This window comes from Rutidosis leptorrhynchoides, chromosome 6 (genome assembly GCF_046630445.1).
Source record: "Rutidosis leptorrhynchoides isolate AG116_Rl617_1_P2 chromosome 6, CSIRO_AGI_Rlap_v1, whole genome shotgun sequence".
NCBI classification, from domain to species: domain Eukaryota; kingdom Viridiplantae; phylum Streptophyta; class Magnoliopsida; order Asterales; family Asteraceae; genus Rutidosis; species Rutidosis leptorrhynchoides.
In genome coordinates, this window is record NC_092338.1 from 155,142,987 (window position 1) to 155,215,075 (window position 72,089).

At 32.3% G+C, this 72,089-nt stretch overlaps 2 protein-coding genes across 2 annotated transcripts; one reads left to right on the top strand and one right to left on the bottom strand.

Annotated features, from left to right (window-relative positions):
- The first annotated feature begins 14,544 nt into the window (after window positions 1-14,544).
- LOC139856160 (cysteine-tryptophan domain-containing zinc finger protein 7-like) lies at window positions 14,545-23,617 on the top strand. Its single transcript, XM_071845409.1, has 13 exons — window positions 14,545-14,978; window positions 15,857-15,929; window positions 16,015-16,145; window positions 16,695-17,081; window positions 17,439-18,541; window positions 19,211-19,605; window positions 20,006-21,210; window positions 21,465-21,607; window positions 21,715-21,872; window positions 22,164-22,324; window positions 22,634-23,072; window positions 23,170-23,277; window positions 23,379-23,617. The coding sequence occupies exons 1-11, from the start codon at window positions 14,727-14,729 to the stop codon at window positions 22,817-22,819; spliced, it is 4,194 nt and encodes a 1,397-aa protein (XP_071701510.1). The 5' UTR covers window positions 14,545-14,726; the 3' UTR covers window positions 22,820-23,072; window positions 23,170-23,277; window positions 23,379-23,617.
- A 951-nt stretch (window positions 23,618-24,568) lies between these two features.
- On the bottom strand, window positions 24,569-30,189 carry LOC139853209 (cullin-1-like). Its single transcript, XM_071842589.1, has 18 exons — window positions 30,036-30,189; window positions 29,300-29,466; window positions 29,047-29,146; window positions 28,581-28,814; window positions 28,300-28,503; window positions 27,821-27,898; window positions 27,656-27,745; window positions 27,492-27,572; window positions 27,350-27,409; window positions 27,123-27,242; window positions 26,889-27,038; window positions 26,743-26,798; window positions 26,531-26,651; window positions 26,091-26,252; window positions 25,857-26,000; window positions 25,524-25,742; window positions 25,249-25,416; window positions 24,569-25,003 (listed from the first exon to the last, which is right to left on the bottom strand). Exons 2-18 carry the CDS (start codon window positions 29,437-29,439, stop codon window positions 24,902-24,904), a joined length of 2,229 nt encoding a protein of 742 aa, XP_071698690.1. The 5' UTR covers window positions 29,440-29,466; window positions 30,036-30,189; the 3' UTR covers window positions 24,569-24,901.
- Window positions 30,190-72,089: the final 41,900 nt, after the last annotated feature.

Below are 72,089 nucleotides of genomic sequence, written 5' to 3' on the forward strand. Positions count from 1 at the left end.
CTGAAAGAAGAAATAGAACACTTATTGAAGCAGCTAGAACCATGCTATGTCAATCAAATGTTGCCCTAAGGTTCTGGGCTGAAGCTGTCAATACAGCATGTTACACTCAAAATAGATCCTTGATTGTGAAGAAACATGGCAAAACTCCTTATGAGTTATATCACAAGAAGGTGCCTACTATTCATTATTTTCATGTATTTGGGTGTAAGTGCTATATCTTGAATCAAAGGGATCAGCTTGATAAAATGAGGCCAAAGTCTGATGAAGGTATTTTTATGCGATACTCTTCTGTATCTAAAGCTTACAGAGTATTCAATCAGAGGAGAATGAAGATTGAAGAATCCATTAATGTTTCTTTTGATGAAAGTTCTTTAGAAATGGATCAGTCATTCAGGATTGAACTATCTGCACTTGGTGAATTGTCAAATTTGATTTCAGGGAATAGTGTTCAGACTCTGGATTCAGAGTCTGAGTCAGTTGAACCAAATATTTCTAGTTTGAGAAATGAAGTTGCAGATAATACTGTCACAGAAGAACCTCCTCAGGAAGATGAATTTGTTGTCAATCAAGAAATTGAACAGCCATCAAATACCACTTTGGATCTCATTGTTCCTATTAGAAAAGAAGAACCTCCACAGGAAGATGAACCTGTAGTCAATCAAGAAAGTGATCAGTCATCAAATACCACTTTGGATCTCACTATTCCTACTAGGAAATCATTTAGAAATATAGTTCCTCTAAAGCATCTTAAGGACTATGTTATGGATCCTACAGGTTTGCCTAAGCCTAGTTCTTCTTCTCAGACACCTGTGTCTAACTTTGCTACAGCGAATTTTTGCTTCTTTTCAAGTTTTCTCTCACTGATTGAGCCTAAAGAAGTAGATGAGGCATTGGTTGATAATGACTGAGTTGAGGCTATGACTGAAGAATTGACAGAATTTGAAAGAAATGATGTATGGGAATTGGTTCCAAAGCCTGCTGGTAAAACTGCTATTGGCACAAAATGGGTTTACAGAAACAAGGTTGATAAAGATGGTGTTGTGGTCAGAAATAAAGCAAGATTGGTTGCTCAAGGGTATAGACAACAAGAAGGAATAGATTATGATGAGACTTTTGCTCCTATTGCTAGAATTGAAGCTATTAGACTGTTTCTGGCATATGCTGCTTACAAAGATTTCAAGGTGTTTCAAATGGATGTAAAGAGTGCTTTCCTGAATGGTAAATTGCAAGAAGAGGTTTATGTGAAACAACCTCCTGGTTTTGTAAGTAAGAAATTTCCTAAGCATGTTTACAGATTGAAGAAAGCATTGTATGGTCTGAAGCAAGCTCCCAGAGCCTGGTATGATACCTTGTCAACATTTCTTCTAGAAAAGAATTTTTCCAGAGGAGCCATTGACAAAACTTTGTTTATCAAAAAGGACAAAGGTGATGTGTTACTTGTTCAAATTTATGTTGATGACATTATTTTTGGGTCTATTAATCCACACTTAAGAAAATGGTTTTCTGACATTATGTCTGAAGAGTATAGAATGAGCAATTTATGTACTTTAAACTATTTTCTTGGGTTGCAAATTAAACAGAGTTCTGAAGGCATTTTTATTAACCAAAGTAACTACATTTCTGACATGTTAACTAAATTTGGTTTTAAAAATTGTTCTACTTTGAGAACTCCAATGAGTGTTTCTGAAAAGCTTGATAAAGATGAATCTGGAAAACTCACTTGTCAATCAACCTATAGAGGTATGATTGGATCTTTGCTATACTTGACTGCTAGTAGACCTGATATAATGTTTGCTACATGTCTTTGTGCACGTTACCAATCAGATCCTAGGGAGTCTCATTATAAAGCTGTGAAAAGAATTTTTAGGTACTTAAAAAGTACCCCTAACCTGGGTCTTTGGTACTCCAAAGACTCAGGGTTTGATCTAATTGGTTACACAGATGCAGACTATGCAGGTTGCAAATTAGACAGAAAAAGCACTTCTGGTGGATGTCAATTGCTAGGTGGAAAGTTGGTCAGCTGGACTAGTAAAAAGCAAAATTTTGTGGCCACTTCCACAGCAGAAGCTGAATATGTTGCTGCAGGAAGTTGTTGTGCTCAGTTACTTTGGATGCAACATCAACTTTTGGATTTTGGGTTATCATTGACCAAAACTCCAATAACGTTTGATAATGAAAGTGCAATTGCTATTACTAAGAATCCAGTGTTTCACTCCAGAACCAAGCATATTGAAATCAGGCATCATTTTATAAGGGATTGTGTTGAAAGGGCAAAGTGTTTTTAAAGCATATTGGCACTAAGGATTAATTGGCAGATATTTTCACTAAAGCACTTCCTGAGGAAAGACATTTTTATCTTCTTGGACAACTTGGAATGTTAAATCCATCTATTGAAATGTTGTCCAGTGATGATATTTCTTGAGTCTGAATTATTTTCTTAGAGTCTGGGTGACGTAATATTGTTCAGAGTCTGGGAAAGTTTACTCAAGTGTATTTTTGTGTATAAATTTGTTTCCTTCTTTAGTCAAATAAAGTTTTTTTTTTTAAATTTCGTTTTTAGGTTAATTTTTTTTCTTTATTCTATTTCCTAAAATAAAAGGGTCAAATTTGGTATTAATGAAGGGAGTTAATGGTAACTTTTTGAAAATTTTTGTCAGGAGTATTAATTTGATAATGATTGTGTCAATCTTTTTGATAACTTTCTGTTATGATGCATTGGGTCAATCTTGGCCGTGCAGACCAACCTGCAGATTTTGAGCAATCAGAGTCAAAGTTGTTAACCAAGAATTGATTTGAATTGAATTGTACAAATTGTCATTCTCGAGTATCTTTTCCGCCCTACTCCGAAACCGGGTTTAGTTGGCTCGGTAATTTTACTCGACGTGTGGTTGTTTCGAAACAGGGAACAACTTTGAATACACAAGCCTGTAACCCGCGGATGAATCGCACACTAGAGCCTTATTGGGGCTAAAACCAGTAACGAGAGCCTTTTTTGGTGATGTTCCACAAACAGAGCAGGCTGAAGACATGGGTGAGGAAATCCCACCTCACTCTAACCCATCTTCACCCACTGCTGCTGAGCAAATTATGCACTCAACCCACCTTATGAACCCACCAGTTCATACTGAGAATACCACCATATCTACAACCTTAGATTCTACAGCACTTGTGAATTCACCTCAAAAATTCACTAGGAAAAGTGATGCACGTACTATTCCACCACCTATGCTAGAGGTTGGTGAGAAGAGTGCTTTAACCCAGCCTGAACCTGGTAGGTTAGTTAGCTTGGATACCCACACTACAGTCGCTGAGAAAACCCACTCAGTTGACTTACATGAAGAAATCCCAATCCTGGACTCAAATAAACAAATCCAACAACCTACTACAATGACCAAGCCAACTGCTACCCCAGACTTAAGTCTGCCACTACTCACTCCAAATATTCCATCCTTACACTTACTTGCACTGGCTGCCAATATCACACTCATGTCACAGGGTGAGATACAGGCCTCAAAATCTTCTATGTCTAAGGATCAGCTTTCTTTACAACAGGAAGGCTGTGAGGACATACCAACCCTACCCTTATCTTCTGACACTACTTCTCAGACTGAGGCACCAGTCACCATGGTTGGCCTACATCAGGCTTTGACTAAGTTGACTAAGGAGTTTGATGACAAGCTCTCTGGTGTGCAGTCTAAGATTAATAATCTTAACTTCAATAATAATTTTGTATCAAAAGATGAGCTGTTGGAGGTAAGGAGGTTGGTTGGGAATATGCAGGGGTTGACTAGTGCAGGTGGTTCAGGTTCTGTTACAGAAATTAATCACAGGTTGGCTGAGCTGGAAAAACGAATGGTTGGTGTTGATGAATTGAGACAATGCTTTACTGGGTTTGCTTCTGATATTTGTTCCCTCAAAAATCAACAGACTAAAATTTGGAAGGTCATATCATCTCTGCCTTTAGATGATGTCAAAAAAGGGGAGAAAAGAAAGAGGTCAGACGATGCAGGTATTGCAAGTGTTGAGGGGAGGCAATCAAAGAGAGCTCAAATTGAGGGGGAGCATCAGGTTGAGGGGGAGAATATAACTGATAGAGGTGTTGGTGATACTCAAATGGTTGGTGGTGTTGGTGATATTCAGGGGAGAATATAACTGATAGAGGTGTTGGTGATACTCAAATGGTTGGTGATGTTGGTGATATTCAGGGGAGTTCTAGTGTTGTTGTGGTTGCTGCTACTCAAAGAGCAGATGGTGATTTAAGGGCTCAGATGAACAAGAGATTTAGATTCAGAAGATATGAAGGTGATGTTGTCAAGGTTGAGGTTGATAAATTTGAATTTGAAGGTGTAACTCTACTGCTAACAATGACACACTTACCAGATAGGAGGTTAAGAGTAAAAATAAATCAAATTGTTCGTTTGAGTTTTGCGAGTGGAAAGGCATAGCTGTGTGTATCAAGGAGTATACAGGAGATCAAGTTATTGTGAAAGAAGTGTTGAAGAGAGTTTATATGCTGGTACATTTGGTGTTTGAAGAAGGGTTTATAAGTTTCAAGGATTATGAAGTATTTTGTGGGATGTTTGATCTAGAGATGAAGGAGAGGAGAGCTAAGGGACATGTAGAAAGGTATGCTGTTCCTGAACATTTAGAATTTATTGATGATAAGTATGTTGAGTATTTGGATGCTTTGATGATCAAGACAAATGAAAATCAAAGGATGTTGATTAGGGTTGAACAGTTTGAAGGAGCTAGTATTGAGTTGTTGATCAGCTTGTTAACCAGATGTGTGACAGAGCACTGGAAATCAAAGAATGTTAATTATGTGTGATCAGTTTGAAGGGGCTAGCATTGATATGTTGATCAGTTTACTGTCCAGATGTAAAACACAGTAGACAACTCCTTTCAGGGTGCAGTTTTTAAAACACTTGCATAGCAAGCTGAGCATGTTGAAGAAAATTTCTCATATGAAAGGCAAGTGCAAGCTAATTTAAAGGGAGTATGCAAAGATGTTTGTTTAGGAGTACAGGTTGTTTTGACATCATCAGATAGGGGAGATTGTTGGAAAAAATAGAAATAATAATCTGATGAGTCAAAAGTGTTTTGCAGATTTTAGAGTCTGAAGGTTTAGAGTCTGAAGTTGCAGACTCTGGAATTACTGGAGTAAACGTTTGAAGATTTCTTGAAGCAAAAGCCATAGAATATTCTGGAGATATGATTGTTATTTAAGAAGATTTGTTTTGAAGATTTGATTTTATCTCCAGAATTGACTTCCTAGTTAATAGCAAATTTGGTTTGTTTTTAAGTTTATCTTTTTCATATTTATAGCTAAGTAGTTTTGGAAACCAAATCTCCAGATTTGATTTTTATCTTTATAAATAGGGACGTATGGTTCATTTGAAAGATGTACTTTTTGCACGATCAATATTATCAAACATATATTTCACATCGTGTTCTCTCAATTCTTGTACTTATAATTCTTATTTATTGTTAGATTGAGAGTCTGGTATTCATAGATCAAATACTGTGAACTAATATCTTTCTAACGAAAAACGCTCATATCATCTCAATACATACAGAGTAATAAAAAACGATTTTTTTTTTATCTATTTATGGTAATAACTACATATTGTTATAAAATATCTAGATTGTGTTATAAAATATCTAGATTGGATGTTAATTTTATTATTATTATATTTCTTGCATAGTAATATTTTATACTATAAATAGACATGTATGGTAACCATTTAAGGTGTACCATTTCTCTTGAAATATCAATATCAATATTTCTTCTCTCCTTCTTCTCTCTTTTTCTCTCTTTGTTCTTATAACCATTAAAGGTAGTTATAAGCCTACTGAATTATAACACGTTATCAGCACGAAAAGCTTAGTGTAATTAAAAGATATCTCAAACGATCACGAATCACTAATCAAGGTATGAAATTATTAATAATTTTCAGACTCGAATATATCAAATTTTGGACTACTAACATTTATATTTATGTTATTTAAGTTATATATGGTCGGTTATACCACCTGAATTATATTTCTGTAATCTAACTTTTACTAACTTCACTAACATTTATATTTATGTTATTTAAGTTATATATGGTCGGTTATACCACCTGAATTATATTTTCTGTAATCTAACTCTTATTAACTTCACTAACATTTATATTTATGTTAATAAGACCTCATGATTGTACGCAACACGTCATTTGACAACACGGTACTTTATGTACGCAACACGTCATTTGACAACACGGTACCATGGGTCGAGATTAATTCCGATCAATACGAATACGACGGGGTCTTTATATGTTATCTAACATTTATGATTACTTATGCAATTAATCATTATTTATTTCATGCATACTAATGTTTATTCTTAAATTTATAATTTTAAAAGTTAAAATAAAAAAATAGTTTGTATTTTTATTAAAAGTAAATCTTAAAAGTTAAAATAAGAAAAAGTAGTTTGTACTTTTATTAAAAGTAAATCTTAAAAGTTAAAATACAAAAAGTAGTTTGTATTTTTATTAAAAGTAAATCTTAAAAGTTAAAATAAGAAAAAGTAGTTTGTATTTTTATTAAAAGTATATCTTAAAAGTTAAAGTAAGAAAAAAAGGGGATGGTAAAATGGAATAGTTTTTTTTGTCAAAAATGAAGTATTGAAAATGAAGTGGTCTCCTTCTATAACTAAAAAAAAATATATATACTTTTATCAAATGAATTTTTTTGTGGCCGACAATTTCAAACACGAGTCCGTGTTTAGTTTATCAAGAATATCTCTTGCTTTGGTGAAAGGTCACGATCACGATATCAGGTGTTGTGAAAGAATTAAAAAATTGGTCAAATGGCCTTTTAAAAACTAGAAAAAAAATTTAAACAAAAAGTTTTTTTTATATATTTATAATTTACGGGTAACGTAAAAAAAGGAAGTTTTTTTTTTTAAAAAAAAAAAAAAACAAAGAAAGTGTTTAAATGAGTTTTACAGAAAGGGGGAAAGCAAAGTAAAAAAAACTTTTTTCCAAACAAAGGTAAATGAAAGTAGGACTTAATACAAGAAAAAAGTAAACATCTCCTAGACGTGATAAAATCTATCAATGATAAGTATTAGACTTGATGAGCTAAATGTGACAAAAATGTTTCAACATGTCTTATGTTAATTTTCTAAAATAAGTTATTATTATTCCGAGTTTAACACATATACATATGTTAATTAAAAACAACCTTTTTGTTCTTATGTAGTGTTGGGTTGCAATTTTGGTTGTATGCCATAATTCCATCCAGTAGAGTGACAATAGAAAACTTTTGATGATAATCAATAAAAAACTTTTTTCCAAACTTGTCAAATGTTTTGTTAAAAACGTGACCGTTGAAAAAAGGAGGTTGAATAATAAAACTTAAAAAACAAATTATTTTTTTAAGAGTGTGCATCAAAATGACCCGTTTAATAATGGGGAATAAAAATATTGTCAAATTGTTTCAACGAACAAGGGTTCAATTGGATGTCTCTTAAAAAAATCCGCGGGTACGGGTGATGGATCCAATGGATCCGCATCCACGACCCGCGGGTGCTATCCCTAATTGTGACAAGTACAAATCAACTAAAAGTCTAAAAAATAAATGCTCTTATAGGGACCAAATGTTCACAATAATTGCCTAAGCTAGATATGAAACAAATAGTTCATAAAAAAAAAAAGGTCGTTGTGCGTTTTCGGGATGATAGCCGAAATACACTTACAAAAGTAGGTCAGCCGTCAATTCTTTATGGCCATATCAACGTAGATCAATAAAATCATTTATGGTTTTGATAAAAGATTAATTAAAAATTAATTGTTTTTTGGTCTTGGATTCTCGGTAACAAAAGCAAAGGTTGTTTTTGGTTGCCACAACAAACAAGACAGAGGTTGTTGACTTTTGTTGTTAAACATGGCACAAGTGAACAATAACAATAGATTATTGTTTTTGAAAAGAATAATGATGCGTTAATTTTATTGTATAAAATAAAATTAAAGAAAATAGTTTTCATTGATGACTATGAACAAAAGCAAACAAAGTGTTTGTGGTATTTGGTGATTAAAAAAAAAGTGCATCTAAAGCTTCTACTGAAAATAATATGCATCTAAAGCTTCTACTGAAAATTAATGTGCAAGGTACAACGTATAACTATATGGTCAAATTCATTTGAGCCTTCGGAGTCACAAGTATATGATGTATATATATATTACTCAATTAACAAAATAGTAAATCTAAATTAATTCATATGAATAGTAAAACGAAATTAATTAATTTACTATTCACATAAAAAAGCGCATATGATAAAAAGCGCATCGCATATGATAAGCGCATATGATAAAAAGCGAATATGATGAAAAGCACAACGCATATGATGAAAATCGCATATGATTAAAAGCGCATATGGTGAAAAACACAGCGCATATGATTAAAAGCGTATATGGTGAAAAGGATATATGATAAAAAAAAAAAACACATATGGTGATTTATAAAAAAAAAAAAAAAAAAACACATATGGTGATTAATGGAAAGCACATATGGTGATTAATGAAAAGTATATTGTGAAAAAGAATCACAAATGTTTCTTGAAAGAATTCAAGGTAAGATATATGAACCAATTCATCCATCATGTGAACCATTTTGATATTTCATGGTTCTAATAGACGCATCTAGCGGATGGTCTCATATTTGTATGTTATCAAGCCGTAATATGACATTTGCAAAGTTTCTTGCACAAATTATTAAATTGAGAACACATTATTCTGATTACACCATTAAAAGGATGAGACTTGATAATGCTGGTGAGTTAACATCTCAAGCATTTAATGATCATTATATATCTACAGGGATTGTTGTTGAACATCCAGTTGCTCATGTGCATACACAAAATTGGTTTAGCTGAATCAATAGATAAACGCTTACAGCTAATAACTAGACAATTGATAATGAGTACAAATCTCTCAATATTTATATGTGGACATGTAAATTTACATGCTGCGACATTAATTCGCATTATACCATGTGGAAGTCGTAAATATTTTCACTTAATACTTGATTTTGGCCAAGAGCCAAATATTTTCTACCTTAAAACATTGATTGTGCAGTGTATGTTCCAATTGTATCACCACAACACAATAAAATGGTTCTTCAAAGAAAGATGATAATATATTTTGGATATAAAACATCTTCAATCATAAGATATATTGAACCCATGGGGTGATGTTTTTACAGCACGTTTTGCTGATTGTCATTTTAATAAAACATTGTTCCCTAGATTAGGGGGAGAAATAAAAATAAAAAATAAAATGATGCTTCATGATGTGAACATCAATTAAGGTATATTGAACTCGCACAAAAGAATGTGAAACGAAAGTTCAAAAATAATGCATATGCAAGAACTTGCAAATTAATTACTTTATGCATTTACAGATATAAAAAAGTGACTAAATCATATATACCAGCGATAAATGCTCCAGCTCGAACTGAAATTCCAAAAGCTGGCAATAATGTCACTGTTGAGTCTTTGCCACGCATCAAACGTGGAAGATCAATTGGTTCCGAAGATAAAAATCCTCGAAAAAGAAAATCAGCTGATAATGAGGTAAGAGAAAGTGTTCAAGAAGAACCACAAATCAATATTCCTTCTGCAGAGGATATTGATAAATGTAAATACTAAAATTGCGATAAATTATGCAATATTATGGAACCGAAATGAAACTAAAATCTCTATGAGATATTTTCATATAATGTTACAATGACATCATGAATAAAGATGATGATCTGGAACTAAAATCTGTCATTGAATATACAAAATGGACATGATTGAGCTCAATGGAAAGGAGCAATAAGAGCTGAATTAGAATCACTCGATAAAAGAAAAGTTTTCGGATCAATCGTTATCACTTTTAAAGATGTGAAACGTATGGGATACAAATGAATTTTTATCCGAAAAGAAATGTGCAAATGAAGTTACAAGGAAAAACTAGACTTGTAACTCAATATTTCCCACAAAGACCAGAAATGAATTAGGAGGAAAAATTATCCTCCTGTAATGGATACAATTACTTATTAGATACTTAATCAACATGGTAGTTATTTAAATGCATCTCATGAATGTTGTTACTACTTATCTGTATGGATCACTTAATAGTGATATATATGAATATACCTAAAGGGTTAAGGTATCATAAGCATCTAATGTAAAACCCAAGGGAATATATTCCATTAAATCACAAAGATTTCTAAGTGGGTTTATACAAACGGGACGTATGTGGTATAACCGATTAAATGACTACTTGATAAAAAAAGGGTATAAATATAAACTTATTTTGCACGTATGTTTTATAAAAACAATGTTCGGATATGAGATCGTAGTTGTTTATGTCAATGTTCTTAACATCATATGAACAAATAAAGAGATCTATGAAATCATTCAACTTATAAAGAATTATTTTGAAATGAAAGATCTTGAAAAAACCAAGTATTACCTTGGATTGCAAATTGAGCATATGCCTAATGGTTTACTTGTACATCAAACAACTTATACCGAAAAGATTTTAAAACATTTTTTTTTAAAGACAAACTCATTGTTGTTAGATCACTCAATATTGACACTGATCTATTTCATCCCTGCGAAGATCATGAAAATCTTAACAGATCGGAAGTTCCATATTTTAGTGCAATTGAGGTTCTTATGTATCTTATAGATTGTACAAGACCTGACATTTCTCTTGCAGTTAATTTGTTGGCAAGATTCAGCTCAAATGACAATGGAGCGGGATCAAACACATATTTTGATACCCTTGAAAAACTGCTGATTTAAAATTATTTTATTATAACGTTTCAAAACAAGATTTGGTTGATTATATATATGCAGGTCATTCATCAAATCCTCATAAAGATAAATCTCAAACTCGATATGTATTCCTAAATGGAGATACCACAAAATCATGGCGTTCTTAAAACAAACACTTGTTGCAACATCATCATCAAATCATGACGAAGTGATTGCATTATATGAAACTACTCGAAAATGTGTTTGGTTGAGATCAATGACACAAATCATTATTGATTCTTGTGGACTAGAACGCTATAAAAGACTAACAACTATCTTCACCAACAACTATATATGAAGATAATGCAGCTTGCATAATACAAATGAAAGAAGAGTATCAAAAGTGACTGAACAAAATATAAATACTGACGAGGCGCCAAAGCCATAGACGGTCTTAACAGTCATAAGTTTGATGGAAAAGAATGGTATGTTGGTAAGGCTCAGAAAAGACTACAAAGGAATAGGAATTGAAACAAGGGTTTGAGCAAACCATGAAGGAGACTGTAGACAAATCACAAGGGCTAAACTTGTACATAAAAGATTTAGATGATACAGTTTCAGATGAAAACCTCAGATTCTTCTCATATACTCAAGATCTCGTAAAAGACAACCAGATTAAAATGAGATACGTTCAATCAACAACTCTGCTGATCTTTATACCAAAGCACTGCCAACTGCTATTTTCAGAACACACGTTCATAATATTGGCATGAGACATGTTCAGAAGATGTAACAACTCAAGCGTTGCCTATTTGAGGGGGAGTCAACTCTATGCTGCACTCTTTTTCCCTTAGCTAAAGTTTTATCCCAATGAGTTTTCTTTAGCAAGGTTTTTAACGAGGCAGTAATAGTTATTCTCTAATAAAATTGTCATCCAAGGGGGAGTGTTATAAAATATCTAGATTGTGTTATAAAATATCTAGATCGGATGTTAATTTTATTATTATTATATTTCTTGCATAGTAATATTTTATACTATAAATAGACATGTAAGGTAACCATTTAAGGTGTACCATTTCTCTTGAAATATTTATATCAATATTTCTTCTCTCCTTCTTCTCTCTTTTTCTCTCTTTGTTCTTATAACCATTAAAGGTAGTTATAAGCCTACTGAATTATAACACATATCATATATTTTGTCTGAATCCTATTTTCATAAAACTCACATATAACTCGCATCAATTAAATTACCAATCAAAATAAGATCTATTTTATTAACGGAATGTTTAACTTGTGTTACTGGATTAAATATCAAGTAGTTATTAAACATAAGTGTTTTTCGTAAATTATAGTACGGAGTATATTATACTCCTAAATAAATACTATAATGAATGAATAAATTTATAAGAATGAACACTAATGAAGTTTATTTTATGAATTAAACGTAAAGTTAGTCAAACTTTTTTTATGACTTAAACTATAAATTAGTCAGATATTGTATAAATTTTTCTTCTTTTTTATATATATTTACTACAGTAAAAAAAGGAATGAAATAAGGACTCCATAAAATAAGTAGTCAGATATTGTATAAAATGTTCTTCTTCTTTTATATATATTTACCACGCAGGCTTGTCTGAGTGGTTACTGTGTTGCCTAATAAAGCACATCATCTGAATTCAATTCCTGACTATGCCAAATTGTTCAATGATGAAGTGTAACTAGAAGGTGTGCATAATGCGTAATTCACTCGGTACCAGATCTCGCGCTGGGGGCTTACTACCCGAGGTAGGGGCGGACCTACTGTTGATTCAGTGGTAGCACCGAACACCATTGAAATACGCGATGTAGTGAAATACTTTATGGGTTTTTAACTAATAACACCAGCGGATAGTGTAAAATTTTTTGAATGACACCATTGAAATTTACCATCTACTACAATTTTTTTTGAGTTTTTAACTGGTAACACCAGTGACTATCATTCATATATCCGTCACTGACACGAGATTTTACCTTCTATGGGGAGCCAATGTGCTCGTTCATAGGAGAGTTTATTCGCTTACAAAAAAAAACACCTAAACATGGTAATGGTTATAGTTAGGATGATGTTCGATAGAAATAGTTTGTATGTTCGCCGTATTTAGGTACGAGTCTTATCGAGTTCTCTATTTATCTTTTATTGAAAATGTTATTTTTCCGAAAATATTTTCTGTGTTTATACAGATTTTCGTCAATTTTGCAAGGAAAAAAAAAGATGCTAATGGTAAATATATATATCTATATAGTCATATAAAGCTCTAAAATGATAATGTCATCATTAAGATAATTACCCCTTAATTTTCATAATGATGATGTCATAATTACATATTAGTAGGAATTTTTTATAAAAGAAAATACTATCTTTTCTAAATTGTAATTTTAATTTTCTAAAAAAATTAAAAGGCATTTATTATTACTAATTATTATTATTATTATTATTATTATTATTATTATTATTATTATTGTTATTGTTATTAAAAATATAAATACTTAATTTTGAGCGAACATTATTATTATTATTATTATTTAATTTTAATATAATAATTATAATTATTAAATTATTAATATTCAAATATGGATTTTTTTTACGAAATTAATTACGTTACATATGTATGAGAAAATACATGTCTCTATATATTTGTAAAAACAACGAAAAATTTCTTAGTCAAACGGGTCATTAAAATAAATGACTTCAGCATTTACATTCACTTAATACCTAAAACATGTCATTAAATTTATTTCGTTTAAACAAGCCCGTAATTTCACGGGTTATTTTACTAGTAGTCATATAAAGCTATAAAAACATGATGTCAACATTAAACTAATTACTCTTTAATTTTCATAATAATGATGTCATAATATTTAATTTAACTAAAAAAATACGAAATCTTTTATAAAAAAATCTCTCATAAATTGTAAAATATTCTACAGAACACTCAAAATTTAAAGCATATTGTACAACTTTTATATAATAATTGTACTTTAATTTTCTAATTTTTTTTAAAGGCATTGATTATTAATAATAATTATTATCATTATTAAAAATATAAATAATATTCAACTTTGAGCGAATTTTATTATTATTATTTACTTTCAATATAATAATTATAATTATTATATTATTGATATTCAAATATGGATTTTTTTACGAAATTAATTAAGTTACATATATATGCGAAAATAAATGTCTCTATATACGTGTAAAAACAACGACAAGTTTCTTAGTCAAACGGGTCATTAAAATAAATGAATTTAGTATTTACATTCACTTACCAACTAAAACATGTTATTAAATTGTTTCGTTTAAACAAACCCGTAATTTCACGGATCATTTCATTATTAATTATTAATAATAATAAAAATAAATAATGTAATAATTAATTACTCCGTAATTAATTAATTAATTAATGTAATTAATACTTACTATTAATAAATATAAAAAAAATATAAAAGCGGCAGCTGTACAACAAAACCAGTGCCTCCTCCGTTTTTGTTTCTTTCATCATCGCTCATTGATTTGAGCTTTAATAACAAAAGATCATCAATTTTTAACACAAACAGGTTACCAAATACAACAAATTTTCATCTTAGATCGAAACCTGAGCTCAATTTTTTTTTTCTTTTTCTATTATTTCTGTAATTTTTGTAACTACTTTATTTGGTGATTATAATCATTGTTTCCGATCTTGATGTTTCGGGTTAGTTCCTTGATGGGTTTTTGATTATCTAAAATGGGTCGATGAGATTTTTAAGTTTCATTGCAAGTTTTTGTTGTTAATTGAGATATATCAGTTTTTTTTTTTCTCTCCCCTTTTTTAGTTTTCAATAATTAAAAAAAAAATAAAAATTACAAAGAAAATAATAAGTGTATTAGATTTTTTGGGGTTTTTGTTTTTGGATGATTTCTGTTGGGAGCAAAGATGATGGTAGGAAGGGGTTAAGTTTGAGATATGGTGTTGAAGGTAGAAATATGGATTTAGAAGCTGAATTTGAAGGAGAGGCTTGTTTTCACAATAATAACAATAACAATTATAATAATTATAATCATTTTAGCAATGGTGATTATGATGATGAAGATGATGATGATGATGATGATGATGATGATGATGATAATTCAACTATTGACCCTGATGTTGCTCTCTCTTATCTTGTAAGGAACAATTCATCTCAATTACTATTTGCATATTGTTTCAATTATTCATTTTGTAAATTGTCTTACTCAATTTTTGTTATATATACTTGATAGACATTGTATTGAGGCAATTTCCATATTTTGTATGGTTAGATCTATATGTAACAACTTGAATTATTTTTTTGCACTTTGATAATTGTGGTATTGGACTTTGATAGCTACTTTAGTACCTTTTTGTTTATACCTTCCTCTTGATGACTATTGGATGCTTGGTGATTATTTATTATTGATTAAACCTGTATATAGGTTTGGATTGTAATGGTTTGAATTTTAGGCTAGTTACTTTGTGGATTGTTTTTTGAATTTTGGCATATGTATTTAAACAAGTGACAAGTCGCTAATTAAATGCCGTGCATTTATATATCTAATTATGTGTGAATATATGCTGCAAGGATGCATGTAATAAGATTCGAATTCATGATATCGAATATCATACCGGGGTGCATTTATATGCATACATACATGTAGTTATGTTTGTTTGGTAGCTAAGCAATAAACGAAAAAAGCAATATCTTGACTCGTATACTAAATATTTAATATTTAATATAAACACATAAAAACTGTGACCTTTATTTTTCTTTGTTCATTAATCCTTAAATAAACAAAAAGATTCTCGTTGCCTTGGCATCATCTCTTGAGTTTGTGTATCTATTCAGTGTAATAGGGTGTTTTTTTTCTTCTTATGAAGTAAAGTAACAATTTTTAATTTGATCAAAAGATGTGCTTACCGTATTGGACGTTTTTACAAAATAACTTTTACTGAATTTGATTCTCGTTTTACCCTTTTAAAATCTGTACTTCTTTGTTCTAACGTATCTTGTTGTTGTTCTTTGAAGGACGAGAAACTTCAAGATGTATTGGGACATTTTCAGAAGGATTTTGAAGGTGGAGTTTCAGCTGAAAATTTGGGTAAGTTAAACAAGCAGCTGGTCATCGATAATTCTGAAACTAGAAGTGATGTAATGCTGATTCTAGCATTTGTACTTTTATACAGGGGCAAAGTTTGGGGGATACGGTTCGTTTCTTCCGTCTTATCAGCGTTCCCCTGTTTGCCCTAATCCAAATACGCCACCCAAAGTTCCTACCAATAATGCATCCATCTCCTCAAATGCTCTGCTTATAGAGGTAGCTTTTTTTTTCTTAATAATTCTAGAGTTAAAAATTTTTCGCTAAAAGTTTGTACTTATGTTCAGAATCAATTGGTACTCAGATGAATAACCCTTTTAATAATGTTTAAGTTTCTGAACATCCACATTATCTTCGTTTTAATAACTCCATTGATACCATAGTTAGTGCTGTTTATACATCTTAAATAGTGTTTTTACAAAGCTGAACTATGTATTCTCCCTTATAGCATTGACTTACACCCATAAGGCGAGGCCAATTTGGTTCGATTATTAGTTTTTTAGATGCTGTGAACATATAACTAACAAAACTTGATAGAATGATGCAATTTTCAGCACAATGCTGAATTCCTGAACTGTGATTTCTTAAAACTTTGTCTGGAACGAGTTCAAAAAAGATATACGTTTAAATCTTCGTGTTCTAAACTGGCTAAGCGGTCTGACTCACATTGGGCCTAGTGACCAGGTGGTTTGACTGATAGTGGGCCAAGAAATTTTAATGGTGGGGCTACATGTTATACACACAGTATTAATTTATGTTTGCACACAGGGTGGTCGTTATAACTCGGCCTCGGCACCAAATACGTCTCAGCCAACAAGAAATGGACCAGGTTCGAGTAACGGTGCACCAAGGGTAGGTCCATCTATGAATGGTAAACTAAAACAAGAAGTGCACATGTCATCTGTTAAACGTGGTGATAGGCTTGCTTCCAATGGACACATTAGTAACAAGTTGGCTAACACATGTGACCCAAAGTCACTAAAGGTTCGAATCAAAGTTGGACCAGATAATTTGTCGACTCGAAAGAAGGCTGAAATCTACAGTGGACTTGGCCTTGACGTCTCTCCTTCGTCTTCGGTAGAAGCTTGTCCCGTAGATAGTGATGATTCATATCATGACATCACTCATGATGAATCTCCCACTAGTATTCTTGAGGTTTGTGATGTCACTTATGTGTGAGTGTGTGGGTTGTGTTATTGTTTGTATATTTTTTCTAGAGGTGACAAATTGGGCTTGTCAAGTAATATGTCAAACATCTATCTTCTCTTGTTTTTATTTTTATAAAAAAATTAATTTTATAGAAATAAATAAATATTTTTTATATTATAAATATAGTAATAATAAATAAATAATTTTATAAAACAATTACTTTCGACTCATGTAAACTGTTTTAAGTGTTCAAAGTTTTGATTGGAACCATTGGAGATCAATACAACCCATTTTTAGGTGCTACTTCTATTCATCATTTAAAATTGCTTAAAGATACAATTTTTATCTTAATTTCTTCAACAGATGATGACGTCATTTCCAGTTTTTGGAGGTTTACTGTTATCCCCTCTTCCGAATGATCTTTTGTGCTTGACTGAAAAAGAAAAAAAGGATGATAGTAGTTGTGGGTCCGTGCATAAAAGAAGCCAAGACAGTACTTTTAGGGTTAAAAAATCTAATTCTAAATTTGATAAAGATGTTTTATCTGAGAAGAAGCCAAAGACCGAAAATTGCATTGCTTCGGTTGAATCAATAAAGGCGAAGAAGGAAATTGTTACCGATATGTCTTGTGAAGAACTTGTGCCTAATGCTTTAAAGGTTCCTCTTTTGTCGAAACCGGCTTTTGTACTAAAAGAAGAATCTTTAGATCCGGTTTCGATCGATGATGGTAGAAACGAGGGTTTGGTTGAAAATGTAATATCTGATGAAAAGGTTGTAACTCTCCGTACAAAATCGGAATCGGATGTATCAAAATCTGGACTAAGGCCTCGAATGCAGAAGCCTGCTCAGAAAGCTACTTCGCATGAAAAAGATGGCACGAAATTGATGACATCATCATCTAGAAGCAAAAAGAAATCAAAAGGAAGCAAAAGTACGGAAAATGGGTTTCAAAGTACAGAAGCCTCGAAAGTTAGTGTAAAGAACGAATCTTTCTCAAAAGATAAGAACACTTGCAGGTTGAAAGTAGAGGATCCAAAAAACAATAATGAAAAGGTGAGTGAAACATATAAAGATTTCTTTGGGGAGCTTGATCCCGATCTTGAAGATGGTGATGACATGGCATTGGAGGATAAACCTCTTGGGGACAGGCCAAAGGACGACAAAGTAACTGAAAAAGGTTTTACTTTTGAAAGCGACGTATTGTCAAAAGATAGACTAAAAGAAAAAAAAGGTGTAAAACCATCTTCATTAGTATATCCTCCGGTAACAGGACCTGTTGTGGGCCATGGCCCACCTATAACGGGAAATGGTGTGCCTATTTGTGATCCTGGTTCTGCAACCGTGGCTGCAGTAGTAAATGAAGATTGGGTTTGTTGTGACAAATGTGAAAAATGGAGGCTTCTTCCACCAGGTCTGAATCCTGGTAGCCTTCCTGAAAAATGGCTCTGTAGCATGCTTAATTGGCTGTAAGTTTCTTTTTCACAATTTTAATTTATCGGTTTTCTTTCTTATCGGTACCTTCCTAAAATGCATAATGAGAATCAAGAGAAACACTTCAATTTGCAAATATGAGTGATTTTGGGCAACAAGTGTCGAGGATAGTAGTTAATTTATAGGCACAAGTCAAGCGAATTTGGGTCTGACATAGATACGTTTATAGTTCTGGTCAAAATGGGACAGATAAACAGGCCAAAACCGTTTTTTGCCTACTTTTTCTTTTGAATACAAAGTATTAATCTTATATAATACTGCTCAGGCGATTGTAAACATTAGAATACATTGTACATATTCGATCTGTTTGGTCAACTTTCTTTACCTATCTATTTTTGCCAATTAGATCTGTCAGCAAAGAAATACGAGTATAATTTTATAACCCAAATCGACCCGTTTCAGGTATGTCTTAAACTAGCCACCCTTAATGATGTTTACCTTACAATCCTCCCTTTCTTGCAAACTCATAGCATTCTTTTTGCTATATTACAATAGTAATAGTAATGATAGTAATAATACGCAGTAATAATGGTTACAATGAAGGTGAAAACTAGATGCTTGTAGAAAATTGTCACTAATTTAGTATATTTTGTGATTATAATAAATATACGTGTTTTTTATATTCCAACTTGTCACATGAATAGGCCTGGAATGAACCGGTGTAGCATCAGTCAAGAAGAAACCACAAAGGCTATAACCACCCACTTTCTTGGGCCAGCAGCTCCGGCCGTTCATGGTTTACAACCGGATGCTGACCCGCAAAGACACCAACAACCTTTTGGTCAACAAGTTGGTATGAAGAAAAAACATGGAACAAACGATGCACCGAACGAACCCAAACTGGAAAGACCGTCTCCATCTTTTAATTCTACAAAGAAGAACCTTCAAACCTCGAATGTATCTAGAAGCTTAAACCAGTCTCCTCGTGTAAATGAACTCGATTTTCAAGATTCTGGACAGTCTAGTAGTATCGTTACAGAAAAGCACCGATTTAAGCATAAAGAAAAGAAGAAAATGCGCGAAAACTTTTTTGACGAAGGTATTTTTAATACTTCCTTTGTATGTTGAGGGGGAATTTTTTACCCATCGATGCACAAATGGATCGTTATGGTTTCTGATTTTACTCTAACGGGTCATGAAGGTTAAGCTAGAGTCTACAAACTAAAAAAACAGCCAAAGCAAATGACCTGAAACATGTGAAATGCTGCCAGGAGTTTATTCAAACATATAAAGCCTCCTAAATTTCTTCATTTGAATATATAAAAAATTGTGAATCTGTATTCTGTACTAATATTAATATAGCAGTTCAATTATTTGTAAAAAAAAAAAAAAAAAACACTTTTTTTGCTTGGGGATCAGCTCGGTCCGATCAGCCAACTATCATTTGACCTATACAGAAGCCATTTTGAGATTTATTGTTGGTTTCTACACTTGCACAGGTAATAATGCTCTTCAATTTAAGATTAGAAACAAAAGAGAGAGTAGTCAAGATTATTCTAGAGATTCCAAGAAAGTAAAAACGAATGGTCATTGTGGGACCGACAAAGATCGAGCTTCTGACCATGATGGAGCTATCTTTAAGGCGGTTAACAGCTCTAATTTACCTTTAAAGGACCATCAAGATCCAAAATATGCATCCAAAGTTTTGGGTATAAATCCCAAAAATCTAAATGGAAAATGTGAGGAAAGAGATGGTGCGAGAAAAAGAAAATCGAGCGAATTTGATGACGCCCAAATCGAAGAAACGAGTGAAAATCGACAGAGGAAAGCCACAATGGCTAAAACCGCTTCAAGCTCTTCTAAGGTTTCGGGGTCTCATAAAACTAAAACCGATAACCCGGAAGCAAAAGGGTCACCCGTTGAGTCCGTTTCTTCATCTCCTTTAAGGATTTCAAATCCTGATAAGCTAACATCTTCTAGAAGGAACTATGAAAGTGTTGACAATTCTCAAGATCCTAATAAAGATCGAGGGGACGATTGTAAAGGATCTAACCAATCAACGACTTTCAAAACGAAATTAGACGTACCGGAAATTGTGCCTTCTCTTGAATTTGAAGCATTACCGTCCGCTAAAGGCCGTCACGGGGAAAGGAGAAAAAGTGGGAAAGGATCATCTTCGAGATCTAAAGACAAACACCGAAGTTCTAAATCTGATATCGAAATTGTTAATCATAAGATATCTCAGGATAAACCATCTGTTAATCCTGATAAGTGTGAAAACAGGTCTGCTTCAAAGAAAAATTCTGCGAGAAAACAACCGTCGGATCAAGAATCTAACCTAAATGTGTCGGTTGAACGCTACGGTCAACGAGTGTCAAAGAAAGATGGGACGGCGGTAAAGGGAAGACCGAACTCGTTACCACCTTCCGGTAAAGTTCAAAACGGAACATTGTTACGCCCTCCACAGCCGTCACACAAAGAAACTGTCGGTAATAGTTTGTTAGTTAATGGTGTTGAAAATGGTGATGGACCAAAAACGATCAATTTGAAAAAGAAAGCTGACACTCAATCGGTGAGTGTAAGACATCCGACCCCTAACGTTCATAAGGGAACACCAAGTCCGCTTAGACGGGAATCATCAACTCAGGCTTCAAGTGCTATAAAAGAGGCGAAAGCTCTTAAACACATGGCTGATCGTCTTAAGGTTTTTGAAATTTATTTTCTTACTTTTTTAAAGGGGTGTTTGGATGTACATTTTTAGAGTGTTTGTTAGAGGTAGTAATATGGGCAGGTCTCAGAACAGGCCGGGTCAGTCTTGGTTGACCTGGTACAATTCCTTTCTAAACATTTTTTTATATTTGATATAATTAGCGTGTCAAAATATGAGTACACATTCTTATAATTTTTTTACTAGATAATTATTTGTGATGAATGATGTAACTTTGCTAATTTTTGCAGAATTATGGATCAAATAATGAGAGTAATTCTCTTTATTTCCAAGCAGCCCTTAAGTTTCTTTACGGATCTTCTTTATTAGAATCCAATCAGACCGATTTACTTCAGTCAACTGACATGTACAGTAGCACTGCAAAACTTTGCGAGTAAGTCGCATCTGGAATATTTAATATAACCATCCTCGTGAGCTTACAGTTTTGACTTTAATCTAATCATTAAGTTAATAATTAATTTTTGTTTTGTGTAATTGTAGATATGTTGCTCATGAATATGAGAAATCAAAAGAAATGGCTGCTGCAGCACTCGCATACAAATTAGCTGAGGTGGCATACTTGAAGGTGGTCTATTCTTTACATCCCACTGCCTCCAAGGATAGACAAGAACTGCAAACGGCTCTAACGGGTCCTACTGGTATGTTCGTCTTTACTTTGTTTTCTAAAATCTTTTTATTTTTATCTGTAATTTGTAATAAATAGGCATAGCAACCCATTTCACTTAGTTTTGAGTTTTGTCACTTGATCTTCAAGATTGCTATTTCCACTTTTAAAAATCGATAACTTCAATGGTAGTAAATAGATGAACTTTACATGAAAACAAATGTTTTTTTTTTAAAAGAAAAGTTGTGCATTTTTTTTTACAGTAAGTAATAGTTGCAAATTACTACGTATGACTTAATAGAGTGTTGTTGGTTTGAATTTGTAGGTGAGTCTCCTTCTTCATCTGCCTCTGATATCGATAACTTGAACAACCCAACGACTGTTGACAAAGCTGTCGTCGCCAAGAGTGCTAATGATCCTCAAACCGGTGGGACCCACGTAATCGATGCTCGAAATAAGCCCAACTTCTTACGGATTCTTACCTTTGTAAGTGTACACTCAAAAACCGAATACATCTTGCTGTAAATAGAACTCAGTTTGACCGGTTCACCTAAAAACCAGAAATGGTTAAAGATATAAAAGATAGCTGGCAGTTCAAACAGGTTCGGAAGTCAAAAATTGAATACAATACTTCATTTTTTTCCTATCTATTTGAGAGTATGGACATAAATACACAACTAGCTTTAACCCAACCCATAATTAAAGGTTCCTGTTTTGACGCATTGCACGAGTGTCAACCTCTAGGTCTAATTAAAAACTTATAATTTTTTTACACATGAAATATCTTTATTGTAGGCTCAAGATGTAAACTTTGCAATGGAAGCTCATAGAAGATCTCAGAACGCTTTTGGTGCGTGTGGTTCACAACAGGAACATGCAAATCATAAGGAAGTAATCAAACCAGCTCTTGATTTCCACTTTCAAGACATTGAAGGATTGTTACAACTTGTACGTTTTGCAATGGAAGTAGTTAGTAGGTAATTTCGGTTAATTTGATTCATCTGAGGATTAGACACAATCTTGGGGATCGATCTACAAACGCGAAGATGCTATCTGGTGTATTTTCTCAAACGCCATTTGTGCAACTGTACAGTAACAACTAAGGACTCGAGATCCAATACTGATCAAATAATAAGATTTTTGATCAGATTAATGTTCGTTCTAGTGAGGATGGTTTTGAAACTTGTTAATTTGTTATCTTTGGAAAGCCGGAACATCAAGTTCGTCTTTTGAGGTACGTAAACTGCGTATAAATAATAGTCTTTTTTTCCTTTTTTATATGTTAAAGTTTTGTATCAGTAGTAATTGTCGTTTTGGTTTTATGGTTGCAGTTGATAGTGTTCTGTATATAATGGTGTCGTTGAGTTAGAATACTTTCAGCAGTAGCAGGAAATCGTTCAAGTGAATAATGAATGGTAGCGTTGAAGATGGGTTAACAGGTACATTTCAGTGTTACTTTTTGTAAAAAATAAAAAATAAATAACTTTGAGATAAGGAAGTTAGTACTATAATATAAAAATGATGCCTATTTTTGTTTCAGGTGAATGGTGGGGAAATACCATGATGATGATGATGATGATGATTTGGCAGAGATTTGTATCACATTTTTGGTTGTATAAGAAAGGTCCACAAAAAAGGACCTGGGAACATAATGTATGTATGAGAAAATGACTTGGAATAATGTTTCTATCAAAAGCTTTGTATTTACCTGAATGAATTGAATGAGCAAACGCTCCCTACAAATTTATTTATTATTAGTTAAATGAAATGTCACACCTTTTACACAGTTAAAGGCACACAAAGAGCTTTCATAAGTGATATAATTTTGTTTGTGCCAAATAAGTACAAAAAAATGTATGTACTATTCTACAAAATATAACCTCAAAGTTACTGAATTAACAGGCGGTTATGGCTATTAAGTTAACAATAAAGTTGGGCTTTTAATCATCATTGTTAGCTTAAAATCTGGTAATTATAGACCTAATTTAAATATTCCCATAATAGAATCTTTGTGCTTTTTTTTTTTTTTTTTTTGGTGACAGATTCTTCATCATAAAATCTGTTATCCTTTATCCTTATACAATTATACTTGCACCTTATATATTTAGTTTATACAGTTGTATTGTTTATACAAACAGCTTTACTTTTAACATTATTTTTGTACAAGTGACAATATTTCACTATTAATTTAGACATTAGGCATTACAAAGAAACTGGACTAATTATTATATATGTAGCAGATTCGAAGGTGGAAGAAATACAATTCCAATTCCAATTTCCAATGGCTGTTGAAAGGTGGGTGAAAATTTGGGCAGCTTAATATGAAATATTCAAGTACATGCTAGTTGTTTTTATACGTATTGCAATTCGTAAAAATTGTAGTAATCATCCTACATCACCTAATAAATCATTTATTTCGTCACTATTTTGTTGAACAATGATTGCATTACAAATAGAAATTTAGGCTTAAAAATCAACGAATTTTAACAAATTAACTTGTGACCTCTATATTGAAAGGATGAAATCGAATGGTTAATCAATGCTGCCAAATATTTCATATAACAGAATTCAAGCAGCACTACATATCTTTTTTTTATCAATGGAAGAAAATTTGTAGTCACTTTAACGATAATCTTAGAAGAAAAATTGCAAGGTAGAGGAAAGTGTTTCCAGCGTTTTCACGTAAAATGCAATGACATAATCGACCGAAAATATTAGAACGATATAAAAGCGTGCCATTTATAAGCACCCTTGAAAAACGGTTCATTTACTTAAAAGTCATACTTGACATTGCTTTTCAATATGTCAACTGCACAAAGCCCCCAGCGCCAAAGAAAATATATCCACAAAGATAAATGGTTAACACAATCTCTCACCCTAACCCTCAAAGAGGATAAACAAAAACACCAAAAACGTGTGAACGTTTCAAGGCAAGGGGGAAAAAAAAGATGTTTCACTAGCAACACCACAAAATACGTGTTTGTACTTGCTCTACTCCTTCGCAACAAAATGTAATTACCAAATACTACTTATCAGGCAGCATCCATTAAGGTGGTTTCTAGATCATGCCAAATATCTGAAGAGATTAGGGTTCTCCTTGTCTCTTTCCAAGTACTCTCGCGTGATCAGATCCTCGATCCTCTTCTTGATTGCCTTGAAGTCAGGCTGCATATATCATATTACAATACCATTAATTACTCATTATAAAAACACTGCTATCAGACTATGCAATGAATCGCGTATTAGATGATACAAAACCCAAGTTGTTCCGCACACTAAAATGTTAAGTCAACCCATTTATAAACTAAAATGGTAAAAACAGGTAAGCGGATGTTTTCCTATTCATGTCAAGGGCAAAACTTTTTACTAAAATGCATAGGGTTGATGCATGAGGGATGTGAATGGCATACCTTAAACATACGGCTTAGCTGCTCCACACACTCGGTGACTAGCTGTTGATGACCAAGAACTTTTCGGGACTTCATAATACGGACAATGGAAGCATCAATAGCATATCTCCGGTCCTTGTCAACATCTTCCACTACTTTTTTCCTCTCGTCAACAGGTGGCAAAGGAATCTGATTGATGTAACAAAAGAAGTCACCAAACATAAAACAATAAATAACATTAAAAAAGAATAAAGCCAATGAATATAATAGACATAGTTGTTTAAGTGGATGCATACTCTTATTCTCCTCATCCTATCAGAAAACTTTGAATTAAACTGAAAGTAATCAGTTTCAGAAACGGTTCTTGAGGCTGGTTCCTTGATGAGAATCTTGTATTTGGCACACGCTAGCGATTGGAGTAACCTCACCAAATCTTCATCAGCAAGATTCAGCTGTTGCTTGATATCTGAGTAGCTTAGTCTATCTGAACCATTGAATAGCAACAGCACAGCAGCCTAAATAAAAAGAGAATCAAGAACGCACGTGTCAAAAGATGACCACACACATTTATGTATTCAATGGGGGGACAAAACCAAACTGAATCAAAGGCCCTTCTACTCGAGTATTACCTGATAGGTTCCCAAAACGAGCTCGATGGTTTTCTGATCAAATTTACCATTTACATTGCACGTCCCTAGAGAGTAGATCCAAGTAAGCTTTCGGTGCTTGGTTATTGTCTGATAGAATTCCTTGAAAACTTCAACACATTTGATCTGAAATTTTTTAAAACAAAGTTTTATAAATATAAATATATAAAATTATATCCAACGCTATGTTTAAAATACAGTTCAAGGACATCATACCATTTCTTGAGGTAGGCAAAGATCATAGGATTTATAAGTGGGCCAGAATCCCGTAGTCAAAACAGTGACTGTCAAATCAATCCCGGGGCTGGCACCAGAATTATTAGAAAGGTACTCACTAAACCGATTCTGATTTTCCTTTGCCAACGTCAAATCCGTTACCTATAACCACAACACCAAAGTCAACACATAGCAAAACGTTAACCATATGGCCTAAAGTAGCAAGATGAGCAGAGTCGACAAGTGACAAAGAACCAAGTCATGTGACTAAATGACTTGGCATGTTAGTAAAAATAGACTTTGCGCCCTTTTGTTCCCCTTTCAGCTTAACTACTTTCATTTGACCCCTTTAAGAAAAACCACACCCATAATTGGCTCACTCTAAAGTATATCGGTCGAAATTGTCACCTATACAAATGACACAAACACAGTCGACTTACCATGCCCTCCATCTTTGATGTGAACTGCCCACCGCATTGTTGCTTCAACTTTGAAAGAATCACCCTCTCATGATCATCGTTTGCACTCTTATCAAAAAGTAAACGCCGAGACAGTTTTTTCCTACACACATAAACAAAAAACAGAATTCTTAAATTAAAGTTCCAGAAAAAAATGACTTTAAAGAACAGTAAAAAACTTCTAATTTACACACCTGTAGAACTCTGCAAAAAGATCTTTATCACCTATGTATGCAAGAAGCTTAACCACCTGTGTAAAAGAAAAGGTCACCAATTTTAAACACTTCTATAAATAAAATGATCATTAACAAAACCATATAACAGCAGTATCAAACTATACCTTATCCAAGGTCTCTTCGATAGCTTCATCACTCAACTTCTCGCTACCGCCTTTTTTAAGAATATTGTCACAATAAGTAGCCAGCAACTCTGCACTAGTGCTACCAGCCACAACTTTATTGCAGAAAACCTCAAAGGCTTCTTTCAGAGCCTGGAAAGAATTGAAAATAAGGTAACTTCTAGATTTAGTAGAACAAAAAACAACAAAAAAAAAAAAACAAAATACTAAGCTAACCTTGTGAAATAGTGTGTGATTCGAGAAGCAATCAGTAACATAAGACATGAACTTGTCATGCAAATCAATAACTTTCCTAACAAAAATCTGCTCCTGTGGCCCACCACCAACATTCTCGGTCTGCAAAAACATGATTTGATCATTAAAAACTATTCAATAACTCGAGATGTGCTTTACAAAAAAATGTGGTAACATAATGCAGGTTCTTTAAAAGGTGTGATTGTTACCTTGTTGCTTGCAGCGTCTTCAGCCTGTTGGACTAAAGCCATTCCTTCAGCAGTAACATGCTGAAATCCAAAAGAATGATCAAAGTGTGAGAAATGCAATAGCAAGTGTGAACTACAATACTTCATAAGACAAAAGTATTACCTGTTTGAACATATTAGCAACAGGTTCCAATCCTTTAGGAATTTTGCTAAACAGTCTATACATTCTTGAGAGATCATCCACCTGTTTGTTTGTTAGGAAAGATGATAGTTTAGTTAACTATTAAGGACTCAACGTGCAAATTAAAATGTAAGAAACCAAACTACCTTATCATCCCGAAGCAATGTACGACATCCAGAATGCTCTTTCTCTAGCAACTGACTGCTATATACAACCAACAATTCATTTTGCACGTTCTGAAAAACAAATTAAATAACATTAATAAGTGATTCATAATTTTGCAACACCATAAATTTACTGTAAGAACTAACCTCTATGAGCTTTGGATCACTACTCAAATGCAAATAGTTGAGAACTCTCTCTTTCTCCTTTTTTAGACAATCCTCAGCCTGCATTCAATAAAAATCAGTCAAAAGTATTACAAACAGCAACAACAATGTCAGCAGAAACTTCAAAGACAGCAAAAACATTGAAGGTTAGGTAATGGGCCAAACAGTTACATATCAAAACCTATACAACTGGGGCGATATGCAACAGTGTGTTTATCCATTTTTAGAAGGAAACGGATCAATACTGTGCAAAATAATATTATTTGGGACTATAAATTAAACATCCATAATAAAGTAACATGAAAGCCTTTATGAATTTAGATAGATTTCATATGACTTCCAACCTATTCAACCAATCAGACTAACTTCTTTTTCAAATATATCATTTGACTTGCACCATTTGACCCGTTTGAGTAAAAACATCAGAAGTCAGCATACAATTTCTAATAAAAAAAATTTACCTTTAACATATACTCAGGACAAGAGAAATCTACAATCCAGTTGGATGCTTTTCGAGAATAATAAGCCGCTGAATCAGAGAGCATGAAAGTTTCAAAGTCATTTTCATAGTGATCCATTTGTCCCATCCCAATCTCGACATATATATCAAGAACATTCTTCAGTAATGCTCTGTCAATTTGCTCTCCTTCTCGTTCTTGGTCAATCTAGATCATAAAAACTGTTAACTTCACATCACATAACAGACAATGAGATTAGTAAACAAGTACATAAAACAACTTACTAGGGCAATAACCGCATCTCTAGCTTTACCCTTAGTCTCCTCATAAACCGATTCACGAAAACATATCAGACCAACTTCATTCAGGGCAGGTAAGGACCTCCGAGATATGAAATAACGATCAAGGTAATGGAAAAATCGAGACAGCCACCTAACCATTACTTTATGATTTGCCCATCGCTTCACAAGCTCCCGCAACAAAAACTCATCATGCTTCTCTCTTAATGATGGCAAAACCTTCAAAAAGGACATAATAAACAAAATGTTAACCTTTATATATGAGCTATCATAAGGTAGATATAGCCTATAAGTTCCTCGATTAACTGCCACCTGTATGAGTCTGTACATGCTGAGCATGGTGTCTGCTAATATACTACACTGCTACTTTCTCTTAATCTCACAATTCACAGGTTCTTTTGTCGATATTACCGATTAATTCTAACACCTAAAACAAAATATAGAGGATTACCGTGGAACGAATATACTCTTCAAATGCTTCCTTATACTTATCGTACAACTGTTGGGAATAGTCATGGGGAGGCTTTTGAGTGCACATGTTATAGATGGTTCTGGAGACAAGAGTACAAACAACATAACAAGTCAAGATCATCAACAATCAAGTGAGACTTTTACAATACGTCAATTATGAACGTCAATTATGCATGTTAGTGTGTGTGTGTGTGTGTGTGTGAAAAAATAAAAAAATATATATATCGGTATACGTGTATAGCATCATGTATTCCTCTGAGGAAAATTGTTCTGGGAGCCCTTCCAAGATTTTCTTCAGCTTTGTTATCCCATTTTGCATGAAGCTCCATCCTTCATTCAACTCCATAGGAGTTTTCGTATGAGACATCGTCATTATCACACTTCTTCAGTACAAGAGCAACTGATCCATTAAAAATTATATATAATTGGTATAAGTATCATCACAAGCATAAACTGTATGTTTCAATACTATAATTTATACATAGTACGAAAATCAGGATACACAATATACATACATACGTCAAATATATAATGTATGCAGATACATTATTACACATACACGTCAGATATATGTATACAAATATACAAATATAATGTATGCCTATAAATAATAACCCTAGACAGTATGTTTCAATACTATAAATTATAAATAGTACGAAAATCAGGATACATAATATACAACAGATATATGTATACAAATATAATGTATGCCGATAAATAATAACTCTAAACATTAGAAATATATATGCAAATGTACACACAGATACAAACCCTAAAATCAAAGGCATTAGTCAAACCCTAGTTTAGAACTAACATAATCATTCAACGATAAGCAACATATAAAGGTACAACAAAGCGATTAAAACCGTAAAATCGAAAAAGAAACCCTAAAAAATAAGTTCTCCAACTGATAAATTAATTACAAGCCGCAATAATAATAATAACTGATTATTATATCGAAAAACATACCTGCAATTCGATGATGAGCGAAAAGAATCGGAGATTAAAGAGAAAAAAAGGATAAAAAGCGATGATTGGTCGATTTAGGGAGAAAAAGAGAATCAATATGAGAGGCGGAGTCCCATTCTGGGGTTTGGATGTTGAATTCAACTTTTTTTCCTTCTTTTATAGATTTGTCGAGGTATTTAATGGGCTTTTTGTGACGGTGATATAATATTTGTTTTATTTAAATTGTAACCCCCATCAATCAATAAAATCTTTGATACAACAGATCATTGTGACATTGTGATGCGCTCAATTGTAACCCCCCGATCTTTGTGATCTATTTATTTATTTTTATTTATTTTTATTTACAGTATAATATAATACTAGCGAAAGAACTCGTAAAATTACGGATTTATTTAAATGAAACAGTTAATAATATGTTTTATGTATTAAGTGAATGTAAATGTAATGTTTAAAACATTTAGTTTAATAACTCGTGCAACTACGGATTTCGACTAAGAAATTTGTCGTTGTTTTTACAAACATATTGAAACATGTAATTTCGCAAACATATGTAATGCAATTAATCCCGTAAAAAGAATCCATATTTAAATATTAATAATATAATAATAATTACAATTATAATAATAATAATAATAATAATAATAATAATAATAATAATAATAATAATAATAATAATTGAGTATTTATATTTTGAATAATAATTAATAATTATTGGTAACTAACAATTGTCTCTTGAATTTTTTTAAATCAAAATACAATTATTATATAAAAGTTGTACAATATGCTTCAAAATTTGTACGTGTATTCATTGGGTGTTTTGTAGAAAAGATCGTATAATTAACATGTCAATATTTATATTAAAAATATATATTATATTAATGACATCATCATGAAAGGCTTACATTTTTTCTTTTTATTTTTGAATTTCTTTTAAGTTTGGATAATCCTTATTTATGACATCATGATTATAGAGATTTAATAGATAGTATAGTTAATGGGGTTTTTTTTTTTTTTTTTTTGAAAGGTAGTGGACTAATGAAGAAGAAAGTGAATTTTATGGTGAAGGAGAAAATAATTTTTATTTTACAAAAAATTATAGTTATAAATGTGAAAATCGGGTGAAAATATGAACATTTAAAACAGACACTTTATTATAAATGTTATTATTTTGACTAAAAAATGTTCGAAGAATAACATTAATTATGACGAATGTTATAGCTGACGTTCAGTATAACATTGATCGTGATGAATGTTATTTTTCGAGGATTTTCTAGTCAAAATAATATAGTATTAACATTCATTACAAAGTGTTTTTTTATTAAATGTTAAAATTTTCAGCTGATGTTTGTGAATTTTTTTTTTTAATTTACTTCTTTTATACTCTTCTAAAATCTACTTCGTCTAGGTTAAAACACTATATATATTCGTAAAAAAAATTATACTTATTTAATTTTTACTTATTTAGTATTAGTTAATTATATTTAATTATTTATTACTGTATTACTAGTATTTAATATTTAAATTTGATTTAATCATTAATTATTTATCCAATTTAATTAAATTTACTTTAACAGTTAATCATTTTCAATCGGTAATCAATTAAGAGAAAATTGCGCAGATAGTCCTTGTGGTTCGTAGCACCCAGCGTGGATAGACAAAGTTGGTGATTTGAGCGTTGATAGTCCTTGTGACTTAAAAGTAGAGCAACGATAGCCCACTTCACTAACACTGTTAACCTTTTCCGTTAAAACTGAATCATGTGTCAAGCATGTGAGGGTAAATTCATCATTTGCACATATTTTCTCTTAAATATATTTATATTTAATGAACAAGTATTAATATACATATAAAACAAATATAAATAAATTAATAAATTAAATATTTATATTTAAACCCAATTAAATTCCATTTCTTCGTCTAAATCTAAATCTTTCTTAACTTTCTACCTAATCTGCAGATCTTATCTTTCTACCTAAATCTTTCTTATCTTTCTTGAAAATCTAAATCTTTTTAACCCAATTAAATACCTTAATGTACTTGAAGATCTTATATTTCTACCTAATCATAAAAGATTCAACAATTTACAACTTCAGATTCAACAAATTGGAGAAATCTATTAATGCGGAGATGTTATAAATCATGTCGTTGATCCGTTTGCAAAATCTCATATCTTCATTCGAAGATTTGAGATCAAATTCGAAGAGTCAAAGTTCAAACTAACAAAGTCAACCGATTTGAGTTTGCTCAAATTTGAAGTATAGATGTCTTTTCTGGATGAGATTATGATTCGCGAAGGTTATGATGTTGATTTTCAATAGATTTTATAAAGAAAATTGATCGATAAAACACTCTGGATCTCAACATCAATTTTCATCTTCATCTTCATAGTCACGCAACTGTTCATCACGAATTCTGGAATTTGTTGATGTTTTTGGCAGTGAATCCTTCACAAAAAGTGTTAATCGCTGCTATAGGAGTGTTGTATAATCGATTTTGAGAGTTGGGGTCAATTTATTAGAAGATACTTGGTTCCTGTAAGCAAGAAGTGAATGTTCTGAATACTTGGGTCAATTTTTTAGAAGATACATGGGCTCTTCAGCGTGCTAATATTGAGCCCAAGGAGAAACAAATCACGTATCTTATGTTAATTTGTAATGTAATTCACGTATGAGGTATACATTTATATTATATCTTTATATAATACAGCAATAATTATATTAATTGAGAAATTGTCACGACTGCATTATGTTATCTTGTTATCTTGTTACATGAGGGATTGAAGCCTTCAGTCGACCGTATCGAGAAATATGTAGAGAATTTGAAGAGCTTAAGTGGAGGGTAATTAATATACATGTCGGCATTGCATTTATATTTTAGAATGTTTGATAACTTGAATTTTGATTTGTGTATTTAAGAGGTATGAATTTTGAGACAGTGTAGATGTGGTTTTGATTACAGATCTGAAAAAAAAAGCATGAAATACATGAAGAATGATGAAGGATATGAAATGGGGTAGAAGGTACGTAAAATGATGAATTTACCCTCACATGCTTGGCACATGATCAGTTTTAACGAAAAAGGTTAACAGTGTTAGTGAAGTGGGCTATCGTTGCTCCACTTTTAAGTCACACGAACTATCCACACTCAAATCACCAACTTTGTCTATCCATGCTGGGTGCTACAAACCACAGGGACTATCCGCGCAATTTTCTCATCAATTAATCCCTTTTAACTATAATAACAAAGAGTAAAATAGGTCATTTGAAGTAGACACAACTAATCATAGTCATCCAATGATCTAGACCATTGATTCTTTCCTAATCTTGATTATGACCTCATAATCTTGGCCTTTAATTAGTTGATCACAAAAATACCCTTATAATACAATGAAATGACGGACTGTTTTCAAATTTCAAATAAATGAAAGTATATAATTGTCGAGATTAAATGGTTGACCCTTTATGACCATTAATGCACTTTAATTGTCGAGATCAAAGTATAGATGGCAAACATTTAGGATATTTAAACAGATATATTATACAAATTGATGATTGATGATTATTCTCTTAAAATATCACATCCATATAATTTGATCAACTTATTTAATTTAGGAAATATACTCGTGCTTAACAGGCTAATGATGAAAATGCATAAATTATCAACATTCATTCCAATACTGTCGCAAAGTCTTCAAAGACTATAATAAATGTTTTAAATTATTGTTAACTAACACATTTACTCTCATTCAAAGTATATATATAAATATAAATAAGCATAATATATGGGTTTCAAAAATACAGTTTGATCAAAATAATTTAGGCATGAGGGTGGTCTGGAAAATCAGCTTATTTAGATATTCTAAATTAAAAAAGTTGACCCTTTATGACCATTAATGCAGTCGAGATGAAAGTATAGATGACAAGCATTTATGATATTTAAACCGATATATTGTGCAAATTAATGATTGATGAATATTCTCTTAAAATATCACATCTATATAATTTTATCAACTTATTTAATTTAGGAAATATACTTGTGCTTAACAGGTCAATGACGAAAACGTATAAATTACCAACATTCATTCCAAAACTGTCGCAAAGTCTTCAAAGACTATAATAAATGTTTTAAATTATTGTTAACTAACACATTTACTCCCAATCAAGGTATATATGTAAATTAGTATAATATAGGGTCAAAAATACAGGTTGACCAAAATAATTTAGGCATGAGGGTGGTCTGGAGAATCACGTTATTTAGATATCCCAAATTAAAAAAAGTTGACCCTTTATGACCATTAATGCACTTTAATGTCAAGATGAAAGTATAGATGACAAGCATTTAGGATATTTAAACTGATATATTATACAAATTGATGATTGGTGAATATTCTCTTAAAATATCACATCTATATAATTTGATCAACTTATTTAATTTAGAAAATATACTTGTGCTTAACAGGTCAATAATGAAAACGCATAAATTACCAATATTCATTCCAAAACTTTCGCAAAGTCTTCAAAGACTATAATAAATGTTTTAAATTATTGTTAACTAACACATTTACTCCCAATCAAAATATATATATATACAGTAAATGTGTATAATATAATTTTTGGATCCTCACATAATTGGTCTAACTGATTAAGCACAAATGTTGAATTCGATGTTGGTCTAACCTATAAATAAGTCTTTATGTTCTTTGATTTTATGAAAGTTATAATCAAAGTCTAACCATTATAATTAAAGATAATGAAAATGAAGAATATAAGTAAACAAAAAAGAAAAATCGGTTAGACTACATACCGTCAACAAACTCATTCCAATGATACTGATGAAGAGAAATTTGTTGTGGAGGTACAAGTAAATGAACTACAATTTTATTATTATTATTATTATTATTATTTCAACATTCATTGTAAAGAATGTATAGTTTTTAAGCTTTGTTGATTTAAGATTCGATTAACGATATAACTGGAATTACTTTTAAATCTTCAAAAATACTATAGAGATGATCATTAACTATCAACCCAATTTTATCAATTGTTTCTTATAATAGTTTGTGCTTTTCATTTCATTGTAGTTAAAATAAAAAAGAAGACAGCTAAATGTGCAAAGTCGGACAAGAAAAGAAAAGATCGAAAAAAGGTTATTAATTAATCACCAATCAATTAAAAATATATTGCATTATTTTTTTATTGTTTTATATATATATATATATATATATATATATATATATATATATATATATATATATATATATATATATATATATATATATATATATATATATATATATATATTTTAAATTTGAAATTGAGTGGTTGTAATTATTTATGAAAGTTGGAATACATTTCATCAATTTAGAGTTACTAATGTAAGACCTTCGTTTTTAGTTAATTCATATTAATAAATATTTTAATTTATCGTGTTATTTATATACATCTCATATGCGGCTATGGAAAGAATATTATTGTTGGTTGAATGTTGGTTAATGGACTAATCGACTAAGTTATGAATGATACTTAACCAAAGTTTGTTTTGATGATGACACACACATATGCATAAGTGATGATCGACATCTTAACACACTAATCAATACTTGATCTTGCAAATGACCAAGTCAAACAAAACTTAAAGAATGAAAATAAAGATCACTAAAACACACGGTCAAAGTACGGTCAACCGTACACTTAGCCGTAGAAGCCCAGACTGAATCTGCAACGCAGTTTTGTGAAAACAAGTTGCACGGCTGCCACCAAGGTCAATCGTAGTGCGACCGCAGAATCTTCTGTCTTTAGTTTGACCACTTCCCAACATCTATAATTCATGAAACCTTTTTCAACACGCTTAGAATAGATGTCCTTTCCATACTCAATTGAGTCTTGGTCATAAAAACACTAATCTTGGTTAATTACGCTTAATTACATCTTAATGATAAATTAACCATAATTAGTCATAACACATAAGTGTTAATCAATAACTTGTGATCTTAAAACTTATCTAGACATTCTTAGGATAATCACCAAGTACCAACACACAATAGGCTAATGTCACCAGAACACTAGTTACAATTAAAGATTACTAAGTGACAAATTTGTAGTGACCCGAACTTTTCCATGTTTATATATATTAATTGAGATTGATATTTACATGATTAAATGTTTCCAACATGTTAAGCAATCAAACTTGTTAAGACTTGATTAATTGAAATATGTTTCATATAGACAATTGACCACCCAAGTTGACCGGTGATTCACGAACGTTAAAACTTGTAAAAACTATATGATGACATATATATGGATATATATATAGTTAACATGATACTATGATAAGTAAACATATCATTAAGTATATTAACAAGGAACTACATATGTAAAAACAAGATTACTAACTTAATGATTTTTAAACGAGACATATATGTAACGATTATCGTTGTAAAGACATTTAATGTATATATATCATATTAAGAGATATTCATACATGATAATATCATGATAATATAATAATTTAAAATCTCATTTGATATTATAAACATTGGGTTAACAACATTTAACAAGATCGTTAACCTAAAGGTTTCAAAACAACACTTACATGTAACGACTAACGATGACTTAACGACTCAGTTAAAATGTATATACATGTAGTGTTTTAATATGTATTTATACACTTTTGAAAGACTTTAATACACTTATCAAAATACTTCTACTTAACAAAAATGCTTACAATTACATCCTCGTTCAGTTTCATCAAAAATTCTATTCGTATGCACCCGTATTCGTACTCGTACAATACACAGCTTTTAGATGTATGTACTATTGGTATATACACTCCAATGATCAGCTCTTAGTAGCCCATGTGAGTCACCTAACACATGTGGGAACCATCATTTGGCAACTAGCATGAAATATCTCATAAAATTACAAAAATATGAGTAATCATTCATGACTTATTTACATGAAAACAAAATTACATATCCTTTATATCTAATCCATACACCAACGACCAAAAACACCTACAAACACTTTCATTCTTCAATTTTCTTCATCTAATTGATCTCTCTCAAGTTCTATCTTCAAGTTCTAAGTGTTCTTCATAAATTCTACAAGTTCTAGTTACATAAAATCAAGAATACTTTCAAGTTTGCTAGCTCACTTCCAATCTTGTAAGGTGATCATCCAACCTCAAGAAATCTTTGTTTCTTACAGTAGGTTATCATTCTAATACAAGGTAATAATCATATTCAAACTTTGGTTCAATTTCTATAACTATAACAATCTTATTTCAAGTGATGATCTTACTTGAACTTGTTTTCGTGTCATGATTCTGCTTCAAGAACTTCGAGCCATCCAAGGATCCGTTGAAGCTAGATCCATTTTTCTCTTTTCCAGTAGGTTTATCCAAGGAACTTAAGGTAGTAATGATGTTCATAACATCATTCGATTCATACATATAAAGCTATCTTATTCGAAGGTTTAAACTGGTAATCACTAGAACATAGTTTAGTTAATTCTAAACTTGTTCGCAAACAAAAGTTAATCCTTCTAACTTGACTTTTAAAATCAACTAAACACATGTTCTATATCTATATGATATGCTAACTTAATGATTTAAAACCTGGAAACACGAAAAACACCGTAAAACCGGATTTACGCCGTCGTAGTAACACCGCGGGCTGTTTTGGGTTAGTTAATTAAAAACTATGATAAACTTTGATTTAAAAGTTGTTATTCTGAGAAAATGATTTTTATTATGAACATGAAACTATATCCAAAAATTATGGTTAAACTCAAAGTGGAAGTATGTTTTCTAAAATGGTCATCCAGACGTCGTTCTTTCGACTGAAATGACTACCTTTACAAAAACGACTTGTAACTTATTTTTACGACTATAAACCTATACTTTTTCTTTTTAGATTCATAAAATAGAGTTCAATATGAAACCATAGCAATTTGATTCACTCAAAACGGATTTAAAATGAAGAAGTTATGGGTAAAACAAGATTGGATAATTTTTCTCATTTTAGCTACGTGAAAATTGGTAACAAATATATTCCAACCATAACTTAATCAACTTGTATTGTATATTATGTAATCTTGAGATACCATAGACACGTATACAATGTTTCGACCTATCATGTCGACACATCTATATATATTTCGGAACAACCATAGACACTCTATATGTGAATGTTGGAGTTAGCTATACAGGGTTGAGGTTGATTCCAAAATATGTATAGTTTGAGTTGTGATCAATACTGAGATACGTATACACTGGGTCGTGGATTGATTCAAGATAATATTTATCGATTTATTTCTATATATCTAACTGTGGACAACTAGTTGTAGGTTACTAACGAGGACAGCTGACTTAATAAACTTAAAACATCAAAATATATTAAAAGTGTTGTAAATATATTTTGAACATACTTTGATATATATGTATATATTGTTATAGGTTCGTGAATCAACCAGTGGCCAAGTCTTACTTCTCGACGAAGTAAAAATCTGTGAAAGTGAGTTATAGTCCCACTTTTAAAATCTAATATTTTTGGGATGAGAATACATGCAGGTTTTATAAATGATTTACAAAATAGACACAAGTACGTGAAACTACATTCTAAGGTTGAATTATCGAAATCGAATATGCCCCTTTTTATTAAGTCTGGTAATCTAAGAATTAGGGAACAGACACCCTAATTGACGCGAATCTTAAAGATAGATCTATTGGGCCTAACAAACCCCATCCAAAGTACCGGATGCTTTAGTACTTCGAAATTTATATCATATCCGAAGGGTGTCCCGGAATGATGGGGATATTCTTATATATGCATCTTGTTAATGTCGGTTACCAGGTGTTCACCATATGAATGATTTTTATCTCTATGTATGGGATGTGTATTGAAATATGAAATCTTGTGGTCTATTATTATGATTTGATATATATAGGTTAAACCTATAACTCACCAACATTTTTGTTGACGTTTTAAGCATGTTTATTCTCATGTGATTATTAAGAGCTTCCGCTGTCGCATACTTAAATAAGGACAAGATTTGGAGTCCATGCTTGTATGATATTGTGTAAAAACTGCATTCAAGAAACTTATTTTGTTGTAACATATTTGTATTGTAAACCATTATGTAATGGTCGTGTGTAAACAGGATATTTTAGATTATCATTATTTGATAATCTACGTAAAGCTTTTTAAACCTTTATTGATGAAATAAAGGTTATGGTTTGTTTTAAAATGAATGCAGTCTTTGAAAAACGTCTCATATAGAGGTCAAAACCTCGCAACGAAATCAATTAATATGGAACGTTTTTAATCAATAAGAACGGGACATTTCAAAATTAAGGCTAAATGAAGAACAATGGTTTTGAGTAAAGACTTGTAATACTAAAATACACTTAGATACATTTAGGATGGTCACCAAGTCCCAACTAGAGATTGCTCTTCCCTTGTGCATGTGTTGGACATTAATGCGTGCTTACACATTAATCATGCAATATGTTATATTGCAAGTAAGCTTGCTAAAGCTTAAACCATAGTGTTGTGCAAATATCTATATGATTGATTTTAGAATAATTATCTCTTGCTATGTGTGAGTATTACTTGCTACTTACTAATATGTTTAATACTCATCAATTTGCCAACTTGATTGCTATGCTTGCTATGTGTTTACTAGTTAGAATGCTATGATTCAAGTAACTAGTTTACTCCAATAAATTAAGTGTAAAATGGTTCATAAAGGAATAATGGTCAATTATCTATTTGGTCTTGTCTAAGTAACACATTGTGATTACTTGTTCAAGTATGACTTAACTTTGATGTCTTTACACACTTAATGTTTATTTTAGAAAGACATCATTCAATTAATCTCTACTTAATCTTAAAATGAATATGACTTGTGATTAATTGAAACTAGGAAGTTAATGACATGTTGACTAGTCTTTAGGATTCAACCAAATGCATTAATGTGGCTAACTAAGTCTTGACCAAACTTAGATTACCCAAAATATCAATCAAGACACTTCTCCAAGAATGTTGGGTTTACCACTTTTGGAATGTTATGTCATTTTCACTCAATAAGACCAAATCTCACACACTTAATGCATATAGTACTTGTATAGGATGTTGGATTTCTTTTGCAGGTGCTAGATGGAGTAAAGGTTTCAAAATGTGATGTTCAAATCTGAGTCAAACGGCTATACAACGAATACATATTTTTGGACTGGAGCACGCACGGTCGAACCACGGTCGACCGTGCCTATGACCGTGTGACAACGGCTAATTTTTGAATCTCACTAGAAAAGGCAAGCATTGAAGAGCATTTGAAGCTGACCCTCTTGCATATTTCAAAAGCTTATTTCCAGAGATCACAAGGGCTTTAATTACTACACAAATGTTGTAACGACCCGACTTTTTCGACTTACATTTATGCTTTATACTTTCATGAAACTGCGTATATGTACGTACTGAGCCAGATAACATTCTGGAATCATTATCCATGTTAATTACTTTTGTTAATACCTTACAATGTGTTATTAAGTGCTTAATCACTTAACTTGATTCTCGAATGCATTTATGACTGTTAGTGTCACTTGTCGTTTAGAACGAGATACGTACTTAGTACACGTTAAACTTTTGTCATAATTGGAGCATTATGACTACTTAATCTTAATTGTTATTTCTTAATGACAATTACTTGGCTTGTTGGTTCCTTAATTACACTTAGTATTTTACTAATGCACACTAGTTAATCTTAATGGACTTATCACCTTAATGGACTTAGGCCCACCCTACTCAAGTAAATGAACTAGTTTAGTGGGCTAGTTAATGGATTGATTAGCTCATTTAATAAAAGACAAAGTCCATTTATGAATTAAGATAAGATTAAGCATGCTTATGTACTACTCGTATTACTTACACATTTTAACTCCATACACCATGCCTTCCAACATGCCTACATCACCATTGTACCACCACCATAGACCATACCATCCCACCACCCTTAAACTTCATCCTCATTTCACACTTCATTTCATTTCTCAACACACACACATTTTCTCTCAAGTTTTCTCTCTAACTTTCTCACACTAAAAGCTTAAGAACTTGTAAGTTTCTTAAATTTCTTTCTTCCTTTTTCTTTCTTATTCACGAATTCATCATCATTATCATGGGATCAAGCTTTTTAGCTTTTGATCTTGTTATATCTTGTATATTCAAACTTTGATTGAAAATATTCAAGAACATGAAGGATTCAAGCTTTTTAGCTTTGAGTCTTCATTACTTTGTTAGATCTAAGTTTTATACCTTAAGATCTCTTTATTTATGTTAAAAGATCAAAACTTATGTTTATGATCTTCATGTAACTTGTAGATCTAACTTTTTTGCTTTAAAGATCTTCAAGAACATTAGAAATTCAAGCTTTCTAGCTTGAGGTTTCTACAAAAAGTTAGTTAAAAGATCAAGTTTATTAACTTATGATCTTCTTTAATTTGTTTTACTTCACTTTTGTAACTTGTGATTTCATTAAACAGAGATACAAGCTTTCTAGCTTGAAGTCTCATAAGTATTGATTAAGAAATCCAAGCTTTCAAGCTTAGGGTTTCTATGTTGTAAGAATCTAAGTTTTATTACTTAAGATTTTGTAAAAGTTGAAAGTCTAAGTTCTATAACTTAGGGTTTCACCTAGAACACAAGATCTAGACTTTCTAGTCTAAGGTCTTCAATATTTAGCTAAGATCTAAGTTCTATAACTTAAGGTTTTGCTTGTTTAGTTTGAATCAAAGTTTATAGCTTAATAGAACTTGTACTTGTGTCGAAACTAAGAACTTGATGTAACTTTGGTTCATCATCTTGCTCAAACTCTTAAATGAGTTGTACTTCTTTCTTAGTCTTGACATTGTGTGTTGATGGTTAAAAGTTGGTCAAAGTGATGCTAAAACATCAAAGAGTTGTACACTTGAGGCTTATACGCATTAAGGATGAGAACCGTGATAAGCATCAAACACCAAGAAACCCACCGGAGCACTTGAACCGTTATATATGTGTGGGTGACATAATGGCACAAATATTCCCCTTAGCTCGGTAACGTTTAGTCATTGGTTTATGAACCGGTGAATGCGAATCTTAGATATGGATCCATATGGTTTGATATCCCCACTCGGGCTAGTCGCGCTAGCATTTAACGGGTGTTTAATACTTCGTCCGTTTTAACGCACTCGACAAGTATACTTTTAGGGGGTGATATTTATATTTCTTTGTTAAGTTAGTTACCAAGCGCCCACGGTTAAGCATATACTTTTCATACTGTTTTGAATATGAAATCTCGTGGTCGACATTACATTATTTTTTAAAATAATACTATAGCTCACCAACATTCGTGTTGACTTTTTAAAGCATGTTATTTCTCAGGTGCTTAGACGATATTTGTAAGACCCAAATATTTATTGTATATAATGTATTTATGGTGTACGATGCGTGTATGAAGTGTACGAGACATGTACGTGTTGCTTGCTCGAACGTCAAAGAAAACTGGACGTTGTTTGGAGTCACAAGGTGTGTACGTACCTTTTCAACCCCAAATAAAGTTTGAGTTAATATTTCAAAACCTTACCATTAGAAAGGAAATATTATTACATTTCTAATGATATTTGATTCATCGAAAACGGAGCTACGGTCAAAAAGTTATGGCCAAAACAAGTTGCTGAAAACTGACCTGAAGGTTGGAGAGGCGCTCCACCCTTTGGAGCGGCGCTCGGATCGCGTCTGATGCAATTTTCAGCATTTTTAAAGGGTTAAATGAGGGGTACTTTGGTCCTTTCACTTGTGGACGGATTTGTGGCACTTAAAGCAGTTTTAGATCCACTTTTGGATCATTTTGACATCCACACATCTCTCTCATCTTATCTTAGAGAGAGAGGGAGATTCTAGAGAGAGATTTGGAGCTTTGATGAAGATGAAGCTTGAATCGATCAAAGGTGTGAGTGTTAAAGTTGTTCCTTTCGTTCTCGGCTACGTTTTGATTGTTATGGTAAATTCTAAATCTGAATTTCTTTGTTAAGATTATTGTTTGAGTTAGGGTTTGTGTTAGTTAGTGTTATAAACCCATTTTATTGTGAAATTTGGGGGTTTTGGGTAAGATTCAAGTAAGTAAGCCTAAATGGGTGACTTAGGGTTTCGAGTGATGAAATATCGAGTTTGGGTCTTGCGTGTGTTGGTTAAACGTTAGAACACTTGTGTTGACTTGGTTTTTGGGTGTAAACCCTAATTTAGGTCAAAACGGTTCAAATGGGTATTTTGGGACAAGTAAGCTTGATTCGGTGTTAAATTAAGTTTTAAGTCAAGTTTTGGTAAATCAAGTAGGTAAATACTTGATTTAAGTGTTAGTGGTTGTCTTGGAAATATAATCACTAGTCGTTAGTGATTTTGGGGCGTTTTATGACTTTGGTCAAAATGGGTAATTTGAATTGGGTCAAAATTGAGGATGACACTAATTTAGATTAAATGGATGTTAAACGCTTTTGTTAAGTGTTAAATGATGTTTTTGAATGTAATTACTCGCGAGAAGTAATTTTGGGTTAAAAATGATATTTTAAGATTTAGTCAAATGTGGTCAACCGTGTTATGGGTCAATATTGCACGTGTTGAGGTTTTTGTGTAATTGGCGTTTGAAATAATTACTACCTAAGTAGTAATTTAGCATTAAGACCTAGGTTTGGTCTAATAGGTGTAAAGTATGATTTGGGTTAAATCGTACTTTGTTGTTTTGGTTTGAATTACCACCCGAAGTGGTAATTGGTTTGAGTCCATTAGTAGATTAAATGGGCGGGTTTTGGCGAGCAAGGTGTGATCCCTTGGCTAAGGGATGTTTGTGTCGAGTTCTCTTTTAGAGAATGGCTATTTATGTGTATATTTTACCTATGTGTGATATAGGTAGTTACTTGCTCGGATTTGAGGACGAAGATCATGATGTACATGACTTGTGCGGGCATTCCGAGGTAAGTAGAATAATTATATGTGTAGGTATATAATGTATCTATTTGTTGTAGCATGAGATGTGAAGTGTCGAGGTGCTAAGACACCAAAATTTCACGTGACAAGTAAAGCATCGAGGTGTTAAGATGCCACCTAGGAGTGAAGTGTCGAGGTGTTAAGACACCACTCCATAATAAAGGGTGAAGTGTTGATGTTAAAGCTAAGGGGTATAAAATACTATTAAATTTTACAAGGAAATACTATTAAATACGATACAATTTTACACAAGATATTTATTTATTTATAGAATGGATATACTTAAACCTTGCTACAACACTTATAGGCAGTGTACCTAATCGTACAGTAGTGTAGTTTTTAGTAAGTCCGGTTCGTTCCACAGGGAATCTTTTAAACAAAGCTTAACGCTATATTAGTTTAATTTATAAAAATACAAATATATATATATAAGTAATACTATTATTTTAAAGGGGGGGTTTTTACCGTTTAATGATCGGTTTGTCGATTTTTAAAACTTTAGTCGCAGTTAAAACCTAATGTAAAATATTAAAAATGAATATAACTTAATTTAAAGTGTAAAATAAATAACGATAATGAAATTGCGATAAATAAAAATGCGATAAAATAAACTTGCGATAATTAAAAAGTACGATAATTAAAAATGCAATTAAATACAATAACAATAAATAAAAGTGCGATAATTAGAAGTGCAATTAAATATAAAATAAAGGAAATTAAATATGAAATAAAATAATTATGCTTATTTAAACTTCCGTAATCATGATGTTTGACGTGTTGATTTTAGTTTTATGCCCATGGGTTAATTGTCCTTTGTCCTAGATTATTTAATATGTCCGTCTGGTTTTTGTCCATAACAGTCCATCAGTCATAATTATAAAGTGCGAGTATCCTCGTCAAATTATCCTTATACCCGAAGTCAAATATTCCAACTAATTGGGGACTTAAACTGTAACAAGGTTTTAATACTTTGTTTAATAATTACACCAGGTTATCGAATGCGTGTAACCCAAGGTTTTAATACTTTGTTATCAATTATGCCAAGTGTCCTTATACATAATTTCACCCCTGTTTTAATAATTCCATAGACTATTAATCCATTCCCGTGTTCGGTTAAATGAACGATTATTCGTACATATAAATACCCCGCCCATCGTGTCCGATCGAGTGTATATGGTTATTTATAGGGACGTCCAATTGTAAATCTTTATATTAAAATTTACAAACTATCATTTAGTTAAACAAATATAAAGCCCATTAATAGCCCATAGTCTAATTTCCACAAGTGTCGTTCTTTTGTCCAAACCCCAATTATGGTACAAAGCCCAATTACCCAATTTTAATATTTTTAGCCCAACATCATGATTACTTCGGATTAAATAAGCATAATAATAACTTAGCTACGAGACATTAAATTAAAAAGGTTGAACATAACTTACAATGATTAAAAATAGCGTAGCGTTACACGGACAGAATTTCGACTTACACCCTTACAACATTCGCTGACATACCCTTATTATTAGGATTTAAAATTAAAATTAAAATTAAAATATAAAAATATATATTTACGTATATAGAGAGAGATTGATATATGTTGAATGATGCACCAAACACTCGATTTTATAGGCCTTGTGAACTGGAAAAGATGCTCATGCGATCGCATGGAGTTTCTTCCTCCAGGCCATGCGATCGCATGGCCTCTATTTACAGCTCACATGAGCTTGTTTTCTTATGCCGACGGTTTTTAAATATAATATAATATATATATTAATTTTAATAATTAATTATATATTATATTATATTCATGTGTATAGTTGACTTGTAATTTTTAGTCAGTTGCGTCGAGCGTTGACTCTGGTCCCGGTTTCGGATTTTCGAACGTCCTTGCGTACAATTTAATATCTTGTACTTTGCGTTTTGAATCTTGTACTCTTGTAATTTCGAGACGTTTCTTATCAATAATTGGAACCTCTTTGATTGTATTTTGTACTTTTGAGCTTTTTGGTCGTTTGCGTCTTCAATTCGTCGAATCTGTCTTTTATCTTCACCTTTTATTATTTAAACGAATATCACTTGTAAATAGAACAATTGCAACTAAAAGCTTGTCTTTCTTGAGGAATAATGCTATGAAATATATGTTCGTTTTTAGCATTATCAAATATTCCCACACTTGAGCGTTGCTTGTCCTCAAACAATATAGTCTTGAAATACTAGAATCACTTCTTTATTCTTCACACTTTGTACATCAGTGATTTCTTTACGGCGGTATTAACAATGGTAGTAACGATATGGTTTACAGTCCCACATGACTATAAAATTTAGATCCATTAAGGAAATTGGATCTTTATGAAAACATTTGATCTTTTTGAAAATTAAATCTAGCTTTTACCCTAGATAAGTTTTCCGGAATAACCCTTCACCGGTGTTTGCAAAATATTTTTGTGGGTTTGGTGGGTTTCAGATTTGAAAATTTTAGCTCAAAACTTGCGGTTTTGTGTCACCCACTTGCTAACCTTGTATTAGGAAAGCAACACGTCCAGTATACTTGCTCCGAATATCGGAGACTGATGAAGTTGTCTCGAAATCTAATCCGGTCAAGACTGCTTTCGAAGATGGCTCACTTGAAAACAAGTATAATGAAAGTAAAATGGTACGAAACCTTGTGGAAGGAGGAGTCAAGGGACTTGATTGTGAAAGAACACAAGCGTCTAAATCTTTGAACGACGCAGTGCATACTTCGGTTGAAGGTGTAAATCATGAATGTAATTCCGGGATATATGTCTTCTCCAGTGTTGGAATCTCCGATATCCATCCCGATGACACCAAATCTGGTGTTCAATTTGATAATACAATCGATGACAATTGCGCCGGCGAACCTGTGATCACCGAATCGTCGGTGATAATTGAGGAAGAAACCGTTTCGTTATCCCAGATTTCAAACTTATGCAATGATGGTGTTTTTTCGGGTAGTGCAGCAGACAAAGCAGACTCAAAGTCAAAATTTCAATCTACGCTTGACAATTTTAATTGTTCAAATGAAAAAGGTGGGACATTAAAAGAAATTGGGTTGGAAAGTGAGAAAGTGAATGTTTGTTGTGGGCCTATTATGAACGATTCACATGACAATTCAAAAGTGTTAGAATTTGTTAAGTCTAGATCCATCATCTATTTAAAGCCTTCTTGTGAGTCTACAAATTATGTTTCCATTGAACCTACTATCGAATCTTTAGCCTCTTCCTCGTCTGGCCCTTCATCTGGGTTTGATGGTCCTTCGTCAAATGTTGGTATAATGTTCGGATCAGGTGTAACTGAAACTCTTGGGGCTAGCCTAAATAAAATTGGTCGTGCTAAATCAATCGATGAAAAAGTAGCTTATAACGTGGTAGCTCGTTTTTGGGTTAAGAAGAAAAAATTGCCCCACTAATAAATCACCATTTTACTAATTATGTCCTGCAGAAAAAGCTTTTGAAACGAAGAAGGCGTCGAGACGAATATAGATGGTTTGAAAGAGCCTATCTAGTTGATATGATGGAGGCTTTTGATAAAGATGATGTCAATGAGGATTATTGTTCATGCTCTGACTCGGACACGTAATATTCGTTGGTTGGGGTCGTGCTTAGCTCGAGTGACTTCTCATAAGCATTTGTATGTTTTCGTGATAGGCTTCCCTCGTGTGTTGTTTTTTCGTTTGGTTTCTTCTCTTGGTGCTTTTCGTGTTTTTTTGGTTGTTTCGAATTGGTGATTTAGTCGGTCCTGATCTGTAGGTCGTGTCTTTGTAGTCTCGTGTTGTGTTTGCTAGCTTCTTGCTAGATATTTTATTTATATAATAATATACTTGCCTTTCAAAAAAAATAAAAAAAATAAACTACCGTCCGGTTGTAAAGAAAAGCGTTGAACAAGCAACTGTTAAGGCAATGTCCCCTGACATGCTTTTAATTATGGTCTTATAACGTGTCGGACGCAATTACAATCCTTGGTAGGAGCAATAGTATAACAACCCTCACATTTCCCTTCTGAATTTACCAAGTTGTCCTTAGGATTTTAATGTCATATTCTGTATGTCATCGTTAGGGTTGTTATCTATTTCGATAAACGAACTAAAAATTTATGCTATCATTAAATGATCGCGTGTATTGTTAAAACCCTAATATTATTTAAAACCCTAAACCTAATCCTATGCATTAAGTGCTAAACCTTAATACCATTTAACATTAAACCCTAACCCTAACACTAAATAAATAATAAATAATACGTCATAACTTAAAATGTGACAATATTTATAAGATACAAACAAATAGGAATAAATATAAGCTAAATAGAAGTAAATGTAAATTAATAAAGTTAGGGTCTAATATTTAAATAAATATAACCTTAATAATAAATAATAATAATAAAAAATATATATATAAAATACTTAAAATAAATAAATATTGCCGGAAAAAATTAAAAATAAATAATAAGTATCATCAAATATAATCGACTAGTTGAAAATAAACAAAGAAAATTATAAACTTGATCCCTAAGCATTTACAAGCCTAGTTTAATCTAAATTGGAGTCCTTGATCTCCAAGCTTTTGAGTTGGATTAGGAAACTCAACATGCTTATAAAAACCCTCATGATCTTCCATGTAACTCACCACAAATCCTGCAGAATTTAGTCGATAATTACTCCTGCATTCCCTCCTCTAACCTGTGTACTAAATAACCATTATCCAGGTTCTGTTAGTCGACCAATAACCTTCTAACCTGTTGACTAAATCACCTGCACCCAGCCTGCACTTCAGTCGACAAAACCCTCTCAAAACCCCTAGCCTGCAATCACCAAACATCATCACCATACATTATCAACCTGCTGCAATTCACCTGCTGTATCTGCTGCTTGTTTCTGCTGAATTCGAGACCCAAACATAGCTTAAATAATTGACCAAACCTGTTGCTATTAGCCTCCTATTTCAGCTTCTGTTTCGTAATCAAACAGTCCAAGAATCGATCAATTTTTGCTGTGTGTTTTCTTCTGGTTCTACCTATTGTTGTTCGTGATCAAAGAGGACCCAAGGAATCACCTTTTGGGTCGTGGCTGCAGTTGCTAGTTTTCTGTTTTCTGTGCAGTCCACTTCTTGATCTCAATCTTTTATTAAGGTAGTCCTAAAACCTTAGTGATGATCCTACTTTTTAATCTATTACTTTTAGTATGTATAGATGATTAATATTGGTCTTGTTCTTGAAGTAAATATAAGGATTATGTTATTTAAAAAAAAATTTAAACATGTATACATGAACATAAAGTTGAATCAATGATGATTATGAATTATAAACTTGATCATGGTGTTGGTAAAATAAATTGAATATGAAACTAGTTAATAAAGTTAAAAGTTCATGGATACATAATATGATTAAAAGATAAAGTTAACGAGTAATGATAATGAAATAGGTTTGATCATGAAGCTAGTTAATAATAATAGCTAAGAGATTATGAATCATGATTATGATTATGAAAAAGTGACTCTGTATGAATAAATATAAGTATTATGAATATGTTAGTGATGATGAAAAAGATTAAAGTATAGATAAAATTATGAACTAGTAATAAATTTGGTATGAAAATAAGTTGATCATGAATGTAGATACAAGTTAATTAAAATAAATTAAAGTTATAGGTATGATGAACATGACTATAATAGAGGATAATTGATGTCGTACGAGGTGTATATAAAATAGTTTATATTTTACTAGGAAAAACTATTAAATACGATACAATTTTACACAAGATATTTATTTATTTATAGAATGGATATACTTAAACCTTGCTACAACACTTATAGGCAGTGTACCTAATCGTTCAGTAGTGTAGTTTTTAGTAAGTCCGGTTCGTTCCACAGGGAAATCTTTAAACAAAGCTCAACGCTATATTAGTTTACTTTTATAAAAATACAAACATATATATAAGTAATATTATTATTATAAAGGGGGGTTTTTACCGTTTAATGACCGGTTTGTCGATTTTAAGATTTTAGTCGCAGTTAAAACCTAATGTAAAATATAAAATAAATACAAGACTTAAATTAAAGCGTAAAGTAAATAACGATAATGAAATTGCGAATAATAAAAATGCGATAAAATAAACTTGCGATAATTAAAAAGTACGATAATTAAAAGTGCGATTAAATAACAATAAATAAAAGTGCGATAATTAGAAGTGCAATTAAATATAAAATAAAGGAAATTAAATATGAAATAAAAGAATTATGCTTATTTAAACTTCCGTAATCATGATGTTTGACTTGTTGGTTTTAGTTTTATGCCCATGGGTTAATTGTCCTTTATCCTGGATTATTTAATATGTCCGTCTGGTTTTTGTCCATAACAGTCCATCAGTCATAAATATAAAGTGCGAGTGTCCTCATCAAATTATTCTTATACCCGAAGTTAAATATTCCAACTAATTGGGGATTCGAATTGTAACAAAGTTTTAATACTTTGTTTAATGAATACACCAGGTTATCGACTGCGTGTAAACCAAGGTTTTACTACTTTGTTAACAATTACACCAATTACCCTTGAATGTAATTTCACCCCTGTTTTAATTATTCTAGTGGCTATTAATCCATTCACGTGTCCGGTTAAATGAACGATTATTCGTACATATAAATACCCCGCCCATCGTGTCCGATCGAGTGTATATGGTAATTTATAGGGACGCCCAATTGTAAATCTTTATATTAACATTAACAAACTATCATTTAGTTAAACAAATATAAAGCCCATTAATAGCCCATAGTCTAATTTCCACAAGTGTCGTTCTTTTGTCCAAACCCCAATTATGGTACAAAGCCCAATTACCCAATTTTAGTAATTAGCCCAACATCATGATTACTTCGTTTTAAACAAGCATAATAATAACTTAGCTACGAGACATTAATATAAAAAGGTTGAACATAACTTACAATGATTAAAAATAGCGTAGCGTTACACGGACAGAATTTCGACTTACACCCTTACAACATTCGCTAACATACCCTTATTATTAGGATTTAAAATAAAAATTAAAATTAAAATATAAAATATATATATATATTACGTATATATTGAGAGAGAGATCGATATTAGGTGTTTAAAACTCGGCAGAAAACTGGCTTTATATAGGACCTGACCAGCATTTTCACTCCATGCGACTCGCATGGATTTTGTGCCTCTGGCCATGCGAGTCGCATGGCCACCCTGGATCCAGCCAAATTGGTTTGTTTTCTTCTTGCCGACGTAATATAATAATAATATATAATATAATATATAATTATATATAATTATATATATATTATATTATATTCTTGTGCATAGTAGACTAGATATTTTTGGTCCGTTGCGTCGGGCGTTTCTTCTTGGCTCAGGTCCCGGTTCCGGATTTTCGGACGTCTTCGCGTATTATTTTATATCGTGTACTTTGCGTCTTGTAACTTGTACTCTTGTCATTTTGAGACGTTCCTCATCAATATTTTGAACCTTTTTAATTGTATCTTGTACTTTTTAGCTCTTTGGACCTTTTTGTCTTCAATTTGTCGAATCTGCCTTTTATCTTCTCTTTTTAAAATTTAAACGAATATCGCTTGTAAATCGAACAATACCAACTAAAATCTTGTCTTTCTTGAGGAATAATGCTATGAAATATATGTTCGTTTTTAGCATTATCAAATATTCCCACACTTGAGCGTTGCTTGTCCTCAAGCAATATTGTCTTGAAATACTAGAATCACTTCTTTATTCTTCATACTTTGTACATCAGTGATTTCTATACGGCGGTATAAACAATGGTAGTAACGATATGGTTTACAGTCCCACATGACTATAAAAATTTAGATCCATTAAGGAAATTGGATCTTTATGAAAACATTTGATCTTTCGAAATCTAGTTTTTACCCTAGATAAGTTTTCCGGAATAACCCTTTACCGTTGTTTGCAAAATATTTTTGTGGGTTTGGTGGGTTTCAGATTTGAAAATTTTAGCTCAAAACTTGCGGTTTTGTGTCACCCACTTGCTAACCTTGTATTTGGAAAGCAACACGTCCAGTTTACTTGTCCCGTATATTACCTTTCGGTAAACTACCGTCCGGTTGTAAAGGAAAGCGTTGAACAAGAAACTGTTAAGGCAATGTCCTATGACATGCAGATGATTATGGTCTTATTAAACGTGTCGGATGCTAGAAATATCCTTGGTAGGAGCGATAGTAAAGATCATCCTATGATTTTTTGGTCTGGCACAAGGTCCTGTCTCCGACCATGCTATGCAACCACCGTTCTTACGGTTGACACCCGATTTAGTTCAGGTGACCTAATGAATTCCAGGTGAATTCCTAGGATTTTACGTTCAATGGTAATGAACGCATTGAAAATGGATTTTCAGAAAACAAATCGGTTTGTAGTTTTGATCAAAATATTTTCTCGTTCAAGCTCGAGTTTAGATATCATTGAATTCCATGAGTTTGAATTCTCAATCTTTAAGGTCAATCTCAAGGATTGAGTAATATCAGGCTTAAAAGCTGATTTTTAATCTTTAAGGAGATTATCCTTTCTGGGGATCTGATTCATTAGTCTTATCCAGCTAATTTGCACGGTGCCTCCCCATTGTACGAGATAAATCCTTCTCATGGTTAGGATAAATCTGACCACTTGGCGACCCTGTTTGATGCTGAGGTCCGTGGATTTCCTGCTGATTTTAGTGATGACTTTTCTAGATTTTTCGTCAACCTACAGCTGGTCTGGACGACAACTTCTTGTCCTAAATCAAGAAGCGCGTGTCTTTTTCGGAAGACTTTACTTCCTTTTAAATGATGGAATTGATTCATCGTGTAGATCCATCTCTCTTCGATAGTTTCATTGGATAAAACAGTTGATTATTGTTCAAAGCAAAAGTATTTTCAAAAATTTGTTACAGATATATGTGACATATGTTTAAAATAACTTGGTAAATTTTCCCACACTTGGCTTTTTATTTTTCTTTTTATCGTCCTCTATTCCATTTTAAATGAATTTTGACATTTTAGTTTGTTTCTTAATTTATGTTCTTTCTGAGATAACAATAATTTCGGTGTTAAAACCTAGTTTTATCGTTCATAAATATGTATAAACATGATTTGAATTCATTTAATTGAAAAATTTTACTAGAATTGGGTAGTCAGTATATAAGACTAGGGCTGTTCTTTTTTATCAGAGAGCACTAGATTCTAATACAACTACTGCTTTACTAGTATTTTTAATGGTAACCAAGTGTATAAAGTAAAAAATTTTAAAATCCGAAAGAATTTAACCCCTTTCCACACTTAAGATCTTGCAATGCCCTCATTTGCAAGAAATCAGTAACAATTTAAATTATTGAGGGTGATTTGTGTGAAAATGATTAAATTTTTACCAAAGTTTCCAAATATATTGGCGTTTGTTTGCTGAATGATAAATGGTGCACGTCATTTGTTCATTCCGTCTTGTTGTTATTTCACATATATTTTGCATCTTGTCGTCAAAATTACTTGCTTTTGCTGAACTTAATGCCAGTCTTTGAAAACGCGTTGTTTTATCCTGTTTTGTGCATAACATAAAATACATACAATACAAATATAATCATACATGTAATTTGAAATGGAACTTTGACATCCCACTTTCAAATTATAAGAAAAATATTAGTACACAATAATAATAGAAATATCAAACATTACATAAATGTAATTAAAATGTTAAGTGTTTAAAATAATAAAAATATAAATTACCAACTTATCTCTACTGATCAGGAGGTGGGTTAGGAGGAAAATTAGGATATGGATCCCAATTCATGTTCGCGTCCGGGTTCCATGGCTGATTATAGGTGAACTGGTATGCTGCGTCATAATCATATAAATCATAGGGTGGTCTCATTTCTGGCTGATGTGCGGGATAGTATGCGGGTCGGGTCGGATAATACATCTCGCCAGGCTGCAACTGGCTTATAATTTGGCGCTGATGATAATCCCATCGGCCATGCTCTCGTTGCCGGGAATGCTCGTAGTCATTCCGACGTTGCCATGCCTCGTACTGCATATGCCTATCATAGTTCGTCATGTATTCATCCTCCATACGAACGCCTAAATCAAGAGCAGTCTCCCGAACAACTCCTATAATGTTGTTCGCCTCTTCCATTTCGTCATCCGAACCTCTTTCTACCTGTCGCTGAGGTCCCTCGTATCGATATACCCGACCACGTCTCATCAATAATACCCTTGCACCGTGATAAAGGTTTGAACTTATAGTTTCACCTTCGTCCTCTATTTCGTTCATTGGACCCCCTTGGTGCTTATCCACACCTAAATACTCTCCAATGAGAGTAATGAAAATACCACCACCTATAATACTCCCCGATTTCATCCCCGAAACTACATTAGCGAGATAATAACCAACACAATAGGGAATGTTAACGAAACTCCTCGGGTCTCTAATACACTTGAGGTAGAACAAATCGTTTACGGTCAATTTCTCTTTATTCTTACCCCTTTGTGTAATTGTGTTTGCTAAGAATCTATGAATCACCCGGAGTTCAGCTCTATCTATATCTAAGTATGTATGATTTCCACTGGCGTGAAATTCATTAAAGTGGGACATACGCCTCCAGACGGCGTTAATATCAAATTCCCTATCTATCCTTTCTCCTTGGGCAATCAGGCTATTACAGTCGAGGCTCAAAAGTTCAGCAGGGGTGTAAATCTGTAAGGCCCTGGCTAAATCTATCATGGACATTCTGTACATGCGTCCACCTAACAGAAATCTAATAAAGCTTCTATCATCTATCCTCCTAACATCACTGTTTAACTTAATAGTACTAAGTAATTCTATACACCATTCCCTATATATGGTTCTACGAATGGAAAATAGGCGCATCCAATCGTTAAACTGAGAATTACCATACCTTTGCACCAATAATTCCCGAATCGGTTCGGCAAGGTCAACTGTTTCCAAAGGTACCCAGTCAATTGCCCTTGGCATTTCAACAACCTTAAAGTAGAGAATGTGCATGTTCTTTTGATAATCTGGATACTCTATCCAACATCGATCAAATCTCAGATTTGGGTGTAACTGATCTTCATTAATGTCTAAGCTCAGAATCATTTGATGTGGAGCGAATTGACGAAACTGATTCATGAATAATTGATCTTGATCGTAATATGGAATATGTTGATCCTCATGTTGTTCTTCTTCTTGTTGCATATGTTGTTCTTGTTCATAAAACATTTCCGGTTCGGGCTCTGGTTGTCTGGACGATGATGCACCGTCCGTATCTGTATTTCTCTGCAAAACACATTAAACACAAAATTTGTGCATCCAAATATGCATTAGTGTTAGCAAAATAATAACTTGAAACAATTATGATGACATGTTCAATTCATAACACATTTTATACACATTTTCTTAACAATAACAATTCTACACTTTTACATACGAAAATGTATACAATGTTTTATCACATTTAAACTCTTAAATATGTCAACAATAATCATTATAGCAATTAAACACTTGTTACATGGCATTCATATCAAACTAGTGTTCATTTTCATATTTTTGTCAATTCTACATTTTTTCAAATAAGTACATATGAAAAATGTACATCAAGTTCATAAGCATTTATCTTAAATAACATGCCAAAATAATCACTACTAGCAATGAAACAAGTTTCAAATGGCCTTTATATCAAATTATCCAAGTTCATGAATTTTTAGACTTAAAAAGTCCACTTTAATTCTCAAAAACATGTTTAGGCTCAAAGTTTGGATCAATTAACTACCTAAACATGTTACACTACTTAATTTAGCAACAATTCATGACAAAAATCGGCCATAACCTGTTTATATCAAAAAGCCCCAAATTGCTCAAGAACACAAACCCTAGATTCTTAAAAATTTGAAGTTTTTAGCTTCAATTCATGTTAAATAGCTTCTATCTAGGATATACATGCATAATATAACAACAATTTAGCTCTAATTACACCTAAATTTAATAAAATCAAAATATAAAATTTCTAGCTCAAGAACACAAAAATTCGAATTTAAAGAGATTAGGGGTGAAATCTTTACCGTTCTCCTGAAGGGGTTGAGACTACTGAATCTAGGCATGATTGTTGTGAAGTCTTGCAAGAAATTTGGTGAAAAATGGCGGATTTTTGAGAGTATTTGGGTGCAAGTTCGTGAATATGTGTGTGTATTGTGAGAAAGAAACAGCAGCGACTGAATAAATTGATCCTGGCCAGTTTTTTGTAGCCATGCGAGTCGCATGACTTTGTGCCTAACCCCATGCGACTCGCATGGGGTGTATTTTCTGGATTTTAATATTTTTTTTTTTTTTTTTTAACTTAAAACCTTAAACTTTTAAAACATAAATTAAATAAAATTTTAAAAATTTTGTTTCTTTTTAAGACGAGGTCGTTTCGGGACGATGCCCTAGTCCGTCCCTCGACAAAATTTTAAAATTTTGTCATTTTCAAGCGATTGTTTTAAAAGCTTAGATTTTTGGATTTTTTAATTTTTTTGGCATACTTTAAATCAATAAGATTAAAAATAATGATAATAAAAGTTCTCGTCCCTCCCTTGGGTAAAGCAATTTCAGTTCAAAGACCTAGTCTTCAACTTACGACGAATTTTAAAAATCATATTCTTAACTTAATGAGATAAAGTAAATTTTTGTTTTTAAATTCACACAACTTAAATATAAAATTCAAAATTAATATTAAAAATTCACACCAAACTCAAAATTTGAAATGCATAAAATTAAAAATTCATATTTTTAAAAATTAAAAATTCACACCAAACTTAATTTTAAAAATTCATAAATTCATATCAAACTTATATTAATTTTTCAAATATTTAAAATTTTAAATATATTGTTTTTACAAAATTTACAATATTAATTTAAGATTTAAATATTAATTTTAAAAACATGGTAAAAATAAAATTAAAAATCTTTTTGTCTTTTTATCCCACTTTAATCAATCAAATATTATCAAAAATATGCGCCCCTCTTTTCGGTAAAGTAATTTCGGTTCCAAGACCTAATTTAACTCATGACGAATTTTTGAAATATTTTGGGTTGATTGATTAAAGATATTTATACCTTAAGAATAAACGTTAAATTTCGCAGTGATGTAATAAATTTTTGAATGATATCAATAATTTCGGTCGCCAAACCTAATTTTATTCAATACCAATTTAATACTTTTTAGCGAACAAATTAGCGTTTATTATCAAAAGGTTAAAAATAAAAATAAAAATAAAAACTGTACAGACATACCTGTGAAATAGATTTCTTAGTTATATGATCTATCCCATTCATAAGATAGTCGGTTTAATTGATTTTCCATGGCTACATAGGCGTAACCTCGAGCATTCAGTATCTTTTCTTCTAAACATATGAATGGTCCGTCTCTGCATAAAGTAACAAATTCGGTATTTGAATAGGTTTGATTATTTGAACATTTACCTCCATGTGACCATTTTCCGCATTTGTGACATCTTTCTAGGTGTCGTGCTCTTCTTTTCGCTGCGGATTTTGATTTTCCTTTACCAAATTGTAACTTATTATCTTCGCATCTGGATCCTTTTCTAACTCCGTCCATTCTTTCTCTGATTACTGATACTAATTTGCTCGGTAGTATGTCATTATTTCTTTTAGTGATCAAAGCGTGTAGCATTAGACCATGGTTTAGTTCACAGGCAGTCTTCATTTCGTAAAAACCTAAAAAAATAAAAATTCAGAATGGGGGGAGAAGACTAGTTCTTTAGGGTCTGCTAGGGAAAGACCATACGGGTTCCATTTTCGAGAACTACACGAAAACAGACAATCTAACTCTAACAGAAATACATATTATCCTTTAAAGACTTGATTCTCCCCACACTTAGTTAGCTGTGGTGTCGAAATTGTGATTAACTTCGTTGTCGACTTCCATCGGACCATGTATGTAATGTTTAACTCTGTGACCATTAACTTTAAATTCAATCCCATTTGAATTTATCAATTCTATCGTTCCGTATGGGAAAACTCTTTTGACTATGAATGGTCCAGACCATCTTGATTTCAATTTTCCAGGAAATAGCTTGAATCGTGAATTGAAAAGAAGAACTCTGTCTCCTTCTTTAAATTCTTTTGAACTTCTGATTCTTTTATCATGCCATTTCTTCGTTCTTTCTTTATAGATTAACGATTTTCGTATGCTTCATGTCTTAATTCTTCTAATTCATTTAGTTGACTTAATCGTAGACGTCCGGCTTCATGTAAATCAAGATTACATGTTTTCAAAGCCCAAAATGCTTTGTGTTCAATTTCTACTGGAAGATGACATGCTTTTCCATAAACAAGTCTAAAAGGTGTGGTTCCAATTGGAGTTTTGTAGGCTGTTCTAAAAGCCCAGAGTACATCCTCCAATTTAATGGACCATTCCTTCGGATTTGATCCTACGGTTTTCTCTAGAATTCGTTTTAAAGCTCGGTTGGTATTTTCAACTTGTCCACTTGTTTGTGGATGATATGCGGTGGAGATTTTATGAGTTACTCCATATCTTTTAAGAACTTTCTCAAGTTGATTATTACAGAAATGAGTACCCCGATCACTTATTAAAGCTTTCGGTGTTCCAAACCTTGCAAAAAGACGTTTTAAAAAGTTGACTACAACTCGTGCATCATTAGTTGGGAGAGCTTGTGCTTCCGCCCATTTAGATACATAATCAATGGCTACGAGTATATATAGATTATTATGAGATTTTGGAAATGGACCCATAAAGTCAATACCCCAAATGTCAAATACTTCACATACTTGGATGACATTTTGTGGCATTTCATCACGTTGACTTATTTTTCCGGCCCTTTGACATGCATCACAAGATTTGCAAAGAAGGTGTGCGTCTTTGTAAATTGTAGGCCAATAGAATCCAGCTTCATAAACTTTTCTTGCTGTTAGTTGAGGCACATAATGCCCTCCTGTTGGTCCTGTGTGACAATGGTTTAATATTTTACTAGCTTCATCTCCAAATACACATCGGCGTATTATTCCATCGGGACAACTTTTAAACAGATGTGGATCTTCCCAGAAATAGTGTTTTATATCACTGAAGAATTTCTTTCGTCTTTGGTACGATAATCCTTTTTCAAGGAATCCACAAACTAAGTAGTTTGCATAGTCTGCAAACCATGGGATTTCTTTATAATCTATCTTCAATAGATATTCATCAGGAAAGTTGTCTTGTATGGCCGATTCATTCAGAACTTCTAATTCGGGATTTTCAAGACGAGAAAGATGATCAGCGGCGAGATTTTCTGCTCCCTTTTTATCTCGGATTTCAATATCAAACTCTTGTAAGAGTAAGATCCAACGGATTAATCTTGGTTTAGCATCTTGTTTTGAAAATAGGTATCTAAGAGCAGAATGGTCGGTATAGACCACCGTTTTTGCTAGAACGAGATATGATCGAAATTTGTCAAAAGCAAAGACAATAGCAAGGAGTTCTTTTTCAGTAGTTGTATAGTTCGTTTGTGCTCCTTGTAATGTCTTACTAGCATAATATATAGGTTGAAATCGTTTTTCAATCCTTTGTCCTAAAACGGCTCCCATTGCAAAATCACTTGCATCGCACATTAGTTCAAATGGTAGATTCCAATTTGGTGTTATCATGATCGGTGCATTAGTGAGTTTTTCTTTAAGAATATTAAAAGATTTGATACACTCATCTGAAAAGATGAATGGAGCATCCTTTTCTAGGAGTTTATTCATAGGAGTGGCAATTTTAGAAAAATCTTTTATAAAACGTCGGTAAAAACCGGCATGCCCTAGAAAACTCCTAACTCCTCTAACATTGGTGGGATGTGGAAGTTTAGCAATTACATCTACTTTAGCTCTATCCACTTCAATTCTTTCTTTTGAAATTTTATGTCCAAGAACGATGCCTTCTTTAACCATGAAATGACATTTCTCCCAATTAAGTACTAGATTTGATTTTTCGCATCTAATTAGCATTCGTTCCAGATTAACTAGACATGATTTAAATGTATCACCGAAGACTGAAAAGTCATCCATGAATACTTCCATGCATTCTTCTATCATGTCGTGAAAAATTGCCATCATGCACCTTTGAAAGGTTGCAGGGGCGTTACAAAGTCCAAATGGCATGCGTTTGTAAGCAAAAGTACCATAAGGGCACGTGAATGTGGTTTTCTCTTGATCTTCGGGTGCTATTGGAATTTGAAAATATCCAGAAAATCCATCTAGAAAACAATAGTAACTATTTCCGGCTAATCTTTCCAACATTTGATCTATGAAAGGTAAGGGAAAGTGATCTTTTCTGGTGGCGTCATTTAATTTTCTATAATCAATACACACACGCCATCCTGTTACAGTCCTAGTAGGAATAAGCTCATTTTTCTCATTTGTAATGACAGTCATGCCACCCTTCTTAGGTACGCATTGAACTGGGCTTACCCATGGACTATCAGAGATTGGATATATCAAACCTGCATCTAGCAGTTTAATAATCTCTTTCTTAACTACATCTTGCATATTAGGATTTAGTCTTCGTTGGCATTGCACATACGTTTTATGACCTTCTTCCATAAGGATTTTATGTGTGCAATACGAAGGACTTATTCCTTTAATATCATGAATCTTCCATGCAATGGCTGGTTTATGAGCTTTCAACACAGAAATGAGTTGTGATTTCTCATCATTTGTGAGAGAAGACGATATTATTACAGGTAATTCAGATTCACCATGTAAATAAGCGTATTCCAAATGGGTTGGAAGTGGCTTTAACTCTAATTTCGGAGGTTCTTCTATCGATGATTTATATCGATATCTGTCTTCTTCTTTTAGCATTTGAATTTCTTCTGTTGTTGGTTCATATCCATTAGCTATAAGTGTAGCTAACATTTCAGCTTCATCAATTGGTTCATTACCTTCTCCTAAAGAACATTCTCCTGTTCCTTGTAATTCTGGAAATTCTTCTAATAATTCTGCATGTGCATCTATAGTTTGAATATAATAACATGTATCATCTGCAGATTGTGGTTGTTGCATTGCTCTATCAACTGAAAAGGTAACACTCTCATCCTCTATACTTAGGGTCAGTTTCTTACCGAACACGTCTATCATTGCTTTAGCCGTGTTTAAGAATGGTCTTCCTAATATGAGAGGAACTTGAGAATCTTCTTCCATGTCCAAAACAACAAAATCTACTGGAAATACTAAAGTACCAACTTTAACTAGCATGTTCTCCATTATCCCTCTAGGATATTTTATTGATCTATCGGCTAGTTGTATGCTTATTCTGGTTGGTTTCAATTCTCCAAGGTCTAGTTTAGCGTATAGTGAATACGGCATTAGATTTATACTAGCACCTAAGTCTGCCAATGCTTCTATTGAACTAAGACTACCCAGAAAACATGGAATTGTGAAACTTCCTGGATCAGATAGTTTTTCTGGTATCTTATTCAACAGCACTGCTGAACAATTAGCATTCATAGTAACAGCCGAGAGTTCTTCCATTTTCTTTCTATTTGAGATTAGATCTTTCAAGAATTTAGCATATCTTGGCATTCCTGAAATCACATCAATGAAAGGAAGATTTACATTTATCTGTTTAAACATATCCAAGAATTTGGATTGCTCGGCTTCAAGTTTTTCTTTCTTCATTTTACTCGGGTAAGGAAGTGGTGGTTGGTATGGTTTAACATAAGGTTTATCCTTAATTGTGTTATCTTCATTAACCTTTTCAACTACCGGTTCTTTTTCCTTTTCTTGATCAGGTTGTGGTTCTTGTGGAGTAGGAATGGTTTCATCAGAAGTTACAGATATTTCAGGTGATTTAAGTGTTGTACCACTTCTTGTGGTAATGGCTTTAGCTGTTTCATTCCGGGGGTTAGCATTTGTATCACTAGGTAGACTTCCCGGTTTTCTTTCACCTATTAACCTTGCTAGGTTACTCACTTCTTGTTCCAGATTTTGAATAGAAGCTTGTTGATTTCTAAATGCTTGAGCATTTTGTTCATTAGTTTGTTTTTGAGATGTGAAAAACTGCGTTTGAGTTTCAACTAGCTTCGTCATCATATCTTCTAAATTCGGCTTTTTATCATCGGTTTGTTGTGGTGGTTTGTTTTGAAAATTAGGTCTTTGCTGATTGTAAGTATTATTGGATACTTGTTGATTGCTAGGACTTTGTTGGTTGTTGTATGGAATATTTCGGTTATAATTCTGGTTTTGATTGTAAATCGGTCTTGGCGGTTGATAATTATTCTGATAATTATTTCCAGGCCTTTGGTTTATGTATGAAATATTCTCTCTTTGTTCCATTGTTAATTCAATACTGAGACAATCTTTTGTCAAATGTGGTCCTCCACACTGCTCACAACTAATTCGTATTGAGTGAATATCCTTAGTCATCTTTTCCATTCGTCTCTCCACAGCATCTATCTTTGCGGAAATGGAATCTAAGTCATGGCTAGAATCGGCTCTAGCTGCTTTAGATGATCTAATGATGTCTTTTTCTTGGTGCCACTCATGTGAGTGGGAAGCAGTGTTATCAATAATTTTGTAAGCATCAGTTTCGGTTTTCTTCATAATAGAACCACCAGCTGCTATATCTATGTCTTTTCTTGTAGTGATGTCGCATCCTTGGTAGAATATTTGTACTATTTGACAGGTGTCTAAACCATGTTGCGGACATCCTCTTAACAACTTTCCATATCTTGTCCACGCCTCTTATAGAGTTTCATTTGGCTTTTGTGTGAACGTAACAATTTCTGCTTGAAGTCTTACGGCTTTAGATGCAGGAAAGAATTGTTTAAGAAATTTGTCAATTAAAACGTCCCATGTATCGATCGCCCCTTCAGGTAACGATTCCAACCAATCTTTGGCTTCTCCCTTTAAAGTCCAGGGAAATAACATGAGATATATCTGTTCATCCTCCACTTCTCGTATTTTAAATAGTGTGCAGATCCTATTAAAGGTACGTAGATGTTCATTTGGATCTTCCTTCGGCGCACCACTAAATTGGCATTGATTAGTCACCATGTGTAGAATTTGTCCTTTGATTTTATAATCTGGCGCATTAATGTCTGGATGAGTAATTGCGTGACCTTGGCCAGTGCGTTTAGCTCTCATTCGGTCTTCCATACTTAAAGGTTCCAGATTCTCCATAATTGAATTTGTTGAATCGGTATCACTAGATGATTCTGATTTAATAGTTCGTTCCTCAACAATCTCTGTTTGAATGATTGGTGGTTCCGGAGGAAAGTTTAGTGGTTCAGGATCTACGAACCGCTCCTGAATATTTTCTGGATTCTCAATTGTGAGGTTGGGTTCAAAAAATGGATTATCGGAAATTTGAACTGAAGTACTTGGTTGACTAGATGACGATTCTAAAGAAAAATCAACGGCGGTTATATTTGTTAAACGATGTCTTGATCGAGTTACAGGTGGTGAACGTACAAAAGGTGATGAACGTCTTGCTCGGTGCATTCACTGAATATCCTATTAGTTTTAAAAAGGAAAGAAAAATTATAATAAGTTATCCAATCAATAGACTTTTCCGATTTTGCCCACGTTTCGAATAGCCAAAAGATGCAGCAGAGGGGCAGGATTCGTTTGGTCTCAATATAATTGAGGACTGTTTGGCTCCAATAACCCGATCCACATACAAATCCAACTATTACTACGAACCAGAAAATTTTGATGTCTATTAATTTAACCACTTAAAATAAATTTTCGTAATTTTAAGAAATTTAGATAAGAAGTAGAATAAAAATCTATGTCCTAAAACTAGAATAGCGAGAAATAAGAGAGAAAAAGAGTTCGTCGCAAAAGGTCGAAAAAGAAAAAATGGTTGAAAAATAAAAGGTGACGGAAAAATAAAAGAAACTTATAAAAACTTAAAAAAATACTTAACTAACCTAACCTTATTACAACAACTAACTTAAAATTATAATCGCAAATTGAAATTACTAATTGGAATGATAATTGGTACATAGTAAAAGGTCTAAAAATATTAAAGCTTACAAGGAAAAACTAAATCCCAAATGGAAATAACTTAAAAAAGAAACTAAAACTTAAAAAGGCGTCGCAAAATTCTAAAGCACCTAATACTTAATCTAAGAAATAAGCACTTAAGAGAGTTCTACGGCAAAGCCTAAAAATCTAGGAGTAAAAATGACTATAGCAAAAACTAAGTTTAAAATTAAATATGGGCTAAAAATACAAATATTACGCTACAACGATTAAAAAGGTACAAAATATAAAAGTTATAAAAAGTTATAAAAATATTAGATTTTATAAAAATATTATTTTTATATTTTTTTTTATATTATAGTATTAAGTAAATAAATAATAAAACTAAACAAAAGTAAAAATAACTAAATAAATTAAAAACTTAATTATAATAATAATAATAGTTTTAGGGTTTAAGTAATGATAATTAAATAATATCCGTAATAAATGCGGAATTAGGGTTCGGTTGTGGCCTGGTCAACCCCTTCATGCGAGTCGCATAGAATAAGGGGGTGGGTCATGCGAGTCGCATGACCTGCCTTGCAGGTTCAAATCAGGGGGTCAAATGACAGGTTCAACGTAATATTTAATATTTTATTTTCTTTTTTTCTGTTTTAAATTTAAATAAAATATATATATATAATTAAAATAAAAACTTAAAAATAAACTTAAAATACTTTATAATTTTGTAAAAATAAAAGAAAAACTTAAAAATATATTTAAAATACTTTTTTTTTATCTTTTTAATTTTTAAAATTTTTAAACAAAAATATATATATAACAAAAACTAATTAAAACTTAAAATATAAATTTTTTTTTTTTTTTTTTATATTGACGTTTCGCTTCGGTGTTCCCCGGCAGCGGCGCCAAAAATACTTGATGTCGTACGAGGTGTATATAAAATAGTTTATATTTTACTAGGAAAAACTATTAAATACGATACAATTTTACACAAGATATTTATTTATTTATAGAATGGATATACTTAAACCTTGCTACAACACTTATAGGCAGTGTACCTAATCGTTCAGTAGTGTAGTTTTTAGTAAGTCCGGTTCGTTCCACAGGGAAATCTTTAAACAAAGCTCAACGCTATATTAGTTTACTTTTATAAAAATACAAACATATATATAAGTAATATTATTATTATAAAGGGGGGTTTTTACCGTTTAATGACCGGTTTGTCGATTTTAAGATTTTAGTCGCAGTTAAAACCTAATGTAAAATATAAAATAAATACAAGACTTAAATTAAAGCGTAAAGTAAATAACGATAATGAAATTGCGAATAATAAAAATGCGATAAAATAAACTTGCGATAATTAAAAAGTACGATAATTAAAAGTGCGATTAAATAACAATAAATAAAAGTGCGATAATTAGAAGTGCAATTAAATATAAAATAAAGGAAATTAAATATGAAATAAAAGAATTATGCTTATTTAAACTTCCGTAATCATGATGTTTGACTTGTTGATTTTAGTTTTATGCCCATGGGTTAATTGTCCTTTGTCCTGGATTATTTAATATGTCCGTCTGGTTTTTGTCCATAACAGTCCATCAGTCATAAATATAAAGTGCGAGTGTCCTCATCAAATTATTCTTATACCCGAAGTTAAATATTCCAACTAATTGGGGATTCGAATTGTAACAAGGTTTTAATACTTTGTTTAATGAATACACCAGGTTATCGACTGCGTGTAAACCAAGGTTTTACTACTTTGTTAACAATTACACCAATTACCCTTGAATGTAATTTCACCCCTGTTTTAATTATTCTAGTGGCTATTAATCCATTCCCGTGTCCGGTTAAATGAACGATTATTCGTACATATAAATACCCCGCCCATCGTGTCCGATCGAGTGTATATGGTAATTTATAGGGACGCCCAATTGTAAATCTTTATATTAACATTAACAAACTATCATTTAGTTAAACAAATATAAAGCCCATTAATAGCCCATAGTCTAATTTCCACAAGTGTCGTTCTTTTGTCCAAACCCCAATTATGGTACAAAGCCCAATTACCCAATTTTAGTAATTAGCCCAACATCATGATTACTTCGTTTTAAACAAGCATAATAATAACTTAGCTACGAGACATTAATATAAAAAGGTTGAACATAACTTACAATGATTAAAAATAGCGTAGCGTTACACGGACAGAATTTCGACTTACACCCTTACAACATTCGCTAACATACCCTTATTATTAGGATTTAAAATAAAAATTAAAATTAAAATATAAAATATATATATATATTACGTATATATTGAGAGAGAGATCGATATTAGGTGTTTAAAACTCGGCAGAAAACTGGCTTTATATAGGACCTGACCAGCATTTTCACTCCATGCGACTCGCATGGATTTTGTGCCTCTGGCCATGCGAGTCGCATGGCCACCCTGGATCCAGCCAAATTGGTTTGTTTTCTTCTTGCCGACGTAATATAATAATAATATATAATATAATATATAATTATATATAATTATATATATATTATATTATATTCTTGTGCATAGTAGACTAGATATTTTTGGTCCGTTGCGTCGGGCGTTTCTTCTTGGCTCAGGTCCCGGTTCCGGATTTTCGGACGTCTTCGCGTATTATTTTATATCGTGTACTTTGCGTCTTGTAACTTGTACTCTTGTCATTTTGAGACGTTCCTCATCAATATTTTGAACCTTTTTAATTGTATCTTGTACTTTTTAGCTCTTTGGACCTTTTTGTCTTCAATTTGTCGAATCTGCCTTTTATCTTCTCTTTTTAAAATTTAAACGAATATCGCTTGTAAATCGAACAATACCAACTAAAATCTTGTCTTTCTTGAGGAATAATGCTATGAAATATATGTTCGTTTTTAGCATTATCAATAATTAATAGAGATAAATAGATTATGGTTATGAAGAAGTAATAATTTGTTAATGAATATTGAATATAATTAGTTAATGAAGATTAAAAAGGTTAGGGTTTATAAGTATGATCATGAATAAAAGTTATGATTTTATGTGAATAAGTTCGATTAATAGGTAATAATGATAAAGATATACATGCATGCATGCATACGTACGTATGTACATGTACATATTGTAGGTATATGTGTGTGTATATATGCAAGTATATACATACGTGTATATGTATGTGTATATATGTACGTGTGTGTGTATGTATGAATGTGTATGATGTAAGTTATGTTAAGTTAGTAAATATGATAATGAAAAGTAATAAGTGTATATATATATATATATATATATATATATATATATATATATATATCATGTTACACTTATGTATATGTAACACCTATATCTAATATGTATATACCATATAGTTATGAATACATACATGTATAATAATAATAAAGAAAATGTATATATGTATGTATCACATAGAGGTATATTTATAGATGTAACATATAATGATAGATATACATAGTAATTGATTAAGGTAAATAATAATACTATTATTAGTATAACCTATACACTTATCTATATAGTAACACTTAAGTACACTAAGTATATTATCACTTATATAAATATATCTTTTCTCGAGAACGGTCACTATTAATATAGTTTACTATATTGATAAACAAACTATATGACATTAACTAATCGAACATAATATCTCTAGGTTGAGATCTTCGTATTCAACACTCCGATCATATAACTTGCGTGGAATATCTATCTGCTATTAAGGTGAACTTCATAGCCCCTCTTTTTACTATTTCTTAACTGTTTTACAACATTGGGGTGAGACACATGCTTGCTTTTAAACTGTTTTACGCTTAGACACAAGTACTCAAACTTTCTTTTGATCAGTTCAAACTGATTGCTAACATGCTTTGATTCATGCTTAATCCCTACCATGATATCGTTAGTTGCTACGTATAAAGGCAAGCTTAGTTATTGTGATAGCGCTATTGAGGGTGACGTCTCTATCCGGATGACCGCTGGTCAATGGATACATAATAACGATGAACGACACGAACGTGATGTGTTTAGGGTAACTAATGGTTAGTATCGATATCATATACACCAGCACTATTACCGGACTGATTAAACCGCTTATTTAAATCTTGTGGTCTAAAAACTTGTTATAATTATTAAACCTATGTTGTTCACTCAACCTTTTTGGTTGACACTTTTAAGCATGTTTTGTCTCAGGTACTTAGATATTTTGCTTCCGCTGTATAACTCTGCTGTTACTTAGAAGTCAAGCCGATCACTGGGACCAGAGATAACATCCACGTCAATGGCTATTTTGGCGGGGTGTTACAGTTGGTATCAGAGCTCTGGTTATAGGGAACTAGGTTACATTAGTGTGACTAACATGAATAGTTAGGATGCATTAGTGAGTCTAGTCTATAACCGAGTTGTTCATTTGCATTGATTATTTGCATTACATTCTAGATTATGTGCATTAAGTTCACTTATATTTGTTATGCCTAGAACTCCTATACCATTCAAAATCTTTAGAAACACTTTGCTATAGGAACTATACTTACACGTCTGACTCTTAGAATACGAGCCATGACTTACTTGTATTCCGACAATAGAATGCGACCATACCTATCTCATTATGTAATTTAGGAGAGCCAAGGCTTGTTATAGAGAACCAGGATTGCATTCTATGTGTGCCTTATGTGGGTACCTTAGCAATCTTTAGGTCTATAACCTTTCCTGCCTTAGTTTTAAGTGCTTTTCCTTAATCTTTATACTGCCAATCCATCTTACTACATGCTTACTTCTTCTGACATTATGTATCCTTTCCTAAGGATGTCAAGCCAAAACCCTATCATCTTGCATGATCCCGACTCTGAAGGATCAGCTAATATGTGATTATTATCATATCCAAACATATCCTATGACGTGACTTCGCCATTGTGATTCAAAGTATTCTTTGACTCACGCGAAGGGATGTCACTCATGACTCAACATTCCCACGTCAACTATCTAAGTTTGATCACATGTCCTGACCCTATGAAGTGACCTTGAAATGGAAATATGAATTAGTGAAATATAATGACGTCAGGCCAACGTGATTATATTACGGTAATTCATAAAGAAATTCCAATATCATGACATATGGAATAGAAAGTGAATCAAAGAGAAATTTCCAAGCCATTCATGTTATGACATGAAGGTTAATCAACATCTGATTTATAGATATACGAAGAGATCGTTACGATCAAACCATAAATCTCATACCCATGAGTAGATTAATAAATTCTCCTATGCCATAAAAGCTGTAAAGCTTTGCATTCTTTCTTTCTTAAACAACTTATATCTTTGACGCTTAATTATCACATCCCTGCTGGAAGGAAGGATTCATATTCTTAAGTGACACCCCCGGAATTTCTACGAAGCATGTCTCCTGTTATCTGCAATTACGCTCCTAGTGTAGATTTTCATAAAACCCATTAAACAACCCGTCGAAGATAAGCGACAACCACTCGCAAGATTTTCATTTGAATATTCAAACGAAGATATTATAAATACCACATTCACTGTCACGTTCTCATACTCTAACATTCATATCTCACTTGTCAGCAACAGCTTCACACATGAACATTTTGAATTCCGCGAACACATGTCCTAATAATAGACAACAACCGTATTTAAATACAATAGATTTCATTACCTCGCAACATTTTTGCTTAAAAATAACCCGAAATTTTCAAAATATCTTCACCCGATCTTCGTCGATCTTTTTCCAACTTGTAACCTCCAAAATATGAAAATTCTGTTACCAAAAATTTTACACACACTATTTTAACCAGTGCAATTCTCTCAAAAATTTTATGAAATAAATTTATTTATTTCCATTCGTGCAAATTTTAAAAATCGTATATGTTTACATAATAAAGTAAATAAAATTTACCTTTATTTATTTTGACTAGTACACATAAAATTTTACTCTCACTTTTCTCAAATCAATTCTTTTATTCAAAAGATATTTTACTTAAAAAAGTACATGTTGTACATAACTCTAGTTTTACTAAGACCTTCGTTTCCTTTTAAATTGTCACCTTAAACGACTCGAACTTCTATAAAAATTTTCATTGCTTGTTTATATAAAAATTTTCGTATTATTCTACACCATGTAGTAATCACAATTCCTCTTGCCCTCCGAAACTTATCATTAAGTTCATCAATCAAAAATCTCTATTCTCATCAAATTTTCCCTTTTGTGATTGACCGTTGAGAAGATTTTACTTCTGATATCTCACGACTAAATCACAGCAACCTCGTAAAACGTCAATTCTATGATTTAATATCTTTTTGGCACAAGAAAGCATTTTCGGAGATTTTCTCACCTGGTGTACACTATTCCTTATAACCAATTATTCTCATTTCTTCTCATCCGCACTTAAACCCATGAGTGAGAATGAATCCTAGATCGACTCGCCATAGGTGCGAGAACGTCTTTCTCATCAAGAGATCACACCTTTCGTGCGGTTTCCTATCAGAAATATAATTTATGATCCTCGCTATCCTCTCTAAAGGAGTTACCTTAAATGTTTATGATGTTTATGTGTTTACTCTAAACTAGTTACAACTAGATGTAATTCTAAAAAAATTTCGATCTCTGTTTCAACATATAGTTAAAATCATGATCATAAGGTGCTTTCCGCAAGGATAAGTTCGTATGTATTATAATATGTTGAACGATATCTTTCATTAATCACTCGTACCATTCTGTGGGCGTTATGAGTTTCTTGTCATGCCTTTTGGGTTAACCAATGCTGCTGCTGTATTCATGGATCTTATGAATCATGCATGCAAACCTTATCTTGATAAATTCGTGATCGTCTTCATTGATGACATCTTAATCTATTCCAAGAGCAAGAAAGAGTATGAGCAACCTTTGCGATTTATTCTAGAGCTCTTAAAGAACGAACAAATGTATGCCAAGTTTTCCAAGAGTGAACTTTGGCTACGAATCGTACAATTCCTTGGACATGTAGTAAATAGTGAAGAAGTACATGTCAATTCTATAAAAATCACCATTAATCAGAAATTTTCAAGAACTAGTCATGGATGAAGTCCATAGGGCTAGATATTCTAACACCTAGACTCTTTTAGCTGGAATTTCATACGATATCAACTCTCACTCAAATAGATCCCCACTATAATTAAGTGTAAACTTTGCTTTAACAAAATGTTGACTGAATGGTAATTTATAGTCCATACTTCCTGTTAATTAAAGTTCATCCATTTCCCATCTCGAATCTTAAAAAGTGTCTTGTTGACAACATACTCGTTATTCCCTTGAATGATTTTCGCATTAATTTCACTTCATCGAAAAACCTATAGAAGTTATGGATCGTGAGGTTAAACGTTTGAAACAAAACTCTATTCTTGTTGTTAAGATCCGTTGGAATTCACGTAGAGGCCCCGAGTATACCTGGGAACGTGAAGACCGAATGAAGCGAAAATATCTCCATCTATTCTCAAATGTTGATGTATCCGAGAAGTCCTACTGAAACTTCGGGACAAAGTTTAAATTAACGGGGAGGTACTATAACAACCCTCACTTTTCCCTTCTGAATTTACCAAGTTGTCCTTAGGATTTTAATGTCATATTTTGTATGTCATCGTTAGGGTTGTTATCTATTTCGACAAACGAACTAAAAATTTATGCTATCATTAAATGATCACGTGTATTGTTAAAACCCTAATATTATTTAAAACCCTAAACCTAATCCTATGCATTAAGTGCTAAACCCTAATACCATTTAACATTAAACCCTAACCCTAACACTAAATAAATAATAAATAATACGTCATAACTTAAAATGTGACAATATTTATAAGATACAAACAAATAGGAATAAATATAAGCTAAATAGAAGTAAATGTAAATTAATAAAGTTAGGGTCTAATATTTAAATAAATATAACCTTAATAATAAATAATAATAAAAAAATATATATATATAAAATACTTAAAATAAATAAATATTGCCGGAAAAAAATAAAAATAAATAAATAATAAGTATCATCAAATAT

Excerpts from the sequence above, each read along its gene's own strand:
- LOC139856160 (XM_071845409.1), top strand. The coding sequence starts at position 14,727 with ATGATTTCTGTTGGGAGCAAAGATGATGGTAGGAAGGGGTTAAGTTTG. Across the intron at positions 19,606-20,005 it reads CGAAAACTTTTTTGACGAAG|GTAATAATGCTCTTCAATTT; the intron begins GTATTTTTAATA and ends ACACTTGCACAG. Across the intron at positions 21,873-22,163 it reads GGCTCTAACGGGTCCTACTG|GTGAGTCTCCTTCTTCATCT; the intron begins GTATGTTCGTCT and ends TTGAATTTGTAG.
- LOC139853209 (XM_071842589.1), bottom strand. The coding sequence starts at position 29,439 with ATGACGATGTCTCATACGAAAACTCCTATGGAGTTGAATGAAGGATGG. Across the intron at positions 27,746-27,820 it reads GTGATCCAAAGCTCATAGAG|AACGTGCAAAATGAATTGTT; the intron begins GTTAGTTCTTAC and ends TTTGTTTTTCAG. Across the intron at positions 26,253-26,530 it reads CATCAAAGATGGAGGGCATG|GTAACGGATTTGACGTTGGC; the intron begins GTAAGTCGACTG and ends TTGTGGTTATAG.